This window comes from Convolutriloba macropyga, chromosome 4 (genome assembly GCF_964194025.1).
Source record: "Convolutriloba macropyga chromosome 4, txConMacr16.3, whole genome shotgun sequence".
In the NCBI taxonomy this organism is placed as follows: domain Eukaryota; kingdom Metazoa; phylum Xenacoelomorpha; order Acoela; family Convolutidae; genus Convolutriloba; species Convolutriloba macropyga.
This window is the reverse complement of record NC_134471.1, coordinates 11,512,487-11,584,575: the sequence shown is the minus strand read 5'-3', so window position 1 is coordinate 11,584,575 and position 72,089 is coordinate 11,512,487. Positions and strand designations below refer to the sequence as shown.

Here is a 72,089-nt window from a genome sequence, read left to right as displayed (position 1 = left end):
CAACCATTGTTCAATTTTCTTTTTGTCTTAAGAAAATGAATGTCGGACTCTTATGTAAACAAACCAACTAGACCTATCAAACATGTGCACTTGTCATTTACATTACTGTTTGCTTAGCAAACAATGAACGCTGACTTGAAATTATCTCCTCGCTCCATTTTTGCTAGAAAATTAACTAGCTGCAATCAATCTACGTCAAACGCCTAAACAAATAACTAAACTAAACCCTAATGATAAGAGAATTTCTTCCCCTAATTTTAGAACCATTTCATGCAATTCCTTCTAATTACACATGCCCGAATGACTATTTACAATTATCATAACAGCCCAAAATTTGACCTCTAGGGGTCAATTAGGGGTCAGCTGTCCAAGATGAGGGGTCAAATTGATAAAGACAACTATCGTTGCGGAAAGCTCATCCACATTTGCGCCCAATTTCAAATTCTCCCAGCCTAAATCCTAAAAGGACACGAGCAGTGTAAGCGCACATGTCTCGTGAGTGTTCGGTGGAAGATAAAAATTTAAAAATCATATCTGTTGTTCCAGATGTCAAAATCAATGCGGTTAAAAATATTAAGAGACTGTAGGGTTGCCATCTGATTGTAGGCCAAAAGTGATTGTTCTAGCTGTTGGCGCCACTTCAAATGAGATACAAAAGCCATCAGACAGCGAGAAATTTTGTTTTAAACTGAAAAAACTTGAAATTCATCAAAACTCAAAAATGGTCAAAACTGAAAATTTTTACAAATTGGGACCGAAATTTTGTACAACCCCCTGATTATTGGAATGGAAAACCTCGGCAACACGAGATTATGGCACACGGTTAGGCTTACCCCTAAGCTACTTATGGACCCAAAGAACGTTATTCCATCAGACCCAAAAGTGTGGCTATTAGTTACCAGTAGAGATGATGTTATAATTGACAATTATTTGATACTTTAGTTTAACCAATTGTTTGAATAGTGCAACCGAGTTGTAATTAGAGCCATTAGAAACTGTTATACAGAGCAGCTGGCTCTCAGAATGACTAAAATTTGATTCTTTAGCAACTGTACTTTTTTGCTAAGTTTTGCTAGATCTTAAGATCTTGCGAGTTTTAAATTAGTTGGGCTCACTTGAGAAGAAGTTGACAAGAATACTAGCTACTGTTTGAAGCCTGTCAAATTTCAGCAGCAGATTGAACATAGATTATCACCAAGAATTTTCTTAATTTCAATCAACAAAATTTGAGTTACAGTCCTTTAATACGTCCGAGCAACTAATTGTTTCTGCGAGATCATTAGACAATTGGATTCAGTGAAGAACCTGGCCGGCGTAAAGCTCGGGAACCAGGCTCTGAAATATCGGTTCCGCAGAGATTCTTGAGCAGCCGCAACATTTGGTCCGCCAACCCGGGCATCAAAAACAACACGAACAGCAATGAATCTTCGATTCAAAATGTTGGACTGGAACAAAATCTTTACGATGACGGGAAGGAGCCCCGATAGAAAATGGCAAACGTCTGATTACAAGATGTCAGGCCAACTCAAGAGACAAGAAAGTGAGCAAGCTAAATTGATCAAAACATTTGACGGACATTTTGCTGATGTGAAAAGTCAATTGGCTCAGAAGAAAACAGTATCTGCAGAAAGAGCATATCAATGTTTCTTCGAAACTTACGATGAACTGGAAGAAAACAGACAACAGCAGAAGTTAATATTAAAACGGAAGTATTTTGAAAATATCGACACTGACAACAAGCGAATCCTAGAAGAAAAGAGTAAGGTTTTGCAATGGGTAGTTGAAGGGTGCCCTTTCTTCGAGACATTGAACGTTTTAGCACAGAAAATGTTGACTGTCGGATAGACACACTACGAGCATAAAAATTAGCGAAAGCTACTAAACCAAATTATATTGAGCTGTCAAATTATATTGAGCTAAAAAGAACTTGAAATCAGAAAATTTATGCGACTCAAAAAAAACAGACATTGTGTAATAAAATGGAAGAGCAAGTAGAAAAGCTAGATGAGATATGCACAGAATTGATTCAAATAACAAGGCCAGGACTTCGCACCGGAGAGCTGTGGATTTCAGTGATATTGAGTCACTATCGAGACCTGATCAAGCTCTACAGGCACAGCAGGGATTGTGGAAATCAAACATCGTTAACTTCATCCACATCAGTTGGTGATAAAGACCCAAACAAAACAGTAATTGATATAGGAAATGGAGAAATAGAAAATGCTCAAGATAACGTCGAGGTCTCTTGCAGGCGTTCTGCTACACAAGGAAGCAGAAAACAACCCAGTATCGCCAACTCGCGATCATCGAGAAGACGACAGATCGATGAAAAGAACTCGAAAACCTAAGAGCTAAGAAAAAAACAGAGCAACGACTGCAAGAGCAATATTTGGAGTTAGAACAGGAGCGTGAGGAAATAGAACTTCGTCGTCAACAAAGAGAATTGCGTTTACAGCAGCAACAACAACAACGAGAAAAAGAATTACGTTTACAACAACAACAATAAGAACAGGAGTTACGTCTAATGATGCAAAAAACAAGAAATCCGTAAATAAATTAGAGTAACTGACCAACCAGCGCCGTTGACATAGACAAAGTGTCAGCAGCAGGGAACGTCAGCAGTTCAAGACAGCAACAGGAGTCAGAGTCACATTAACAACTCGCCAAACAGGCCTGCCGAGAACAGAAACAGAAGCACACTGAAACAAACCCCTACCCAAGTCCTTTACCAACCAGTACCAAGCAGTGTACTAGTGGCTTGTCAAAACTAAAACTGACTGAGTATTGAGGAGATCCTCTGTATGGCCAGAGTGGTCGGGGCTTTTGGATGTCGTTGTTCATCAAAAGCAAATCAGCGATACGGAAAAGATGCAATACCTGAAGACAATTCTAACGGGTCAAGCAAAAACAGTGATATCGGGAATGCGATTCAGTTCACAATCATATAATCATGCTTGAGATATACTTTGTGAGAAGTATGACAGATCAGATGTCATAGTCAATTCTCAATTCAAGAAAATACATACTCATCCTCCAACTCGGCGCAACGAATATATGAGCATCGTCAAGTTTGCAAATGTGGTTACAAATGTGGTGAACACCTTGACTCAACTTGGATAAACATCAGACTTAGAAGCAGAAGCAGGGCTAAGTTCGACAACGAGAAAACTTTCGTCGCAACTGAGAGAACAGTGGTTGCAGTATATGCAAGATCATCGGCTACCGAGAGGCAACTTGATTGTTTTTAAAGAGTGGCTTGCCTCCAAAGCAGCAATTGATCTGAACCTGTTAGCACAGAAAAACTCGTCGTTTGACAGAAATAGTTTTCAAAGCCGTGATAATCCGAAGACGAGTACCTTTGCTTCAAACTCTAAAGAGTCAAGCAAACGCAAGAATCTCGAATGTCCCTTCATAGACGAACAACACCACGTTTGGACTTGTGAAAAATTCAAATCAAAAAAAGTAAATGAACAACGCGAGCAGCTCCAGAAGTTCCGACTCCAAGTGTTTTAATTGTTTGAGATCAGGTCACATGTCAAGGACTGCAAAAGCAGGACATGTAGTTTACCCAGCTGTGGAAGGCGACAAACGGACTTTTGCACAGCGACTTACCGAAGAAGGATCTACAAAAAATTTCTCAGATGCTACAACAGCAATAGCAACTAACATCACCCAAGGAGGACTCCAAGTGGTACAAATCAAGCTGATAAACAGAGACTTAAGCCTAAATGTACTAGCAATGTGTGATTCAGGATCATCGATTTCATTTGTAGACAAGTCAGTGGTGTCAAGGCCGAAAAGCATCCCTATCATCATTACTAGCAGAGATTCATGGCTCACAAGATGTCAAGACTGAAATAGTGCCGATAGCTCCAGATTTTGGAGCTGCAAGAGTTGAAAGACCGTTACCCACACCTGAGGTACTTGCCAAATCAGAGCTACAATCTAAACGAGGTTCAAGTGATTCTTGGATAAGATTGTTACGACAGTGAAATCAAAGATCAGCTGACCTTTAAGTGGTCCGCTACCAGCGAAGCAGGCAGCAAGTCTTGCCACAACAGCTACATCAATTGCAGATGATAAACTAGCAAACCAATTAAGTAGGTGGCGGGATGTCGAGTCCTACGCTTCAAACAGCGATGTCACAGGACATTCAGAAGAATAGCAACGAGCAATCAAGACTTTGGAGCAAACAACGCGATTCAACGGTGAAAGATACGAAGCAGGACTTCTGCGGCGAGAGGATGAAGTGAAGTTGCCAAACAACTTCTACTCTGCAATGGAGCAACTCAAGTCTCTAAAACGGCACCTGCAGAAAGACGAAACGCTAAAGAAGCACTACATAGAAACCATTGACACGGATGTCAATGCTGGATACGTTCGGAAAGTTGAGCAAACTGAACTAAATGAAACCAAAGACAAACTGCAATGGTATTTACCACATCATCCTGTCATAAACCCGCATAAACCTGAAAAAGTCAGAAGAGTATGCAACGCAGCAGCAAACTATCAAGGCATAGCCCTGAACGATGAAATTCTATCTGGACCAGACCTGCTGCAGGGTGTGATCGGAATTATTTGTCGCTTCCGAGAACACCCAATAGCTTTACGGCAGACATAGAAGCGATGCTTCTTCAAGTCGCTGTCCCAAGGGATGACAACCGAAGCTTACGATTTCTCGGTTGAGAAGATCCAGAGCAGAGGAGAGACGTTGACGATTATACACAACACGTTTTTGGGCGAAAAGCTCACCGACTTGTGCAAATTACGCTTTGCACCAAGTGGCGAAAGATAATGCAGTCAACGACGAAAGTATCGTCAGAACGGTTCAACTAAACTTCTATAGGACGACTTCCTAAGGTCAATCAGAACCCCTCAAGAAGCAATCGAAATCTACCAGAAAGTCAGAGACATCCTCATCAAAGGAAGATTCAATTTGACGAAGTGGATAACAAGTGACGATGAAGTCAACTCACAGATCCCGGAGACAGACAGGTCAACGAAAGTTGTGAAAACTTTCGAAGCAGAACCTCAATCGTTTTCAATCCTGGGATTCAACTGGAATGTGGACACAGACAGTCTCATTGTCTGTCGTGGAACTGAGCAAAAAGTTTCAGCAAAAATAACTCAGAGAATTGTCCTATCCTTTGTCTCAGCAGTGTTCGACCCACTTGGGATATAATCACCCTTCACCATACGAATGCGGTTTCTACTCAAACGCATCTGGACAGCAATCGGACAAGCAAGGGACAAATATTTGTCAGCCGAAAACCTATTCAGTGATTAGTGCTCTGAGTTGAGAGAAATAAGGACGGTGTCGATAAATCGAATTTATTTTGAAAACGGTTGAAAAAATTTGAGTATACACATTTTTACATACGAGTCAGAAGAAGCGATGTCCATCGTGGCATATCTTCAGGACAGAACAACGTTGAAACTCACCTTTGCCATAGGAAAATGCCCTATGGCACCCATCAGACATATGACAACACCGAAGTTAGAACTCCAAGCCACAGTCTACGGAGTTCGTCCCAGAAAGCAGATACTCAGCGCACATGATGTCAGAATTGAAAAAATCTGTCACTGGGCTAACTCATCAACAGTGCTACAGTGGCTACAAGCAGAGCACAAGAAACAGCAAGTGTTCGTTGCGAACAGAGCAGCGGAAATATTGGAAAACTCATTGATGGATCAATGGAGACACGTCATAGGTGTCGAAAACCCTTCCGACATCGGAACCTGAGGAATGTCCATCGATGGCCTCAAGGAATCCGTATGGCTAAACGAGCCGGCATGGCTAAAGCGGAGTGAAGATAACTGGCAAAAGCCATGGTGTCAAGAGAACGAACTCGAACCCGAGCACGTTACCAGTACTCTAACAACAGAAACAAAATTAGACCAACTATTAGACTGGAGACGATAGAATACCTTCAACCGTATCAGAAACTCCATTGCCTACTGCATGAAGTTCAAGACGAAGCAGAGAGGACCCCTCAACGCAGACGAAATTCATCAAGCAGAACAAATACTTTTTCGATTTGTTCAAAACGAAAGTTTCCAGTATGCTTCGAAGTCGATAGCAAACAGTAAAGAAATCTCCAAAACATTGAACATCGCCAAGTTCTCACCCTTCATAGTGGAAGATGGATTGAGTAGAGTGAAAGGTCGACTGAAAGCATTCAAACCTTGATTACAATGCAAAACACCCAATATTGTTACCGCGAAACACCCAGTTATACAAATTCTGTTGGAGAAAGCACATCGAGACAACCTACATGAGGGCACAGAATACGTGAGAAACATGCTTCAATAAAAATACTGGATCATCGGGTTGAGAAATGCGTTAAGAAAAATTAAGGTGACATGTATCAAATGCAGACACTGAAACGCCAACCCAATCCACCCACCGTTGGCAGACTTACACAGAGAACGACTTGATGAACATGTGTTCCCATTCACACATACCGGAGTCGACTACTTCGGACCTTTTGAAGTCAAGTCCCTACAACGTACCATGAAGAGATGGTGCTGCCTCTTCACTTGCCTCACAGCCAGAGCAGTACACATCGAAGTTGCACAGTCATTGGACACCGAGTCATGTCTAGCTGCAGTGACAAGATTCATTGCAAGACGTGGCTACGCCAACACCATCATCAGTGACAACGGAACGAATTTCGTTGGAGCAGCCAATGAGCTAGCTGAAAGCTTTCATGAACGAGTGGGACAAAGCTAAGATTGAAAGTGACTTAGCACTGAAAAATATTAATTAGAAATTCAATCCTCCAGGAGCTCCTCACTTTGGTGGAATCTGGGGAAGAATGGTTCAAAATTGCAGGAAGGTCATGGTTGAAATCGTGGACAACCGAAGCCTCATCGACGAGGTACTCAGCACAACAATGTGTCTTGTGGAACAAACACTCAATGCAAGACCCCTGACAGCAGTAAGTGATGACCCTGACGATTTGAAGGCACTCACGCCAAATCATTTTTTGCTAGGACGAGAGAACGCGAGTGCACCATTCATACCATCCAGTGAACGTTACCATGACCTGAGAAAATCTTTTAAAACGGCTCAAGCATATGCCGACATGATCTGGAAAAGATGGACTCGCTAATACCTTCCACAACCAGAGATCGAAGGGGTCAAAAGAACATGTGCAAAAACTGAAAAAAGGCGGGTTAGTATGGCTAGTAGATGACTCTGTGAAACGCTGTTAGTATAAATTGGGATGCAACATTTGGATCTCACAGGCAACGACGGTATTGTGAGATCAGCGAGAGTCAGAATGGCACATGGAGAGCTGAACCGGCCAGTCGTGAAGTTAGTGCCAGTATTTTACGATGGTGTTTCCGAGATCGAAAACAGGGCCGGCGATGTTGGCGCCACGTCAAATCAGCTACAAAAGTCATCAGACAGCAAGAAAAAAACGTTTGAAATTGAAAAAACTTGAACTTCGTGAAAACTCAAAAATTTATAAGTTGGGACCGAAATTTTGAACAGCCCCCGATTTTTGGAAGGGAAAACCTGAGCAACACGAGGTTATGACAAACGGTTAAGGTTATCTCGAAGCTAGTCATGGACCCAACGAACGTTATTGCATCAGACCCACAAGTGTAGCTATAAGCACTTATATGGTGCAAAATTGGCATTTTTTGATAATTTGTTATTTAATGTTAAATTTCTTAAGTTGTTTATTTTATGATACTTTAGGCGATCATTAAAGGTCAAATACCATACATTCGAGGCATTTAGAGCTACGCATTAACCATCCGCGCTTATGCCAACAAAAGTAAATATTGCAGTAATTTGACATTTACTATTTAAATACTGACCTAAAAAATTTTCTTGAATAACCAATCAGAGACCAGAAGTGATGATGTTATAATTGACAAATATTTGATTATATTGTTTAACCCAATTTTTTGAATAGTGAAACCGAGTTGTATTTAGAACCATTAGAAACTGTTATACAGAGCAGTTGGCTCTCATATTGACTGAAATTTGGTTCTTTAACAACTTTAGACTTTTTTGCTAAGTTTTGATAGATCTTAAGGTCTTGCCAGTTTTAAGTTAGTTGAATTCACTTGACAAGAAGTTAGCAACAATAATAGCTACTGGTTGAAGCCTGACAAACTTCGGCACGAGGTTGAACATAGATAATCCCTAAGAATTTTTTTAACTTCAATCAACAAAATTTAAGTTACAGTCCTTTAATACGTCCGAGCGACGAAATATTTCTGCGAGATCTTTAGACAATCGGATTCAGTGAAGAACCAGGCCGGCGTAAAGCTCGAGAACCAGGCTGTGATATATCGGTTCCGCTGAGATTCTTGAACAGCCGCAAAACTAGCACAATTTTTGCGAGTCTTTTCTGATTTAAATTTTTTTAATCAATCGTGAGGGCCGATACCCGAAAAAACTGAGTCCTACAAAATTAACCAGGGTGGCTATTTCCCGGAATATCCCTATGGACCGACTTCCGGTCGCACCCCTAGAAAACAAAAGCCTTAGAAAGCCCTTGAAAGGTTACTCTAACCCTCCAATAATCATAAGGCTAATACCAGTACTTCACGAGCAGTTCAAATTTTACGTCCTGCAAAACCGGCTTTCGGTATTTGCGTGCGGGTTAGTGGGAGGCCAACAATGACTTCAAATTCAGATTCTCTGCGTCGCAATTAGTCTATCAATAATTTTTCAGGTCAATCCGACTTCAATTTTTGAGAAAATTCTATTTGAATATCAATTGCTAATAAACCTTTCCTAGAAACACCCAAATTTTATCTGCATTAAACAACTCAAAAACCACATAAAGCATTTTCCCGTGGCATTAAAAGCAAAAACACAGCATGCCTATTCGTTTTGGACCTAATTTCGACCAGGCTTTTTATTGAGGTGGTCATTTTTTACCCCAAAACTTCAAAAACCTTCAAAGCATGTTTTTTTCGGTGTTAAAAACTCGGGTGTGGATGGTTGGATTGGTCGGGAAACTTTAAAAGCTTGAAAGCACCTTTGGGTGTACGTGCCATTAGAATTTGTACATGCGTTTAATATAACTACCAAAAAGGGTGCGGGAGTTTTTGTCAACACTTGGCTCTGAAAAGACATTTTCTGATTTTCAACAAAAATTTCTTGCGTGTATGCAATTTTTGAGAATTATTTTTTTCTTGGATTTTTTTTAGCAGAACCTATGCTCTAATACGAGACCGCATCTGGTCATAAACTTAGAGAATCCTGAAACACTTGAAATATTTGAAATATATTTCTTCAAGTCAAAAGATACTGTCTGAATTGCTTGTAAAATTGTGAAATATCTAATGCTGCTTCAATTCCTTGCTCCTTTATACAAAACAGTAAAGTTTTAGAACAGCCTTCACCTTTTGTTTTACACTTGGAGTGTGTACAATTTTGTATCTATAGTTAACATAAACTTTGAAAAAAAACTAAATGTTGTTTGGAGCCTCAGTTAAAATTGAGGCTTCTCGACAGAGTTACCATTAAGTTCTCATAAATAAATAAATAAGATTCCTTCCCGGACTGAACTGCAAGTCAAGATCAGTACGGGGCACGTCAAATTGCACGTCATTTTTCAGTATTGATTCAGAGCTATGATCATGTCACTTTTTACATTTGTCAGTATAAATTCAAGTCTTGGCCTAGACTTACAAGTCTAAATGCAAAACTTGGCCTAGACGTGCAAGTCTTAATGCAAGTCTTGGCCTAGACGTGCAAGTCTAAATGCAAGTCTTGGCCTAGACGTTCAAGTCTAACTGCAAGTATTGGGATAGACGTGCAAGTCTAAATGCAAGACTTGGCCTAGACGTGCAGGTCTAAATGCAAGTCTTGGCCTAGACGTGCAAGTCTAAATGCAAGTCTTGGTCAAGACGTGCACGTCTATATGTAAATCTTGGCCATGAATTGACACGTCCAAATTCAAGTCTTGGCCAAGACGTGCAAGTCTAAATGCAAGTCTTGGCCTAGACGTGCAAGTCTAAATGCAAGTCTTGGCCTAGACGTGCAAGTCTAAATGCAAGTCTTGGCCTAGACGTGCAAGTCTAAATGCAAGTCTTGGCCAATACGTGCACGTCTATATGCAAATCTTGGCCTAGACGTGCAAGTCTAAATGCAAGTCTTGGCCTAGACGCGCAAGTCTAAATGCAAGTCTTGGCCTAAACGTGCAATTCTAAATGCAAGTCTTGGCCTAGACGTGCAAGTCTAAATGCAAGTATTGGTCAAGACGTGCACGTCTATATGCAAATCTTGGCCATGAATTGACACGTCCAAATTCAAGTCCTGGCCTAGACGTGCAAGTCTAAATGCAAGTTTTGGTCTAGATGTGCAAGTCTAATTTCAAATCTTGGCCTAGACTTGCAAGTCTAAATGCAAGTCTTGGCCAAGACGTGCACGTCTAAGAATTGTCAAAAATAGTCAACTGGCGCTTGGTGGCGGACAACAGGGCTTTGCGATAGCAAGGGGACGCTAACTGCGTTAACCCTTTTCACAATTTTTCCTCTGATAGACCAAAAGTTGGTTTTGACTTGGGAATCAACTTGCAAGTGTAATCCGAGTCTTGGCAAAGACTTGTGAGACTTGCAGACTTGTTTTTAGACGTGCGCAGTACTGATCTTGACTTGCAGATCTGTCCGGGTTTGGTATAAAAAAGACCAGTCTTTTTATTACCAGGAAAAAAGAATGATAGTTGTTTTTATTTTGTTATTTCGGTAATGCATTAGAATTCTGTTTAAAAGCTGTTAATTGAGATATCAATAGGAATGGCTGTCTTAGATTTTCTACAAAGCAATCAAAAAAATAGTTAATCTGAGCTTTGATTTGTTTGTTATAAATTAATATCTTTATTCACCAATTCAATTCTGGTTCATACAAATTACTCAATAAATAATCATCCGTTTATGAATTAGAAGTTTTTGACGGATAAGTGATGTCCTACACGTACAATACAAGGGAATCTCAATTAGAAGACGAAGAGACAAGACGAAAGGAAAAACTGGCGGGCGTTTCAAGTGATTTGAGAAATCGTAGTGAGTGAGAACTGGCCATTTTTTTGTCAACCGGGCATAGCTTTAATAAAATTTTGTATGAATTTTCTTCATTCGGTTTTTCATGATGGTAAAAATTTTTTAGTTATGGAAAAGAGTGTAAAAGATGGAATTATAATAAAATTACTACGCTTTGTTTTTCGCTTGTTTTAACCAAAAGTGGAGTTTAAAGTTTTTTTACCCTCTCACTTGGTCTTGTGTTCACGCTTTCTTGTCTTCTTCAACAAAATTGAACTTTTTAAAACACGGTAGGTTATATAACACTGAAATTATTTATTTTTTAACTCTTTTTTCCATCAGTGATCATTTTTGTTCACTCTTTCTACTCAGTGGAAAAGTATAAAAAGGTTGATTTGAAATGTGTAATTAGAATAGAACTTCCCTTTTTCGCCTTTTTTTGGAAGCAACATAGAATTCCCCTTCAATCCTCCCTTTTCAGGGATAGATTAAGAGTGAACCCTCGGCCTGGGTATGTATAAGCTATGATAGCTGTTAAAAGTAAATAACGATTTATATTCGGTACCCATTTTGAGGCCAGAAAATTGTTTCAAATGAAGAACACAGTCATTCATACAATCATGATACCCGAAAATGTAAACCTCTTTCTTCTACAAAGCGCTTTGAATTGTGTTAACGCTTTAAAAATTTTTGAGCCGGCGGACGACTAGCGAGCAAACTTTCATTTTTCCCAACATTATAGCGTACTTTGATCTGTCGGCATCTGTGTGAATATTGGATAGGGGGTAAAATTGATCAAACTGCAGTCCAATTAGAGGAAAAATTGAATGTATTTTATGGATTCTATATTAGATGTCTACTTTGAATAATTGGCAAATCAACAGTTGTCTGTGTCTTTTAGATCCTTTCATTAACTATCAATTGCTTATACAATTTTCTCCATTCATTTCTGTTATAGACTTTTGGAGATAACAATTTACCCAAATCTAATCCACATATAAATATAATATTATGGTGCTAATTCTTTTAACCCCGAGTCATTTAACCACGCATATTTTAACACCATATCGTTTAACTTGGTGTCGGGACAAAATACGCAATGGCAAAATACCCAATGTGACAAAATACCCCAAAATATACCCAAAATTTTAACCCCTTTATCATATCAATTCATCCCGCCAATTAGGAGTCGACATTACAAGCAAAGTTCTCTTAAACTTAGAATCTAATACCACGTTGGGTTACGAAATGTCATATCAAGTTCCACGGGCCGTATAGGCACGACCATGGCCCCCGAGGCATAGCCAAATAATTGTAGTACCAATGCTAATAGCACCAAATATATGAAGAATTGAAATCGCGGTGAAATGATAGAGGAGTCAAACAATCGGTCTGAAATGACAGGAAGTTTAGCAAATAGGATTAAAAGCGGGACACCAAATTTCTTTAGGAATAGTTTTCAAGCTTTTAGGGCGAGCAGACAATTTTATCGGCGAGAGTGATTTTACAACAACCGCAACATCATTATAACAATTATCTGAAAAAAAATATTTCACTGCTTCAGGCCACACAGGCGGGTGAGGATCTAAAAGATCGAGGTTTTTATTGATTGTCAAATAATGCTCAAATCATTAGTGACATCATTCTACTTTTACTTGTATTATTCTAGACAATTTTTGAGCTAGAATTGATTGATTATCTACTTTTTGCTTTTTGTTGATAATCTATAAAAACTCAGTTTAATTAAAAAAGACTAATGCAAACAAATGCTCTGATTCTTTCTTTCCCAAAATTCTTGTTGCAAGGCCGCTTTTCGAATACTATGTCTTTAATTTTATATTCGTTTTGATGCACTTTGTAAGGAGAAGAAGAAATCTTTTCCTTTAAAATTATAAAAACAGATTGTTCTCAACGAACACCCACTGTTAAATTGGTTAAGAAGAATGTGCCAACTGTCTCAGATTGATATGAAACCAAAATTATGGACAACAATTTTTTTACCATTACAGATTAAACACTGACTTTTTTCGATTATTATTTTCTCCATACCTGTCACTGATGTCCAACTGGAAAAAAAAACTGACGAACATAGTTATACATATAAGTGAACATATATGGAAGTTATAAAAGCATTCACGTTACTTTTATGCTCCTGTTTTGCAGTCTGTCGCCAAAGAAATGAACACAATGACATCGAATATTTAGGATGGCGGTCTACACTATTCAAAAATCTACTAGTCTTCGTAAAATAATCTACTGATGGAAAATGTTTCTGGTAGGAGCAATAAAATTGTTTAAAAGTCACATTGCTTAATTTTTATGTTTCTGTTGCTTCATGTAGAGAATCAGTTTTTTGTCAGTCAGGGCTATGTGCTAACTGTGAACAAATTCTCTTATATATCTGATGTCTAGTGTCTCAAATTTACCAGATGATGTTTTTTTTAGTTCTGTTGACCCGAGTGCCACTTTTCTGTCGTACTGACTTTCGCCCTAATGTCCATTGGAGATTTGGTACACAAGTTGGTACCATCTCCTCAATTTATTTGAAATGCAATTATTACGACTCGAAGAGGAGTATTGGAAAAGTCCTTTTTTTAATCAATTTTATTGGAGTGATTTTTGAAGCGGGAAATGAAACGGGTAAAAAAATTTGGAGTGATTTTGGTGCTCAACAAAAGTGAAGAGCGGAGCGAAAAGAGAGTGGTTTTTGTTCATACCGCTGTTTTTGAGAGAGCGAGAAATTGATGTGTGAAAAAATTTTCCCTCAGCAAGCAAAATTTTTTGTTCACGTGCGGCATTTTAAAGCAGTTTTTTTCATTTATTTTGGTTGAGAGGTTTGGTTATGATTTTGTTTTAATTTTAGGCTGGCTTCGTTAGTGGTTTGAAGTTTTCTGGAAATTCATATGAGTTTTATGATAATTCGGAGGTTTTTCATGTATTTTGCTGATTTACGGGCTAATTTTGCCTTTTTTTGCCGATTATTTTGTTTTACTGGCTCAAATAGGTATTGAGGAAACCCCTTCTACTTGAGCAAATTTATGATAACAATTGGTTACAGTTTTGTGGGTAAGAATCATTTTTTGTTTAGAAATATGACAAAAAAATGGCGAAAATTGGAACTATTTTTCTTAATTTTTTTGCAGATTTTCGTTTTTTTTTCTGTTTTTAGCTAAGTTTCTTCGCCTATTATGACTTGCCTATTGTTTTGCGAGAATCTGGATATCCTATTGGCTGAACGGATATTTTGCTTTGGATTTATATGTTTTTTGAAAGATTAAATAATTTAGTAAAATTATTTCCAGTTTTTCAGTGAAAGTTGTTTTTAAGAGCTTTTTTTCATAATTTAGCCTAAAGTATTTTTTCAAAATTCACAAAAGTGGTTTTTGTAAGTACTAGTTGTTTTGATGAAGTTATTTTGGCAGAGATAGTTTTTTCGGGATCTCAATTTATAACAAAATTTGATCAGATTTTTTATCATATTTTAACAGATTTGATTTTTTTTGTTTTTACTTTTTTGTTTTCATGACTTTGTTTCAAGATAATCATAAATTAGTATGTCGTACGGTGATAGATACCTTTCTTGTATCTACACTCGTACTTTAATCTATGTATGTCTGAATGCTCCATTTGAAGGGCGAATGCCTATTTAGTTCATTTTGTTGCTAACTTCTTACTAACTTCCTCCCACTTTGCAAGTAATGTCTGTTCATGCTGTCTAATGATTTCATACTGTAAACAAATCTAATTTTACTTCCCGGATGTTTGATCAAATGTTGAACAAATTCATTTCTTCATTTTGTTTAACTCTAGTTGTCACTCTTCCCATTTTCATCGCTATCGCTTAGTTGAATTAAATCTTTGTCAAACGCTTCTCAATTGAACTAACTAAATAGAACTCAACCATTCGCGACGCGATTGCCTAATCGCCACGTAATCGACAAAAAGTAGATAACACATTCGCCATTCGCGACGCAATTGCCACTTTCTATTTGGATAATACCAATCGCAACACAATTGACCCAACTCACATTGATTGAGTATAACATGGCGCAGTCAGCAGCGGACTCAAAGAAAACTCCACTGCACATAGAAGCCTTTTGGGAGAAACCCACAGCAACACCCACTCTAACGTGGGACAAATGGACACAAAATTGGAAACTTGCTCTTCTCGCCAAGGAAGGAATACAACTTGACACTCTCTTAGATGATCCTCCTGCATCAGTGAACTATCCACCCGAACCTACATATGAAGAACCAGTAGAAAACCATACGCAGGCCACAGAACGAGATCGTAAGGTTCGAAACCAGCAGTTGAAAGTGAACTGGCAAAACAGATGCAAGAAAGCTGATGAAATTGGAATTCTCTGTGGAGACAAACCTTGGACACTTTGTGAGCAGAAGACGATATCGCTGCTGTATCTAAGCATTGGCACAGAGGGGCGTCGAATCTTCAAGAGCAAATACCCACACTTTCAAGTAGAGAAACAACCTCTAAAAGATTTGTGGCAGGCAATGGAGGAGTCATTTACAAAGGTTCGTAACATAACCTACGATCGTTTCGTATTTTATTCATGCAAACAACAAAAGGGAGAGTCAGTAGAGAGTTTCTATGGTCGTCTCATAGAACTGGCAGAAAATTGCAACCTCGGAAGCGAAGAAACAACACTAATTCGTGATGCTTTCATACTCAATATGCTTGATCACGAAACTCAAAAGGAGTTGTTGAAGGAAACTGTGGAACCACCAAAAGCACTAGAAATTGCCATACAAATGGAAATGGGAGCACAAAATCAACAAAAAATTAACCAAAACTTAATGACAGGTAATACATCTGTAAATTACATCAACAATAGCTATATTCGCAATCGCAACGCGAATGCACCTCCAGCAAAACGTGACTTCACACGCTATCCAACTGTCCCTGCAAACTATCAGTATACAAGTGTTTGTACCGATTGTGGTCTTCGCTGGAGTCACAACCACAAACAGATTTGTCCTGCGAATGGAAAAAAATGCCACAATTGCGGTATTTTGGGTCATTTTGCTCGAAAATGTCGAAAACCAAAGAAGCAGCAGAATTCAACACAGAAAAATCAAAAAGCAAACGTAAATCAAATTGAACAATCACCAGAAAAAAGCGATGACGAGGAATCAGTAAACTATATAACAAGCTATCAACAATTGTACCAACAAGTATACGACTCCAACTACGAAAGTGACTCAGACGACTACGTGGCAGCTATATCTTCAGATTCCGTTCATCAACTGGAGCCACTGAATGTGAAAGTACAGATTGGAGAAATACAAACATCGGCAATGATCGACTCTGGTAGTGCTGTGAGTATTGTAACCAAAAGTCTAGCAAACAGAATCCTACAATCAACTAAATCTGCAAGATGGACAGATTCGTCAGAAAAAAGGAACCTAAAAACGTTCTCCAACGAACCAATCAAAGTCATCGGGCATTTGGAAACTACAGTGACCTACAACCATTGGAAAGATGTATCAGCAATGTTGACAGTGGTAGATGACGGCCACAAAAACATAATTGGAAGAGATCTGTTTGGCCCACTGAGGATTGCAGTTGTCCAACAACAACCAGAAACTCGTAAATGTGTTAATAACATCACTAATTCTGCATGTAAAATTAAAGAGACAGTTGCGACGCGATTTCCACATTTAGTATCAAGAATTGGTCTATCTAAGACACATGTAGCAAAATCAAAGTTTCATCAAAAGTTTACAGCAAAGCATCAAAAAGGCCGACGTGTTCCGATAAATCTCCAACCTCGAGTTACAGATGAATTAGAAAGACTACAGACAGAAGGCCATATTGAAAAATTATCTAGTTGTTCGGATGAAAACTTCATATCCCCAATCGTAATAACCGTAAAAAAAGACCAGTCAATAAAGCTAGCACTAGATTCAAAAGTTCTAAATAAAGCAATACACAAAAACAAATATCAAATGCCAAATATTGAAATGTTAATTGATACCATCTCACAACACTTAACAAGTACACACAACAGTCAACAAGCCTATTTCACCACATTAGACCTTAAATACGCATATAGTCAATTAAAATTACATCACGAAACAGCAAAACACTGTAATTTTAATATAATATGTGGTGAATCTACTGGTACATATAGATTCAAAACAGGTTTCTATGGTCTCACAGACATGCCGGCGGAATTTCAAAAAGCCATGGACTATACTCTAGTAGGTTTGCAAAACACATACTGTTTCTTGGATGATATAATAATCGTTAGTACAGGCACTGAAGCAGACCATTTAGCTTTAGTTTTCAAATGTCTTCAAAAAAGCTAGATGACGATAATTTGAGAATTAATTTACAAAAATGTCACTTTGCAAAATCAGAAATAGAATGGCTCGGTTACAAATTTACACAAACAGGTATATCACCATTAGAAAGCAAAACAGCTGCAATTCTCACAATACCACCACCAACAACATTAAAACGTCTTAGATCATTTCTAGGATCAGTCCACTATATTGGTAAATTTATACCACACCTAGCACAATTATGTCACCCTCTCAGACCACTACTAAAGAAATCAGTAAAATTCGTCTGGACAGATGAACACACAAAACACTTTAATCTAATTAAAGAAAAAATAGCAAATAGTACTGAAAATAGTCATTACAATCCCAAATTAGACGTTCGAGTAAAATGTGATGCTTCACGCTCAGGATTGGGGGCAGCTTTAGAACAAAATACACCAGAAGGTTGGAAGCCAATTGCATTCGCGTCACGATTTCTCAACACAACAGAAGAACGCTACAGTGTCAACGAATTGGAACTATTGGGGATAGTGTGGTCAATTGACTATTTTAAATATTACCTATACGGAAAAAATTTCACGGTAGTAACAGACCACAGAGCTCTATTATCAATACTCAAAGAACATCGTTCTAATAAATCATATAACAGCCGTTTGTCCCGCTGGATAGATAGACTGTTACCATACAATTTCACAATCGAACATATGCCAGGTGCAAAAATGGGACTTGTTGATTACATTTCTAGAAACCCCTTCGCTAGAGCTAAAAAGATATCTACTTATGACGAACATTTTGTTGTAGCAACAATTTCTAAAATTCGTGATTCAATGAAACATCTCATAGTGAATAAAGAAACAACAACTAAAAAACTTCAGACAATATTAAAGTCAAATATGCCACCACAACAAATAAAACCTCCATTCGCACCGCGATTAACCACACAGTTAAACATTAATTCGACAAAATTTCAATTACCACTTGCACCGCAATTAACAACTTCACAGTTGAAACCTCCATTCGCATCGCAATTAACACTTAGAAATTCAAATGTTAATACTCATTTTGATCATCCATTTGCGCCGCAAATGCCACTTAAAACTAGCAAATTACAATTTGTACCAAATCAGCATAAAGTCAATAATTCACATTCCATTAGCAAATTCGCTGCAAAAGAGGTGCAAATGTCAGACAGTAAAGAATGTGAACAATCTGAACAATTAGTCCCAATTCAACCCATTAATGGCAATAAAGCAACTAATCCACCAAATAACACCAAATTAAGCGCGAAAATACCCAAATTCGAGTATAAATACCACACACCCAAAAATAAGTCGCTTTTTGCCCAAATTCAGCATTCGAACAATTACTTCGTAAATAAAGAGAACGAACCTTTAAAATCAAAAAATACTATAAACAGCCTCAGAATTATGTCAAAATCAACAGCAGTCCGTTCAAAATCAACACCAGCAAAAGCACGAGTCACCTTTTCTGATACAACCCCATCGACCCCAGAATCAAACAACACAAGCCGTACCGAAACTCCGACAGGTAGCATGATCGATGAAACAGATGACCTGATGTTTAACGAAACACTTCAAAAAGTGTTCAGCAAAAAATTCCTCGCAATATTAACGGGGAAGGATGCCATCCTAAAAGAGGTACGAGACTGTGTATTACGAGACGACGCTGAAAGACTGCAGGAAATTAGTCCGTATCTCCATTCATATTGGAGAGACTTGAGTGTAAAAAACGGATGCGTCTGTCTAGACGAAAGGATAGCAATCCCCAAAGCTATTAAGGATGCTGTACTCGAGGACATACACTCTACTCATCCGGGCAGTTTTGCAATGTTATCGTTGGCTCAGAATATCTGGTGGCCTTATATCCACAGGGATATATTGGCAAAAGCCAGTGAATGCAAGGCATGCACTGAAATTGGTAAGAATCTTAAACCAGTGATTTCGCACCGCAAATGGACACCTTTACCTAAGTGTAGTGAACCGAATGAGGAAATACAACTAGATTTTGGTGGACCAATTTTAAATGAGAAAGGCATAGAACAATATTTTATTACAAGTATAGACAGATACTCTAAATACCCTACGGCAGAAATAGTAAACAATGCATCAGGCCCAAATGTAGTTAAATTCTTAAATAATTATATATATCAACACGGAGTACCCAGAACTATTAGATTAGATCAGGCTAAATGTTTTACAGGAAAAAAGTTTGAGACATTTTGTGCTGAAAATAATATTACACCTATATATGCACCAGCAAATGACCATAGAGCAGTCGGATTAGTAGAACGTATTATTCAAACAATTAAACGACAATTATCTTGCATGAAATCACAATTAAATAAAAAATTTCATTTAGAAAATTCATCGAAAGCAATAATACAACGATTAAGAATATCAAAACAAAAAACATTAAATATTACACCATTTGAGGCACATTTTGGCAGAAAATGTAATACACTTATATCAAATATCACTACTAAACCTAATAATAAAAATTTGAACTATAATGCCATAATTAATTATTATTTAGACGAGGACACAATCCCAGGTCGTTCGTACTTAACGGAGGAACAGTGGGCCGACACTGCGTTATGCTCCGACACCGAAATAGAAAAGGTCATTTGCGCTGCAAGTTCTCGCGCAAGATTGGAGCAAGAAAAACGCAAGGACGGAGAGACAAGATTCATTAAATCTGAAGCCATTTGCCGCGAAATGCCATGCTCCGAAAGAAGTATTCAAGTTAAATTGGCCAGAAAACGACACGAAAGCCAACAACAGAAAAAGAATTTAGACGGTCTCTACGAAGTACTAGCGCCAGGGAGTACCGTCTGCAAAATAAGCCCGACAACGAGCGTTATAAAGGAGCCATATAAACCGGAAGTTAGAGTCCGGAATTCTGACATCGCGAAATTTGGAACGCGAGCCGAACGCGAAACAAAATTAATAGAATACCTAGATCGCCGCCCGCAGAAAATAACAGAAAAAACATTAGAGCAGAAAATTCAACTTCACAAAAAGGACCTAATTCGAAAAAACACCGGGGACAAGAAAATTAAGAGGAACAAACGACAAGCCGACGATGTAAGTATCGTTTCTTCTGGACGTTCTTGTATTTCAACAACAAGCAACATCGCACGATCACTAAAGATGCGTATTCCGAAAAGGAATCCAAAGTATGACACGGCTTTTCTAAACAGACCTGATTTTGTACAAGTACTCAACATAAGTCCAATTGCGCCGCAAATGGATGATTCGACTGTAGCAGGACCATCTGCATCACAAACAACATCACCGACACCTACACATCCGACACCAATTTTGAAGAAAACTTCAAAACGTAATTTAACCATAAGCGATACGTCGGACTCTGATACTTCATCTGTCAGAAGAAGTAAACGAACTTTAAAGAAAAAGAAGACCCAGACAATAGTTGAAAAGGTTCGCAATACCGAAGGATATGTCGACGATCAAGACATAGAAACTGTAGGAGATTCGTATCAGAGCATTGATGACCGACAAGATCAGCCAAGAGAGATGACCGTATTACAAGCGGAAACGGCTGGACAAAGTGACAGCGAATAAAAACTTTATTAAAACAAACTTCCTCTCTCAAACTTATATTTTACTTATTATTTAATATTTTACTACTTACTAACCGGTGAATATTTATTAATTTTCTGATTTTAATTAATAATTTATTTTCTTTCCAAGAGGGGAGAAATGTCGTACGGTGATAGATACCTTTCTTGTATCTACACTCGTACTTTAATCTATGTATGTCTGAATGCTCCATTTGAAGGGCGAATGCCTATTTAGTTCATTTTGTTGCTAACTTCTTACTAACTTCCTCCCACTTTGCAAGTAATGTCTGTTCATGCTGTCTAATGATTTCATACTGTAAACAAATCTAATTTTACTTCCCGGATGTTTGATCAAATGTTGAACAAATTCATTTCTTCATTTTGTTTAACTCTAGTTGTCACTCTTCCCATTTTCATCGCTATCGCTTAGTTGAATTAAATCTTTGTCAAACGCTTCTCAATTGAACTAACTAAATAGAACTCAACCATTCGCGACGCGATTGCCTAATCGCCACGTAATCGACAAAAAGTAGATAACACATTCGCCATTCGCGACGCAATTGCCACTTTCTATTTGGATAATACCAATCGCAACACAATTGACCCAACTCACATTGATTGAGTATAACATAGTAAAGGCACGTTTTGTTTGATGAGTAGTTGGATGGCGTTTAAATGGATTTCCACTTCGATTCGTTTCCGGAATTCTTCCGGCTATGTTTTTAATTTTGATTGATGTTTTTAAATTCATATATTTGCCGTTCAAAATTTTCGTTTTTTGAAGTTTCATATTTGTTATCTCTTGTTCACGATCCTAATTTCCTGTCATGTCTGTTCATCTCTAAATTTGTTCACTAGTTTGGCGAGCTCACACGTGACATGATCAGATTCACAATTTTGTTCACTTCCTTAATTTATCAGGTAAATCATTCTTCTTCTTTTAAATTCAAGTTTCATTTGTTCTCTTCTAAACCTAATTTTGGCTCAGCCAAAGCGTAGTTCATTAAAAAAGTAGTGTTTTGCTCCGCCAAATCATCTATTTTTAAGAGCCTTGTTTTCGTGACCCAAAACAAAGGTCTAAATTCACCCAATTCAATAGACCACAATAACTCAAAACTACTTGCGGATTCGCGACGCGAATCACAACTCAAAATTAAAGCCAGTATTCGCCTCGCCAAACCAGAGTCTGTACTGTTACGTACGACAGGAAAAGTGCAATATGGTGTACTGCAATTGCGCAATTTTTGGCGATGTGTCCGTCATCAATTAGTTATTTTTAAGATCCTTCGACTCTCTGTGGCATGTTTACTTCTGACGGTTCCTATTTGTTTGCCAGTGTCACTCTCATGTAATTCCGAGAAGCTGGCTGGCTGCAGTAGCTTGAGTCCCATTTATTTGAAGAAATCTCTTTCGATTAGTTCTCGGCGTGTAGTACTATGTGAATGACTATACCATTGTTCCAATCGTTTTCCGAGATAACTCAATACATCGTTTCTCAGTTGTCCGTGGATATGTTGATAAACTTTATTGAACAAGTGACTTAATTTATTCTTCTCCTTTATCTCAAAATAGTGGACGCTATAAATATATTATAAATCCTGTGAAGAATCAACTGCATACAAAACCAACAGAACCTAGATAGTAAAGCTTCAGCCAGTAAGATAAGAATAACACTGTTAATCAAATTAAAGGTAACAAGCATTTTTGAGTGAACTAAGCAAATTTTTTTTTATTCGGGAGCGTTTTGCGTAAAGCTGCAAGGTAGATTATCAGACGTACATGAATCGTCTTTTGAGTAGTTTGTGCGAAACGCAAGTGAACATTTTGAGACGCACGCTCAAAAAATATTATCTGACGGGAATTTCCAATTCTGAGGTACATTTCCGAGGGGGGGGGGGGGGGGGGGGGGGGGTATGGCTTTCGATAAATTAACGTAAACCGCCCCTAAATTCGTACCATCTCAAAATCATATAAACTCTAAGGAGTTCGTGTGATGGAATCATTTTGTTCAAAAGCAGCTATTCTAATTATCACGGTCAATATTTGTTAACTTGTCGGTCCCCATCAGGTTCATTTTATGCAGCATTACATTCTTGAGACTGCTTTAGCTTAGAATTGGCTTTCTTCTTGTACATTTATTTCATCAAGGTCAGTATGGATTTCACTAAATTTATATTAAAAACTAAATTATAAAAAAGTTAGATTTTCCGTTCCAACAATTACGAAAGGTCATACAATGACATGGGAGATGTGTCCGCAAGAAAACTTTAATAAAAACTTGAAATGCTCACATAGTTTTTAAGAATGGTTCATCAAACTGACTAGGGTGCTGAAATGAAATTGATGGGTGCACCGCTCATGTTAAGCTAAAAGTGCTAATTTTGTTGGAAGCCATCACTCAGTACTTATGTGATGGCACTAACTATATATGTTAGGTTTCAAGAATTCTAGTGGAACCCAATGAATGAATAGTCTGTTCAATTTTTGTACCACCTTTGGTACAGAATGTCACAAATAATGACCCCACCCTCCCTCACCCCCCCCCCCCCACACACGCACACAGACAAACACACGTGCCCCCTGTGACACCCAGTTCAAAAATAATCTGTTCCTAGTTAGCATTAAATAATTTTCCTTGAGCAATTGACTCGCCGGGCTCCAACATAGCCTCTCGGAAAAGCGAACATTCTCAATATTTTTGAAAATAACAAAGAAATAAGAACAAGCAAGTCCATTTTGGTATGAAGGCAAACGCAAAGTGTTTCGAGCATATTGCGAGATTACAGTGACAAGTTTACATGTATAAGCGCCTTGTTGATTGATTAAATATGTTAAAAATTTATTCAAAGCAAATTTCAGGAATTTTATCAATCATTGTACCGCACTTTTGAAAAAAAAAATGGATTAATAGATTTCACAATTTCTTTATAGTTTATACGTTATGAAGTGCCTTGGACAAATAGTTAAACTATTGTTTTAAGCTACCCGAACCCAAGTGTCATTGACTTTCAGTACTGATTCATTAGATTCTCATAGTAGGTTCTTAAGTCAGTACTGAATCATAGCAACCTCAGGGTAAGGTTACCTTGCATTATGTTCAGACAAAACGCAGAATCAAATTTTTTATGAGTTTTGTCTGTTTAGTATGATTTTCCGTTTTCATACTGTTCATAGAAAATTCAGAAAAAAATTTGAAAATTTCGAAAATCAATTTGAAATTTTGGGAGACACCAATTTTCCAATTTTGAGCATGAAAACAGCATTTATTGAGTTAAACTTGAATACCATAGTTATAAAACAATAATACAATCGAGTGCAATTCTTTACATGTGCGATGTTACGATGCTTCAAATGTTCGATGTTACGATGCTTCAACTGTTCGATGTTACCATGCTTCACCTGTTCGATGTTACGATGCTTCACCATGTTACGATGCTTCACCTGTTCGATGTTACGATGCTTCACAGTCGATGTGACGATGAAACAGTCGAGGAAGAAAAAAATTGGTAAAAAAAGGCAGTAACTAAGTTCTGCTTTTTATAACTAATTAAAAACCCTTTTGTCTGTTATTATTAGTATTAAACCTTCTGTTTCAATTAACCATATACTCATTTAATTAATTTTTGCTATTGGCTGAGTTTTTTCCAAGTTCCAGCGGATTTGATTTTTTTTCATACTAAACAGTAAAAAATCAGGATAAAATTCATGATGTTCAGAAAGAATTCAGAAACTGAGATTCATGATGTTCAGAAAAATCTCAGAATTTATTCTGAAATTTACTATGAAATGGCGAATAAGTGCCCTGATCAGAGCTCTGCGCATAGAAAAAAACAGAATGAATTTTTTATGATTCAGTACTGATTTTTAATGACACTACGGTCCGGGTAACTATTTCATTGTTTGCTTCGATATGTTTGCATGCCCGATTTTAAATATCCTGAAATATTACAACTCTTATAGTTATTTAACTAAGCCCTCCATTAGTTTGTTTTAAATGATTCATATTTTACAGTGTTCCGGTTATAAACTTTATCATGAAGTTACCCAAAATTAAAATTATTATGCCAATAGCTTCAGTTTTAACTTGTTTATTTTACTTTTTTGGGACGCCGGGTTTTGAATTACCACCCGTTAATAGAAAACAAAGTTCGGATGAGAACGTTAATCTGATCCGAACTCAGAAAAGTTTCAGTTAGAATCGATTCTTTTGAGTCATTAACGAATCAATGCAAAAATGTGTTCCTAAACGTAACAAAACGCGTTGAAAAATCTACAAAGGTTGAAAATCATAAATTGAACTTGAAATTTCCAAGAGAGAAAACTGTAAGCTACTGTAAGCTGTGAAAATTTCTTTACTCAGAGATCTCGATTCTACAGTTACTCAAAACCTGTTACGCAATTTGAAAAGAAGTTCAGTGTTGCTTTTAGTGTTATTGTTTACCGTAATTTTGATCAAGTTGAGCAGTTGCTAGCCGCAGTTTACAATGATTACAACTTTTACTGTTTTCACGTGGATACCAAATCGGATGAACTATTCCGGGAAAAGGTGAGATTCAGTTCCAGAAGCAAATGACCATCGTGGCATAAATTTCCATTTGCAATTGAGTGTGATTGGTATTAATATAATCAAAATCAATTAGAAATTATTATGCTAGTCCTTTTTTATTCAAAGAATTTTTGAATTTTTTGAGGGAATCCCCGACAACAGTATAATGTGAAAATTTCGATGAAAAACGAGAAAATTGGAAAACAACTGGCACCATTTTAAGACAATTTAGCAGAAACCTTGATCACGTTTGAGTTCAAAAATTGTTTCCTGTTTCGCTCATTTCACTCAAATTGCATTCTCTCAAAGTTTAGCTGTGGTAATCTATACCGAGTTATAGACGCGCTTCATCTCAAATAAATTTTGTATTTGATACTCGCACGCGCTACAAAACAATTTTGATTCTGTTTCTGCCCATTGTGTAATCTATCTATATTATATGATCACTTTGTAGAGCTGCAGTTGACGTTATGCTATGTAGCCTCTAATTTTAGTCCTTTACGGTGACCCCAAACAGCCTGATTTTTGTCAAGTTATTTATCAAGAATATGCAAGCTCATTATTCGGCGTCATATATATCGGTTGAAAATTTTATATTGTGACCTGTTTCCTGTTTGTCGACATTTTATTTAACCTACGGGCTAATCATGCCATACAGCTCTACCAAACAAGCTACACCAGTTGATTGGGTTACCAGAACTCTCAGTACTCGGTGGAGCGTTGAATTATAAGAAACTTTGCTCCAACTCTCTTGAAACTCTATAAACTCTTTTATTTTAAGGACTCATTTGGCCATTTAAAACTTTAATGATACTTATCCAAAAGTCATGCTTAGTCTGACCAGAGAGAACTCAGGTTTCAAGGTAATGTGATCAGAGACGACTTCCGTCGCAGCATTTTCTGAGAAGACACAATTTTATTAGTAAGTTAAACTGATCAGAGACAATTTCTAGCGCAGCATAGTTTCCTCTGAGACAATGGCAGGATTTAATCTGATTAAAGACAGTTGAGAACGCATGTTTGTCTCTGATAACAGACGATGTAGTACTTCGAGTTAACTTAGAGTTCGACGACCAAATAATTGACCCCCCAGAATACAAATAATCTCAAAGTCTTATACAAGTTATCAACAAACACGCAACAAATATATGATGAAGTCAATGAGAAAAAGTCTATATTGCAAAAATAAATTTCATCTAATATATGTTGAAATCTCAGCATGTTAGCAACGTCGTTTTAATCTTCACCATCGAGGAGTTTTGGGTTACATGGAAGTTTTTTGTTCCAATGAAAACCAAAAGATTTGATCTTCATCAATTTCGCCTCAAGATGCTCAAAACATAATAAGTAATGCTGAGTCAGAGATGCTCACATGATTTTTTCTTTGTTTTAAAAACGAAATTGGGAATTTTTTGTGCCATGCACAGGATCATACATTAATTCAGCACTAGAATTAAGAATTTAGTTTCACGTCTGTTGTACTCGAATACTAAATGGATATATCAAATCCATCCATCTGTGAGGAATAATTGGAACCAAAGCACAAAATTTGGTAAACATTTGTCAAGAAAGAAGTCTTCATGCAAACCTTGCCAATTTTACTTTTTGTGCAAGAATTGCATGAATCCTGCAAGAAGCTTTTTAGAAGACATCTTTTGATTAAAATTTAGTCTGATTAGAGAAGATATCCAGCTCTGCTTAGTCTGATCAGAGAGAACTCAGGTTTCAAGGTAATGTGATCAAAGACGACTTCTGTCGCAGCATTTTCTGAGAAGACACAATTTTATTAGTAAGTTAAACTGATCAGAGACAACTTCTAGCGCAGCATAGTTTCCTCTGAGACAATGGCAGGATTTAATCTGTTTAAAGACAGTTGAGAACGCATGTTTGTCTCTGATAACAGACGATGTAGTACTTCGAGTTAACTTAGAGTTTGACCCCCAGAATACAAATAATCTCAAAATCTTATACAAGTTATCAACAAACACGCAACAAATATATGATAAAGCCCAATGAGAAAAAGTCTATATTGCAAAAATAAAACTAATATAATATATGTTGAAATCACAGCATGTTAGCAACGTCGTTTTAATCTTCACCATCGAGGAGTTTTGGGTTACATGGAAGTTTTTTGTTCCAATGAAAACCAAAAGATTTGTTCTTCATCAATTTTGCTTCAAGTTGCTCAAAACATAATAAGTAATGCTGAGTCAGAGATGCTCAAATGACGTTTTCGTTGTTTTAAAAACGAAATTGGGAACTTTCTGTGCCATGCACAGGATCATACAGTAATTCAGCACTAGAATTAAGAATTTAGTTTGACGTCTGTTTTACTCGAATACTAAACGGATGTATCAAATCCATCCATCTGTGAAGAATTTTTGCAACCAAAGCACAAAATTTGATAAATATTCGTCGAGAAAGAAGTCTTCATGCAAACCTAGCCAAATTCACTTTTTGTGCAAGAATTGAATGAATCCTGCAAGAAGCTTTTGAGAAGACATCTTTTGATTAAAATTTAGTCTGATTAGAGAAGATATCCAGCTCTGCTTAGTCTGATCAGAGAGAACTCAGGTTTCAAAGTAATGTGATCAAAGACGACTTCCGGCGCAGCATTTTCTGAGAAGACACAATTTTAATAGTATTTAAACTGATCAGAGACAATTTCTAGCGCAGCATAGTTTGCTCTGAGACCATGGCAGGATTTAATCTGACTAAAGACAGTTGAGAATGCATGTTGGTCTATGATAACAGACGATGTAGTACTTCGATTTAACTTTGAGTTCGACGACCAAATAGTTGACCCCCCAGAATAAAAATAATCTCAATGTCTTATACAATTTATCAACAAACACGCAACAAATATATAATGAAGCCCAATGAGAAAAAATCTATATTGCAAAAAAACTCATTGAATGTATGTTGAGATCTCAGCATGTTAGCAACGTCGCTTTAATCTTCACCATCGAGGAGTTTTGGTTTACATGGAAGTTTTTTGTTCCAATGAAATCCAAAAGAATTGTTCTTCATCAGTTTTCCCTCAAGTAGCTCAAAATATAATAGGTAATGCAGAGTCAAACTTTTTTGCAATGCGAAATCAGATTTGCTCATAGGATATTTCTATGTTTCAACAGCAAAATTGGGAAATTTTTGTGCCACGCACACGATTATGCAGTAATTCAGCAATAATATTTAGAATGTAAATTGATGGCCGTTGTATTCGAATACTAAAGGGATATATCAAGTCGATCCATCTGTAAGGAATAAATGGAAATAAGGCACAAAAAGTTGGTAAAGGTTTGTCGAATAAAAAGTTTTCATGCAAACCTAGTCAATGTACCTATTGACCCAGGTTTGCAAGATTCCTGCAAGATGCTTTTGAGAAGACATCTTTTCAGTAAAACTTAGTCTAATAAGAGAAGACCTCCAGCTCTGTATAGTCTGATCAGAGGCAACTCAAATTTTGAGATAATGTGATCAAAGACGACTTCCGTCAGTGCATTTCCTGAGAAGACACAAATTTAATAGAAAGTTAAACTGATCAGAGCCGAATTTTAGCACAGCATAGTCTGCTCTGACAGAATGGCAGGATATGATCTGATCAAAGATAGTTGAGAATGCATGTTGGTCTCTGATAACAGAGACGATGTTTTACTTCGATTTTTTTTTGGGTTCTAAAACAATAAAATTGCCCCTCCCCCCTGAATGCAAACATTCTCAAAGTCTGTTATAAGTCATCAACAAAAACGCAACAAAAACATGACGCCCAATGAGTTAAATTCATTAATGCAAAACTAAAACTCCTCTGATATATGTTTAAATCTCAGCATGTTATCGACGTCGTTTTAATTTTCACCATCAAGAAATTTTAGGTTAAAGGGAAGTTTTTGGTTTCAATGAAAACCAAAACGTTTTTCTTCCTAAACTTTGCTTAAAGTTGCTCAAAAAAAAGTAAGTAATGCTGAGCCAAACGTTTTTGCTATGCCAATTAAAATATGCTCACATGATGGTTTCTTTGTTTCAAAAGCAAAGTTGGGAACTTTTTGTGCCAACCACACGATCATGCAGTAATTCAGCACTAACACTTGAAATGTAATTTGATGTCCGTTGTTTTTGAATACTAAATGCATATATCAAATCGATCTGTCCGTGAGGAATAAATAGAAATAAGGCACATAAAATTTGTAAATATTTGTCGAGAAAACAAGTCTTCATGCAAACCTAGCCAATTTTCCTTGTTGTGCAGGAATTGCAAGAATCCTGCGAGAAACTTTCGAGAAGACATCTTTGAATAAAATTTACTCTGATTGGAGACAATATCCTGCTCTGCTTAGTCTGATCAGAGAGAACTCAGGTTTCAAGGTAATGTTATCAAAGACGACTTCCGTCGCAGCATTTTCTGATAAGAGACAATTTCATTAGTAAGTTAAACTGATCAGAGACGATTTGTAGCGCAGCATAGTCTGCTCTGAGACAATGGCAGGATATGATCTGATCAAAGACAGTTGAGAATGCATGTTTGTCTCTGATAACAGACAATGTAGTACTTCGAGTTAACTTAGAGTTCGACTACCAAATAATTGACCCACAGAATACAAATAACCTCAAAGTCTTATACAAGTTATCAACAGACACGCAACAAATATATAATGAAGCCGAATGAGAAAAAGTCTATATTGCAAAAATAAAACTCATCTAATTTATTTTGAAAAATCAGCATGTTAGCAACGTCGTTTTATTCTTCACCATCGAGGAGTTTTGGGTTACATCGAAGTTTTTTGTTCCAATGAAAACCAAAAGATTTGATCTTCAGCAATTTCGCGTCAAGATGCTCAAAACATAATAAGTAATGCTGAGTCAGAGATGCTCACATGATGTTTTATTTGTTTTAAAATCGAAATTGGGATCTTTTTTTGCCATGAACAGGATCATACAGTAATTCAGCACTAGAATTAAGAATTTAGTTTCACGTCTGTTGTACTCGAATACTAAATGGATATATCAAATCCATCCATCTGTGAGGAATAATTGGAACCAAAGCACAAAATTTGGTAAACATTTGTCGAGAAAGAAGTCTTCATGCAAACCTTGCCAATTTTACTTTTTGTGCAAGAATTGCATGAATCCTGCAAGAAGCTTTTTAGAAGACATCTTTTGATTAAAAATTAGTCTGATTAGAGAAGATTTCCAGCGCTGCATATTCTGATCAGAGACAACTCAGTTTTCAGGATAATGTGATCAAAAACGACTTCAGTCGCAGCATTATCTGATAAGAGACAATTTCATTAGTAAGTTAAACTGATCAGAGACGATTTCTAGCGCAGCATAGTCTGCTCTGAGACAATGGCAGGATGTGATCTGATCAAAGACAGTTGAGAATGCATGTTTGTCTCTGATAACAGACGAATTTGAATTTATGATAACCTAATCAAAAGCGATTTCGCAAATTTGATCAGATATACTTTTGAGCCCAAGATATTGTGACCAGAGGCAGTTTCCAGTGCAGTATGGATTGAACACAGAAATCTTCGATCGCAAGATAATCTGATACGAGATGGTTTTGAGTGCACGTAGATCTGATCGGTAATGAAATTGAGCGCATTTAGGTCTGATCATAGAGCGTAGAAGTCTTTCATCAGAAATTGTTTTGAGCGCACATCGAGCCAGCGATTATTTTTCATGTGCTATTGAGTCAGATATGAACACGTCAGATATGAATGCGAGCTCAAAAAAAGTTGAGTGCGGTTGAGTCTGACGCAGTACATTTTGAATCGGATAATCTAGGAAGGCTTTGAGGTCTGAAATGATCTGCTCAAATGTTATTTTGTTGTGGTAACTGGTCCTCGTACCAACAAACTAATTCTTTCAAGCTTATTTTTCAATAATTTTTTTTCTGTTATATCTGGATCAGCAAATTTTAATTTTTAGAAGGCAAATAAAGCAACATCTATTTATATACCAGGCTCAAATTCTAACAGTTAAACCAGATCTATGCTGCCTCAAAACTCAAAATTGAATAAATCTATCGTGACCTGAAAGAAATAGGGCAATGAAAAGAAAAAGTCTCAAATTGATATTGATCAAGAAACTTAATAAAAATTTTTAACATTACTTGACCTCTTTTCCGATTTTTAACTGATAGTCCGTTGAATCATTTAGTGAGCAGAATTTTTCCTTCTTATCACCAGCTAATTTTATTAAGTTGCAAAGAGGGCATTATATCAATTAAATTTAATGCAAAATGTTAGGGTTATTCACCACCATGTCTTACCATCAGGTTTCGTGTGTGTTTGTGTGTGTGTGTGTTTGTGTGTGTGTGTGTGTTTGTGTGTGTTTGTGGGTGTGTATAAAGGTGTGTATGTTTGAGTGTGCGTGAGTGTGTTTGTGTGTTTGTTTGTGTGTGTGTTAGTGTATGTGTGTGTGTGCGCGTGCGTTTGAGTGTGTGTGTGTGCGCGTGTGAGTGTATGAGTGTGTGTGTGAGTGTGTGTATGCGAGTGAGAGAGTGTGTGTGAGAGAATGTGTGCGTGTGTGTGTGTGTGTGAGTGTGGTGTGTGTGTGTGTGTTTGTGTGTATGTATGAGTGTGTGTGTGTGTGTGAGTGTGTATGTGAGTGTGTGTGTGTGTGTGTGTGTGTGCGAGAGAGAGAGAGAGAGTGTGCGTGTATATGTTTGAGTGTATGTATGTGTATGTGTGAGCGTGAGTTTGTTTGTGTGTCTGTTTGTGTGTGTGTGAGAGAGAAAGAGTGCTTGTGGCTTGTGAGTGAGTGTGTGCTTGTGAGTGAGTGAATATATATATATATATATATATAATATATATATATATATATATATATATATATATATGTGTGTGTGTGTGTGAATGTGTGTGTGTGTGTGTGTGTGTGTGTGTGTGTGCAAAAAGTTTATATTTGCATCAAAAATGAAAATATTCTTTTTTTCCGAATGAAAATATGCTTTTTTTCCGTGATGACGTAACAATTAAAATGCTGCGAAACCAATTTGATCGCACCAATATGTTTCTAAAACTATTGAGAAACTAAAACTTAACCTGCTTTCGAAGAAATTTGAAATATCACATACAAAAGAAAGCAAACGCCATCACTTTTCGAAATTTTTTTCTTTTATAAGAACGATTGGCGCCCATTATCTAAATTTTTATCCTGTATTGGCAAATGGTAGTTTTTTGTAATTTTTTGCATATAGTGTTTACTTAATTTACATTGAATAATTTACATCAAAATAGCGCACTTCGCGCGTTCTTATTATTTTTAAGACGAAATTCAAATATGTTATTAATAGGACTAGTGGTGTTTCAATTTTCCGGGAATCTTTGTAGAAAACTGTGTGATTGATGAAAAAGCATTTTTGCAAGATTTTAAAACAGATTGATGTTGAAAAACTTATCAAGCAAGGAACGACTTCTTCTTATTTCGGCAATATTTTTTGTGATTTTGCTTTTCTTGTCCCCATTACCGGACCTAAAGTATGAAAAGGAAAGTTTCAAAATGAGGCAAAATAATTTAATACCCAAAGAAGAGGAATTTTTACGAAACTCATTTTTGCTGCTAAATGACAAATGTAGACAAGTGTTTAATGGAGAAAAAATACCTCCTTCGTTTTACGTTTCAAATCACGTGTTCAATTTACGTTACGTGAAAAAATACCGAACACTTGTGTCTTGCCAAGTCTATCACAAACAGCGATTTTACTTTCATTCTATTTCAAACTTTAGTCAAGCTATCGAAAACAATTTTCCTATTGCTTTTACTATAATTGCTTACAAGAATTTTGACCAGGTGGAACAATTGTTGATCAATATTTACAACAGACGCAATTTCTATTGCTTGTATGTGGCCAATTCCAAATCCATGTTTTTCCAGAGAGTAAGTTGCCAGTTTTTGAAATAAATATAAGAAACAAATTTTCATTTGATTACCAAAAAAATTCGGAAGGGATTGCCCTATTAGCTATCAGAGAGCTCAGCCGATAAGCATAATATTGAGTTTCTCGCAAATTTTAAGGACCGTTAGGTACGAATTTAAGAACATCAGCAACCGATATGTTTAGTGAAAGTAAGCATCCGACATCGAAAGACAAACTTGTACAACTGCCATGTTTTTTTGAAGGAAATCATCATATGAGTCCGTGGTAGAACAACGAGATTTTCCTAGTGATATAGCACAAAACAATAAAAAAACTGAACACGAAATTTTGACCTGAATATTATTAAAGAAGTGCAGCAAAATATCGGGTCATAACGACACCGGATCATACAGAGGTGGTAGCAATCAATCAATTCATACTTTGTCACACGATTATCACATCGAACAACACCGTACACAAAAGGTATACCACGATCATAAGGCATAATATGGACGGCTTAATCAGATTGTAGTTCGTAAGAAAGAGGGTACGGTCCTCAGATTAACTGGAGTTACCCAAACTCAATTTTTCCACCCATACAAAGTTTTCTTTTTCTAAAATAAAGTCATGAAAGTGTCTTGTTTTGAAAAACAAAGATGTAAATTTGTTGTAAAAGATGAAGATCTGTAAAAACTATTCTATTAGTAAGTGGAGCTGCCAACGTAAATCATCCTAAGCTCTTCTATTTTTGCGACTGAATAACAAAAACATTTTTCTGTGGTCTTTATGTGCGGTCAAGCTGCCATAAATTTGATTTAAGTTTTTCACAATTCGAGCACAATAAAGATATTGGTCTTGCTGGGTAATATAGACACGATGTTTGTTAGATCTTAAACAACAAAGGTTCTGGAATCTTAAACAATAAAATTTAAAGCATACTGGTGCTACAGAAAGAAAAGCTGCCAGTTCCTTATGCTACGGTTTGTTAGGTCAGTTCTGTAGAACTGTTCTCAGTTGAGTATAATGGGTGCATTTAAACGAGCTTTTGAGATGTTTTCTCAGGCCATTTGTTTTCTATTGCGAAGCACGTCTCATCAGCAGCATTTTTAAAAAAAGAGAAAAATTTTATTTTTTAGCCCCACTTTCTTAGTTTTTGAGGGAGACAATTTTATAAACCAGTTGCAAAAATTCAAATTCTTGCCTCTGTTGACCATTTTGATGTCCTTTCAGATGCGATCCCTGGTGAAGTGCCTTCCAAACAATGTCTTCCTGGCCTCAAATCCCGTCGATGTCAAATGGGGGAACTTTTCACTCCTCAGAGCCGAGCTGTCTTGCATGCGAGACTTGCTTGCCCGTTCCGGTACTTGGAAGTACCTGATCAATTTGACAGGAGAGGAGTTTCCTTTGGTTACCAATTTGGAATTAGTCACAATTTTAAAGAGACTCGGAGGTCGCAATATTGTAGATGGTATGATTCATAGTTGTAATTTTTGTAATGGAATTAATAATAATAAACCGACTAATGTCGGAAGAACTGCTCTCGACCGACAGGCGGAGCAATTTAATATAGATGGGTTGGGGCTCAGAGGTTTTTATGCTTGCTCAAACAACTCGACCAGAGGGATTCGAACCCGCAACCTCCTGGACAACAGTCTGCCGGAGTAACCCCTGCTATATTGTGGCTTAACAGCGTGCGAGCTTAATATCCCTTGCATTTTAACAACAAACTTTCCTCGGAGTGAGAGCAGTTGAGATCACGCAAAGCTTCAGAATTCACGCGTGAAAAAGTCACTTGAGAGAGAAGAATGTCTAGAACAAAGGCGCAGAACCGGTGTAGCAAAAATTTTGGATTAAAAAGACACACAAGTTCTCAATAATTCCCTCATAATTCGCTCGCGAGCAATTAATAATCTGGTCTATTGTACCTTGATCATTCAAATAATGTCATCAATGAGATATTACACATTTTTTGGGGCGAATGCGGGCGGTTAATATTTCTAAGAATTGCGAACTCACAATTTTCCTTCACATTGTCCTTCATTCACAATTGTTTTTTTCATCAATTACTAATTAGCCTTGCATTATTATAACAATAATCACCACTCAAACGATGAAGCAGGTATTCACCATTACAAAAATGCTCAGAAGAAAAACATTTCAAAACAGTCATATTTTGCAACGCACAATGTTAAGAAATGACAGAAAATTACCATGACTTTTCGTGAACAAAAAGAACTGCCCTTAAACACCCCGGATGAGGTCCACGACCCAAGACAGGTATTGGTCAGATGGACTTGAGTCACAGACATGGGATTCCAGTCCTACCAGACCAAAAACTGTGTATTGAACTGACTAGACAGACTTTCGCAACCATTGGCCGGACCAGACAGATATTAGTCACTGTTTGCCAGAATGAACAGAATATTTCTCAGGCCATCGGTCGGACTGAATAAAATTAGGCCAGATTTTGGCCACACCATGCGCCAATTCAATGACCAGACCAAACAGACTCTTGCACAGACTATTGGTAAGACCCTTTAAAAGATGAAGAAACATCCAATAAAAATTATGATTTGTTCACTCTTGACTTTTTTGAACAGGAAATGAAAGTGAAAAAAATCGAAAAGTAGCGTCGATTTAAAGACCGTTGTGAACTTGAGGAATTTTTTGAAGTAGTGTAGTCATCTGGAAACAGGTGTTGAATGACATAGTTGTTATTTAAAAAAAACAGTCAATGAAGGACACAGTTATACATTATGCCGGCTGTTCGTTTGGCTGGACCTCTGGGCTTTGTTAATAGGTAGTGCCCAGATCAAGCACACCCAAATTTGGGTATTGGCCAGACCAAACAGATTGAAATGTGAGTATTGGAGTACAGATCAATCAGATCGAAAAATCGGTATTGGCCCCACTATTGTGAAAATATAGACCCCCCCCCTATTGTGTTCTTAGTACCATGATTGGAGGGGGGGGGGGGGGGGCTATAGTTAATATGTCCAAGTTGGGGAGGGGGCTTTAATGGGCTGTACTTCAGGGCCTTACAAAGTGACAGACAAGCACAAGGTCAGACGACTCCCGGACGAGTTACCCTTTGGCCTGAAACCCTTCAAAAGCTCAACCCACGTCGCATTATGTCGAGAAGCGGTTAACTACATTATGAACAGTAACATCTCCAAAACCCTACTTAATTTACTACAACATTACCCTTTTGCCGAGGAATCATTCTTCGCAATTCTGGAACACAATCAGAACGCGAACTTTCCTTGTTCGAGACATCAATTCCAACCAGAAAGTCACAATTCATCGCAAAAAATATTTGGTCTAAATTCGGTCAAATTTGCGCCTCGCTACAAACAGTGGGCTGGGTTTAACAAGAGTAAATGCCCGAGCAAAAATTTGCAGCGTGAAATCTGCATGATTGGTGTTAAAACACTTCCTGAAATTGTGAACAAATCTTATGGCCGGGCTTTAGCAGTGAACAAGTTTCCGTGGACATTTGAACCAATGGCGTGGGACTGTATGATGACGTGGCACCATAACAGAAAAGTTCAAGAGCTCAAAACTGGCACAATTGATCCAAAATTTTACCAAAACTGGAGAAATGCTTCTAAAACATAGTTGATTGGAGCTTTGAAACATTGAATTTTTCTATTAATTTAGATCTATTTTATTGTCACAACTAAATATTTTAGATAAGAATGTTAGCTCAGTTTTGAAGCAGTCAGTTGTAAACAAACAAGTTTTCCTCTAATAAATTAAATTGCTGGTAAAAACTGGCAGAATGTATAGGATTGAAAGAACCTGTCAGAGTTACTGTAGTAATCTGTAACAACCACACAGTACAGTGCCTTATTAACAAAACAGTTTATGATTACACTTTGATTTTGTTCTTCAACAAATACCATTTTCACGTGCTCAATCACCGTTCTGACGATTAAAAAAAGCAAAGCGTAGCTGAAGGAATGAAGATCGAATGTTGAATTGTTCCGCAATTGCTGTAAGCCGGTATAAGTTTTGTGTCTCCGAATGACTTAAACCAACGCCGGAACAAATAACTCAAATACAATAGCACCGGTCAATCAATTGATACATTTGACGAGCCATTTTAGAGGAACCCTAATAGCAATCAATATCAACCCAAATTGGTCATAGAATATAAAAACTAACCCAATCAAAGTTAGTATATCAATGTGTTCGCTTATTAAGAGGCAATTGAAAACTGAAAACGTAAGAAAAACAAAAAACAGCGGATACTAGTTGAGCTCCTTTTACAGCCTTAAGGATAATAGAGATAGGGCTACCTTTTCCTGCGCGAGAAATAGACTTACCTAAATAAATCCGAGTAACCGACTCTGGAAAACACTGGACATAAACTTCAATTGTTACAGTGTTAAGTATATTCAACACCGGAGTCAACAACATAAACCTAGTGTATCTATCTAACAGACTGATTGGAATAAAGTAAGCATGCGCTATTCAAGAGAGAATGGAGTATCCTCAGTTTCTGATTGGCGAAGAATGATGCAAAACACAATTCATCTGCTGCATCTACCCATCGTTTAGAGTTTGTTCGAGATGTATGCAGATGAAAATCCGTTGAATGTGTCGGTCCCTGCCAATTAAGATAAGGATTAATAGCAAAAGGAACAGTAAAATAATAGATAAAGATACATAATATGAAAAATAAATGTAGAAAATTGAAGGGTTTTGAGTTTTTTTGGGAAACGCTCCGACAGCAGTGAGAATTGTGTCTCTTTGTGTACAGGAATTCTGTGGATCGCCAAAAAATCCAGTAATTCCGGATCTAAAGCAAGACACACCGCCAGGGCTCGGTATTAGATGTCGACGCTGAATTGTGGATGCATAGCAAGGATATAGTTGAGAATCTCGTTATCCTCTGTTCAAGGGATTAAATTGTGAACTTGTCGGCAATCCAGTCATAGCGGAGCAAGTTGAAGGTATGGCCGTGCATGCAATTAGTTGCTCTACCTTCGGTGCTGAGCAAATATTTAATACGGAAGAGTATAGAGAGTATGGGGTGGGTGGGTAGCAGCAGACAGGGACAAAAAGAAGAAGCGCTTTTGGATCAAGGCAAAAATTTTCAGTTTGCATTCGCAATACTGTAGCTCGATGACATACATGTAGCTGAGGTAATATGGCCATGTGATGTTTGTGTTCACATACTGATGATGAGCACTCATATGAAGAATGGGGTTTGTCTAGGTGAAGTGTTGCTGGACAAACTGGTAACTTTGCATCGTATCCTGATCTTGTTCACAAGATACGATGGGTTGTTTACATCCACTTAGGTTGGATGAAAAAAAAACTAAATTGGAGATAGAAGGGTTTGTACTAATTCAAGATATTTATAAATAAATTGAATTCGGTCAAATGACGAATAGAAGCATTTTTCTAAGAAAGATATCAAAGGTTGTTATAAATTTGTTTCGCATTATATGCCTTTTGTTGGTGGAAATTTGTCTAGAATTCATAAAAAGATCGAAACAATCGCCTCGAGAAACAAAAAAGAGAAAAAAATGAAATTGGACATTTACAGTTAAAAACTATAAAAAAACTTTCAATTTTTGCTTGTTAACAGACGAAAAACTGCAAAGGTGTTTGATTTAGGGGAAAAATTCCGCTGATAATTAAAATGGTTGCAAACAACAATTCATCAATTAAACGGAAGACAAATTAGCACATGCACATATTATTTGTGTTTCCGAGCTAATGCTTCTCAACGGAAATAACAGAATATTAACTTTGAATTTTGCTGGATCTTAGGCTTCAAAACGGTTACTTCAACTACTTCAACACCACTCAACGTTTGAAGATTGGTCCAAGATATACTCATTGGTCCTAGGAAATAATACCATAGTTATTATGTTTTGGTGACAATTAGTTCGAGATCAAAGAGGAATTTGAATTGAATGATCATCTGTGCAAGAAACACCCCTAATTTAAAAACTCATTTTTCTTAGTTTTTGATTAGATTAAGACAACATGGCTAGAATAATGAATGTGTGACCGTTATTGCTCACCCTTTCTTTTGCATGCTCCTTCCGTGTTATTCCTCGAGCGCATTTTGCGCAACTTAGACCAAATATGTGGATTAGCATTTGGTTATGAATGAACTTTATCATAGTACAAAAAAGTGAAATCCGCTTTTTCAATTACACTGTTCTGCGAGTAAAGCTCACGCGCGGGCTTAATTAAAGTGAGAATTTTGTCCAAGCCAAATACGAGCTTCATGTAAGTTAATTCCTCGAAAATTGTAATTAAAATTGAGAATATATAAAATTGAAGTATAGTTCAGATCATTTTGACAAAGAGTTGACAATAAAAACATTTCTCTTTTAAAAAATTTCAAAATCTTTTGTGTATGTAAAAGTCGCATAATTAATTTAATTAAATAATTACAATTAATGATGCTAGTGGAAAAAGTAAACGTATCAAAATATACAAATTTTAAAACTGGCCAATCAAAAATCAAAAAAGGTATTAATGTTATCTGAATTTAAAACAATATATGAATGTTAGCGTGCACTGTCTCAGAAGTTGTGTTGAGCCGAAAAAGAAAAATATGTATTTTTCGGGAAAACTGATCTCACGTTCATTTGTGTTTGGTTCATATCATGTCCCAGGGGCCGCTGAGGCATGATCTTAGCCCGCGATGCATGGCCACACGCAGTTTTTATATATAATCTAGAATGTCTAAAAATTTGATTAATTGAACGCATAAATTTAAAGTTTCAAATTTCATCCATTCAGGTTCGTTGAAAACTCGACATTTTTGGCATGTCTCTTTGTTGCCGCGTCACCATAATTGTTATTTTGAAACCAGGCTTTCGTTGTATTACACGAAACTCATTGTTCTGTGGACTTAGTTACAAGTAGACTTCATGTATAGAATGCTGGACAGTTTTAGCAGAGTTTCCCATGCAAAAACGTTGATGAAGTCCACTTTTGCCTAATGCCACTCCTATTTGCATTATTTCAAAATCTCCATGAAAATTAGATTAAATTCGGCAAAAATTATGGGGTTTTTAATGGCTGGTTCAAATAGTAATTCACTGGGGTTGAGTGTTGATGATGCTTGAATTTGCTTAAAAAATGCCTTATTTTATGTTTTATATAGAGTAACTAACAGTGCGAAACATGGTGGAACGATTTCTAATCGTATTGCGGAACAACACTCAATTATAGGATATGTTGCTTCGAATTGTTATTGCCCTCACAACTTTAAGCTCAAGATAAATAACTCAAATTGATAAATTGAACAGTTGCCAAGTGACAACTAAACTTTTTCAGCAACTCAAAATTTTTCAGGTTATGACAAAAATTGTGAACAATTCATCAGGTTTAATTTGTACAACTGAACAATTTTTCAAACAGTTGAACAAGAAAATCATCTGAATACTTTAATAAAACGTGGCAGTCATTAACAAAAGGAAAAGTTCAAAACAGCAACTAAGCTCAAACAAAGTTATTTTTCACAACTACTTCTGTTTGGCTGTTTTTGATGCTTTTTCAATTAATTGACGCAGAATCATTAGAATTTTACGATATCTAAATATCAAAAAGTAGCCACCATAATGACAACAAAAATCCAGTTTCTATAAGAACGAGGGAGAAGCTGATTTTTCCTATTTCCTTCTGTTAATGAGCAGATTTGTCGGCTTTTCGTAAGAGATGAAACAACTTATGGTTTGTATTTTATCCCTGGCAGTTCAGCAGTGTCGATTCGTCGTATCTGAAAATGCGCTCACGTTAGTACAGATCAAAAGCCAGTTTCTCTTTGAAACTTGAGAGTTGAAATGAGATTCTTGTATCAGGTTATTAACTGTTGTGGAAGTTTTAACTATTGAATCTTGATTTCATCTGAGAGTTTCATTGGTAATCGCTAATGAACTTAGTTATGCAACCACTTAAAAAATAACGTTCAATTCACATATTAAAGTTTAAACTACATGTTAAAGTGCCTGCTTTCGAAGAGGGCAATTTCTGTACCATTCCGATTTCCATTTTCTTTAAATTTTCTTTGGGTAGAATCTTGTCATAAATTTTGTATCGATAAAAATTAATTTCTTTAAATTGTTGGAAAATGACAAAAGTACTTAACACAGAAATTCCAAAATGAAGTTTGCCAGTTTTCCGTAAACAGCAGTAAGTTGAGATCCACGTGAACTCTGATGAACGTTATCATTAAATTTACAACTCAAATAATTGCTTAAAATGATAAAGATAGGGTCAAGTTCAAAAAATTTCACGTGGATTTCAACTTACTGCTGCTCAAAGAAAATTTCAAATTGCTATTAGGATTTTCTGTTATTTTTGCCTAATATTTACGTTAAAATTCTATCGATTTCCAGTCGACTCCTATCAATTTCCAACGAAATGGGAATGGTGCCGGAAATGCAACTTGAATGGTAATTGGGATCTAAATTACATGCGCCCAACTTTTTATTGAAAGATGAATTTGAATAAGTTAGCATTCCGTCCATACAATTCGGTTCATACCAGCATTGCTTGACCGTGGAAAAACTTATGCTGTGTTCAGTGGGTTGCTGATCTGTTTGATTGAAGTCAATATAAAATTTCTCTATAGAAATTTCAAATCCGTCTACAAGTTGATGCCCATAACCAATAAATTTTCCCTATCAAACTAAAGAGAAGGAAATTTTTTCCCAAAAATGTTGAAAAAAAAATCTAAATTAAGGGAGACAGAAAATTTTTCTGCTATTAAACATAAATTATTTGACTCGAAAACGTGCTCAATTTTTTTCTTCAAATTTTTAACTCGGGATTTATATGAGTGCAGAAGTATCACAGTGCTCAATTTTAATGTGTTCAAAAAAATTAGAACTAGAAGAAAATTCCTAAACAAGAGTTCAAACCAAAATTTTTCGACCAAACGGAAAAAAAACGTGCAATTACTAAGGGATGAAATTTGAAGACAATTTTGAAAGAACCGATGAAAACACAAAATTAGCTTCAGATTACGCAATCAAAAAGAAACCACAAAAAAATTAGTAAAAAAGACCAGTTTGGCTCGAAAATCAATTTAATTTACTTTTAAAAAAAGTTGAACAATATCAGTACCAACATGATTTCCAATGCTTTCGATTTTATAAGCATACTGTGGAAATGGATAGATTTTTGCGAATTTTACAGAACTTTATAGATATTTCATAATTTCTATATAGTTTCTACACAACTTTCTAGTTATGTACAGAATTTGAAAAAAAAGTCAGATGTCAAAAGCTTTTGCTGGGGAAATACAGATAAAAGCTTTCCAGTTTTTTCTTTAAGAAGCTGTATTTTCAGTCCAACATGAAGGTTTTTTTAATTTGATCACGCCTAATTTTATTTAAGCGTGTTATTAAATTCAGAATTCACAAACTTTACGAGCACAATGAAAAGATAATTCGTGAGTTCGAGCATAAAATTGGCTTTATTGAAAGTTTCAAAACATCAGAAGTTTTATATGTAAAAAGGCTTCTCACTTTTTCTATAAACATAGATAAGTTTACCCTTAACTGATATCTGGCTAAAATAGTTACGCGGACTAAATTAGACTTCTAAAACGGGTAGTTTACCATGTAAAAACATTTTTATGCCTGTAATTTTACCAATGACTTTAGGCGGAAAAAATTCGGTAAAGTTTAAATGTGAAGCTGATTACAAATACCGACGCCAGATTTTGCTAAACAGTAGTAAGTAGAGATCCACGCTGATTCTGTTCAACTTTATCATGAACCTCTTATACTCACAACCCAAATTATTGCTTCAAATCATGAAGATAAGATCAAGTTGAACAGATATCACGTGAATTCAAATAAATGCTGCTTAAGGAAAAAATCAAATTTCTATTAGGATTTTTTCTGTAATTTAGGTTATTTTGCCTAAAACTTAGCTTAAGGTTTCTGTCAATTTCCTTTCGATTCATATCAATTTAAAACAAAATGTGAATTGTACCGGAATTGGAACTAAAATGGTAGGGAAAATGTTCTTCAAAAGCAGGCAACTTACCAAGTAATTTTGTGATTTGAACGTTTGCTTTTTTTAGAGAGTATACCATAATTGGGATCTAAATTACAGCCGTTTCTCAGCAGGACAATCTAGAATCAGCAATCTAGAATCAGTATCGGAAAACGAAACAAAAAATACAAACGGAATAATTCCATAAAACCCAATTTTAGATGCCTATTTCTTGAAATTTGTTCATGTTAATCTCATTTACTATCATTAATGCTTATTGGTTTTGATACCATTGCATGCATCTTCTTCTTTTGAACAGGAGTAAGTCGAACTAAATGTTTTTGTACAATTTTTTGTTTAATTTTTTTTTCTGTCAATTCCAATCCTGTAATATTTTTTTTGAATTTGATAAAGTCATAATTTTGAATCGCATTTGGGATTTTTTTGTAATCGAGGACTTGTCCCTATGGTCTTTTATTTGCCATTTATTTAAATTAATGACGACTCCTCGCCATTAATTTTAAAAAAAAAAATGGACAATTCAGGTTAAATAAAGAAATGTACCAAAACGAAGCATGATACGTCTGTATGTTCTAAATGTTCTACTTCAGATGATTCCTCTCCGCGGTTGCTTCCGCATAGTAAGAGCAGTCAGTATGAAGCCGAGAAATACTCAAGATCACAGCTGCAAACGAGTCTTTCACCCTCACGGAAGCTGCCTTGTCGGATCTTACCCCCGACGCGGCTGGATCCCTTCTCAAACAATCAGCACCCGCAAATCACACCTCGTTAAAGAACCCCAACCAGAATGGGCATTGCTTACAATTCGATCAAGTGAGCCCTGCGGGGGTAGGAGTGAAGGGAGGGGGGAACAGGAGTGGGAGAAAAGAGGGGACGGCTAATCTCGGTGGCATTAACGGCGTCGGAGGTGCTGGTGGTGTTAGTGGTAATAGCAGCGCGATCGCTGAAAGGAACAAAAACATCTCCCCCACAGGTTGGCAAGAAGAGTTCAAATTGAATTAGTGCCCTCGCCCCAATTCACAGTGGGCTACAACAGGATTTCCTAATTGAATTACATTTCCTCCGATCAAGCAAGCAAAGGGGTATAGGTGGTTGGATGGTCCTGAAATGGCCTACCTACCCTACCTGCATATATACTTACATACATACATACACATCTATCTTTAAATGTGCCTGCGTGCGTCTATAAGCGTGTGCCTCTTTTCCAAAAACAATCTCAATAGCCGTAGATGTTCATTTAAATGCAGTCTTTTCCGCCATTATTTGTGCCCCTCCCACTTTTCCTTCTTTTTCAATTCCCTACTTAATGCTCATCTATTTTTAAAAGGCTTCCAAATAGACTGAATTGGACTTGAGTTTCCAGCATTTTCTCAATGATTAAGGACTCCATTTAATCAAGCATAATGAATGCTTTTGAAGAACCAGTTGAATGCGTTAGTTCTTCTAAAAGCCACTTCAAAATAGACCCATTATTTGAATTCACCTTGATACAACAGAATACCTAAGTGTTCATATGACCACCAAGTCATCAGATCATGAGAACAGAATCAATTTTTACTCCAGAACAATCCCTGGGAATCGAAACATGATACTGGATCTTAACATCTCTTGGAAACATCTGTCTAAAACATTTGCCAAGAACTTGGAGTACCAATATTTGTTGATAAATCTTAATGAGATTTTATAACGGTAAACCAAGAAAAATTCGAGACAGCTCTTAAATGAATCTTGCCAAATGTTGATAGCAATATTTTTTGTTCCCTCATGACTTTTGTCAAATTAAAAATCTGTCGATGCATAGCAGGATAATTTTCTCAATGCCAAAACACCCAAAATAAAGCCCAACAATTTAACCCAAAACCCCTCAATTTCAGCACTAGTTTATTCTAAATTGAATGTGATCTTTTCCGTTTGTTTTATTTATTCCTGATTCTTCGAATTCATGCAAACTTAAACCAGAGTCTAGCAATTTCAACAACTGAAATTGAAAATTTAAAATTGAAGAAAGTCCAATTGTTCAAGTCATTTTGAACACAGATTTGTTTCACCATTTTGAACTCGCAATCTGCTAAACACCTCTACATGGCCACAAAGCGCGATTTAATTTGCTATTCTTTTCGCCTTTAATGACACATCTTGTCTTCCTGAATTTTTGAATTTATTCTTTGCTCCATCTGGTGCGTTTTTGATGCTCAGTTGGAATTCACGTTGTATAAAGCAGTTTAATAGGTAAAATGGTGAATAATTGAGGAGGACATGAGGATATTGAAGTTTGTGTGTGGGCGTGTGTGTGTGTGTGTGTGTGTGTGGGTGTGTGCGTGTGTGTGTGTGTGCGCGCGTGTGTGTGTGTGCGTGTGTGTGTGTGTGCGTGTGTGTGTGTGTGCGTGTGTGTGTGCGTGTGTGTGTGTGTGTGTGTGTGCGTGTGTGTGTGTGTGTGGGGGGGGTCTCTTTTTAAAGTAATGCTTGAATTGTAATTGGGATCTAAATTACATGCGCCCAACTTTTTATTGAAAGATGAATTTGAATTTAGATGATGAAGTTAGCATTCCGTCCATACAATTCGGTTCATACCAGCATTGCTTGACCGTGGAAAAACTTATGCTGTGTTCAGTGGGTTGCTGATCTGTTTGATTGAAGTCAATATAAAATTTCTCTATAGAAATTTCAAATCCGTCTACAAGTTGATGCCCATAACCAAAAAATTTTCCCTATCAAACTAAAGAGAAGGAAGTTTTTTCCCAAAAATGTTGAAAAAAAATCTAAATTAAGGGAGACAGAAAATTTTTCTGCTATTAAACATAAATTATTTGACTCGAAACCGTGCTCAATTTTTGTCTTCAAATTTTTAACTCGGGATTTATATGAGTGCAGAAGTATCACAGTGCTCAATTTTAATGTGTTCAAAAAAAAATTAGAACTAGAAGAAAATTCCTAAACAAGAGTTCAAACCAAAATTTTTCGACCAAACGGAAAAAAAACGTGCAATTACTAAGGGATGAAAGTTGAAGACAATTTTGAAAGAACCGATGAAAACACAAAATTAGCTTCAGGTTACGCAATCAAAAAGAAACCACAAGATAAGATAAACATAGATAAGTTTACCCTTAACTGATATCTGGCTAAAATAGTTACGCGGACTAAACTAGACTTCTAAAACGGGTAGTTTACCATGTAAAATCATTTTTCTGCCTGTAATTTTACCAATGACTTTAGGCGGAAAAAATTCGGTAAAGTTTAAATGTGAAGCTGATTACAAATACCGACGCCAGATTTTGCTAAACAGTAGTAAGTAGAGATCCACGCTGATTCTGTTCAACTTTATCATGAACCTCTTAAACTCACAACCTAAATTATTGCTTCAAATCATGAAGATAAGATCAAGTTGAACAGATATCACGTGAATTCAAATAAATGCTGCTTAAGGAAAAAATCAAATTTCTATTAGGAGTTTTTCTGTAATTTAGGTTATTTTGCCTAAAACTTAGCTTAAGGTTTCTGTCAATTTCCTTTCGATTCATATCAATTTAAAACAAAATGGGAATTGTATGTTCTTCAAAAGCAGGCAACTTACCAAGTAATTTTGTGATTTGAACGTTTGCTTTTTTTAGAGTATACCATAATTGGGATCTAAATTACATGCGCTCAATTTGTATCAAAAGATGAATTTCAGTAGGTTGGCGTTCCGTCCATACAAATCGGCTCATAAAAATTCAAACTCAGCGAAAATTTTTGCTATAAAAAACAAGGCTCGATTAACTTGGAGTCAGCTTTGCTTAACCTTGCAAAAAATCTTAGCAGTTTTCAGTGGGTTGCTGATCCGCTTGAATGAAGTCAATATATCATTCTGCAGTGTCTTTTTCATATTCGTTCAGATGTCGTTGCCCAAAACCATTAACTTATCTGCCAAACCCAAGAGAAGGAATTTTTTTTGCAAAAATTGAAGAACAAAAATAGGCCAAATTAAGGGAGACGTATCAGTGAAAAAGTATCACAGTGCTCAATTTTAGTTTGTTCAAAATAAATTAGAACTAGGCAACAATTCTTAAACAAGACTTCAAACTAAAAATGATTTGACCGATCGAAAAAAAACATGCATGTTTTAGGGATGAAATTTGAGAACAATTTCGAAACAACTGATGACAGAACTACAAAAATTTAGCTTCAAATATCGTATAAAAGAATCCACAAAAATTAGTAAAGAAACAATTTTGGCTCAAAAACCACAATATTTGATGCCGTTGCTTTTGATTTTATAAGAATAGTTTGAAAATAGACAGAATTTTGCAAACTTTAAAAAAACTTTGAGAATTTTCATAATTCTTATGAAATTTTTACACATTTTTTTTATTTTTACCAAACTTGTTAAAAAATGTCAGAAGCACTTGCTGGGTAAATACAGATAAAATCTTTCCAGTTTTCCTTAAGAAGCTATATTCTCAGTCCTACATGAATTTTTTTACTTTGACATCGCCCAAGATTATTTAGATATGTTTTTAAATTATGAATTCACAAGCTTCAAGCTTTATGAGCGAGTTGAAAAAGTAATGCGTGACTGAACGTACAATTTTTTTTAATGGTTCAAAGCATCAGAAATTTATATGTAAGAAGGCTACGCATATTTTCTTTGAACATAGATAAGATCACCTTAAACTGATATCTGGCTAAACTAGTTACGCGGACTAAACTGGAATTTTAAAACGGGTGGTTTACCGTGTAAAAACAATTTCTTACATCGTTTTCTTTAGCAGATCGAGAATTTGGAGACTTCTTGTGGAAAAAATTTAATCATTTGAAATTCTTTTTGAAATATGTCTACGTCAGTCATCCAAATTCGGACAATAATTAGAGTTTGAAATACATTTCCACAACTTTTCATGAAACTACTAATCGGGCTGCTTTATTCTTCATGTTTCTTCTGTTAACCTTGCCTTTTTAAAGTTTGGCAGTCTCTTTTTGCTTCTCTCTACGTGGTTTCTACGTTTTAACGTTCTGTGTAACTTTTTTCTTGTTTTTTCTTTCTTATTTTTGTCTCGAATTTTTTCGGTCTTCAACTTTCTCTTTTTTCTTTATCATTTCCTTCTTTCTATTCCTTTAACTCTCTTTTTTAATTTTAAAAGCTTCGTTCTTCGAATTGGTTTTCTTTTCTGTGTTTTCCAATTCGTTTTCAATTCATCTCATTCTGTCTCGTCTCTATCGTTCTCTCCTTTTGTTCTTCCATTCTCTCTGTTTTTTCTGAATCTTTATTTTTACGTATTATTTTTCTATTTCGTTTTTAGCGTTATATTTATGAAATTTTAGCCCTTTTTTATTATTTTTGTTTTTTCTATTCAATAATTGCTTTTGAACATTGTGGTCTTTCATATTTTTACTGATAGTTACTGATAACCGTGCACGGAATAATCCGATAAAAATTAACCAATAGACGTGCACCGAATCACCCGATAAAAATTAACCAATAGACGTGCAACGAATCACCCACTCAAACTTAGAATCAATTTGTAGCGACGCATTTCTTGCAGAATCATTACATTGGATGATTTACCTGTCCGTTAATTGAGCTTTTTTTTTTAAAAAAACAACGAAGCTTAGAACAACTGCAAGCTCAAAATTCTAAGAGGATAATTTTGCTGATTTTTTACTGAATGTGAAATGTTTTGAGGAAGCATTAGAAGAAACGAATTAGGACACTTCAAGGCCCGGCTTACTTTTTTTGCAGAAACTCGTGATATCTTTCTTCACTTCAACGTCTCCTGACTCTTGATGACTGAAATGCAATAAAGTGATCAAAAACTGACGTAACTTATATCGATACAGTTGTTCTTTACCAGTATATAGAGTTAGCTAATACCACAGTTGGGTTGTTACAGTATTAGATTAGGGTATTCTATGCCTCATTTTCTCTGTAATAGTGATGGGTATATGGGTATGCAGCGGTAAAAGAGGAGAAGATATGAAAAATTATGTTCAATTTTGATACAATTTTGTACATAAATTTTCATATCCTCTCCTCTTTTTACCGCTGCATACCCATACACCCATTACTTGTAATTCGGTCTTTGATTTTACAAAAGACATCACGTTTAAAGTTTAATGTTAATTCTATATCTTTCATGTGATTCAACAGATATTCCCGTAACCTGTTTTGTTGTTGATGTTAACAGGAAAGAAAACGCGTGTGGTGAAATATCAGATTTGAGTCAAATGCAGAGTTTTCCATTTGAGGACATTCTTCTGAAGAAAGAGGCGACCAAAATGCAGATGTATCAGATGAAACTGTACTACCTGTGCTGTAAAAACTTGATGATGAAACATGAAGATATCATTTGGTTCCCACTTTGCTGGAACTCTAGTAAGGGTTATATGGTAAGGATTTCGTTTGTAATTATCAGGTCAAGATGCTTGTCCAAAACCAATTTAAGTCAGAAATTAACTGTGTTTTTGCCAGTAGTTGTTTTGGAGCCGCAATTCTTAATAATTTTTTTCAGATCCTTCATCAGTTTTTGTTTTCAGTTACATTCCCATTGTTAATTTGCCTGTTTTTGCTTCACATTGATAACCATAAGCAATTAGGGGGTTCGTGCTGCTAGTTAGGGTTGATAGTTTTCTACAACGAATCGTCTCCGGAAGTCTTCGGCTATGTTTTTTTAAGATCTCTTCACACATTTTCATGATTTTTGAAGTCAAATTGGAGTAGTGATTTTGGTCACGCCGAAATAGGAAATGGAGCGAAAAAGCGAGTGGTTTTGCGGCGTGAATTTTTTTCGCTCTAATTCTAAAGTAGAGTGAGAATACGGTGTTTGAACAAAAATTCGGTTTCTCGCTAGTGGTTTTTTGTTCACATACGGCAATTTCGCTTTGATTTTTACTGTTTTTATTCGATTTTTTGATTGAATTTTTTTCTAAATGTTTTTTCCATTCCATTCATAATTCATTTTAGTCCTTTTTTTTTGTTTGAACCAAATTTCCCTTTATCGCTAGTGGTTTTTTTTGTTCACATGCGGCATTTTGACATTGGTTTCCTGTTTTTTTCTTTTTCTGAACTGATATTTTTAGAAATTGTTTTCCCAATTCACTCATAGCCCGTTCTATGTCTAATTTTTTGCTTAGTCAATGAAAATTCGTCGGTCGAATTGTACGTCAGGACTTGTCCTGCTATGTTTTTATTAAGATCTGTTCACACATTTTCAAGATTTTTGAAATCAAATTGGAGTTTTGATTTTGGTCACGCCAAAACAGGAAGTGGAGCGAAAAAGCGAGTGGTTTTGCTGCGTGAAATTTTTTCCCTATAATTTTAGATTAGGGCGAGAAAATGTTATTTGAACAAAAATTCGCTTTTTCGGTAGTGTTTTTTTATTCACATGCGGCATTTTGACATTTTTATAGTCCGTTCTAGGTATAATTTTTTTGTTTACTCAATAGAAATTTTTTTTATACGTCAAGACCTGTCCTGCTATGTTTTTTTAAAAATTCCCTTTATCTGTATATCATGTTTTTCGTTTCTACATAAGTCACGATTTTCACGCTTCACATCTGGCATACTTCACTCACTGTTTCAACTGAATGGATTCTGATTTCTTTCACGCAATGAATTACGCAATTTAGTAAATACTTTCAAAGTTAAAAGAGCAAAACCAGAAGATCAAAAGAAACAGGATGAGCATATAGAGTCCGGTCATTAAGTCATAGTGCATTAGGTTATCAAAGTTCAATAAAGCGATTGCTAGCTGGCATTAGTGTTATGCTTATTAGCGTTCAGTTTAGATGCTGTATTAAGTGTAATTTTAGAATCTATCCAAATATGCAGAATTGGCACACCAAATAAAAAAATGACACTTGAAAAAAATACTGTCATTTTTTATCTCTTATTTTTTTTCGGTTCCAATCAAGAGGGTCAACGGCGGCTCTTTTCCGGCAATTTGCTGGCTATGTTTCAAGTTGATTTGATGATAAGGCACGTCAGCAGATACTATTTTTTCCCTTTTTTGTGACGCCGGTTTTCAGTGACATTCCTATAAATCATTTTAAATTACGTTCAAACTTTGAAAATTAGCAGGCAGGATAAATGATGAAACAGGGCCAAAGCACTTAAAGAAAAAATATTTTCAGCACTGCTTTCATAGTAGTGTCTAATTTACTATTAAACCCACTTCTCGCCCTGCCTGTGAAAAGCAAGAGTTGAATGGGGGCATAAATATCAAATTCAATAATTGATTTGACCCTTATGCAGTTTTTTTTATAATTATCATTTTTTTTAAATCTGCAAACATGTAAATTATACTAACCACTTGGTTAATGTTACATGTTAGAAATTTATTAATCAAACATTATTTTTTTCTAATTTATAACAAACTAAGGTTCGGTTTTCGTAAAATAATTTAATAAAAAATATGTTTAAATCCTGCAACCCTTCTGTCTATTGGAACTCTTTCGTGTCGTTTAAGCATTTCCTAAGAAAAGGTTATGGGTTCGTTTGTTTACAAAAATAGGCACGTTTTCTAAAAATCTGAAATGTTTATTAGAGCGATTTCTTGTTTGTTGGAGAATATTGAAAAACCTATTTAAAGACACCCGTGTTATTTGGAGCTCTGCTGGAAGAATTTTAGTCTCCAGAAGTAGATCTCTGGCAGTATCGTATTTGGTTTTCATAAAGCAAACTTTTATTCCCCAGTTTATCTGTTTGTTAATTCTGTCAATAGAGTAAGATGGTAAATTTTGAAAAAAATTGCGCTAAAATCTAAATGAGACAAAACTAGTGATTTAAAAAGATTTATTCTTGTTTTTGGCGGTACCTGATAAGAACCAAATATAATGATCTGATTGCTGAAGCCATTTCACTGATAACCTTATTTAGTTGATTTTGATATGTCAGTTCCCTATCAATTATTACACCTAAATATTTACATTTTTCAGATGCTTCCAATCGGTGTCCCTTGAAATCGACAGTTTCAATGATCGGCAACTTTTCATTCCTGAACACCATTAACTCCGTTTTTTTCTCATTCAAAGTTAACCTGTTTTGTTTCATATATTGATCTGTCTTGTTTAATGTATCTTCAGCTATTAGCTGCAAATTTGCTTCATTCTTTGCATGACATAGAATTGCTGTATCATCGGCAAACTGTAATACATCACAATTCGTTGATACAGCTTCACTGAAATCGTTGACATAAAGTATAAAAATTGGAGGCCCTAAGACAGTTCCCTGAGGAACACCGTGATTTATGACAACCCAATCTGATTCTGCTATTCCATTTTTTACACACTGTTTTCTATCACAAAGGAAATAGTTTAATAAGATTCTTGCATTTTCTCCAATTCCATACCTTTTTATCAACATCTATAGATATTGAGTTGAAAGCCTTTGCTAAGTCTAAAAAGAGTGTGACAACAATTTCGTTTTCGTCAACGCATTGGTTTATCTTTTCAGTTAATGAAATGATAGTATCGAGACAGGACTTTTGCTTTTGAAAGCCGAATTGATTCTTGTTAATCAGACCATTAAGAGTTAGGTGGTGAGTTAGTTGTTCAAGTAGTAATCGCTCATAAATTTTTGCTAGAGTTGGTGTGACTGATATGGGTCGATAGTTTTCTGGTTCTAGTCGGTCTCCCTTCTTATAGACAGGTGTCACATGCGCTGTTTCAAAATATTAGGAAACGTGTTTTTGTTTATACATTCATTGACGACAAATTGTAAATGAGTTCCAATAGACAGTTTACTATCTTTTAGCGCCCATGCTGGTATATAGCCCGGTCCGGGAGATTTATGCTTAGGTAGATCAATAACATTATACAATTCTTTTCTGGTGACTGGTCGGAAGCTAAATTCCGGTCCATCAAATGTTAGGGAAGAACAATTTGGAGCAACGTCTTTGCCTTTGTATAATCCTAGTCTCGCAAAACAATTATTAAGAACATTGGCAATCTCTCTGTCATCCTCAACAAAATGACTATCTTCCCTTAATTTGTCAATTTTTTCTATTTGGCTGTTGGAATTGATCCTGTTTTTGGTGAATTTCCATTGTTCTCTTGAAGTTGGTAGCTGCTGGAAAAAATTCTTTGTGTAATCATCTGCAGCTTTTTTCAGTTTTCTATTCACTGAATTGCGTAAAGATTTGTAAATGTTATAAATCTCTGATTTTGGGTTTTTCTTCCACGCATTAAAGAGACGGTGTTTTTCATTTATGAGACCACGTAATTCTTTTGTCAACCATTGCTTTTGTTGTTTTTTGGTACTACTTTCTACCAACTTCAAGGGTGCATGACAACTCAGTATATTTTCAAAAATTTCGATAAATTTTAAAAACATTTCGTTCGGCTCATTTATCTGGTACATAGGCGACCAATCTTGCAGCGCAATGTCACGATTGAAATTTGATCTTGAATATTTCTTGGTATTACGTATCAAAAACTGCCTTTTCTTATCACTGTGATCTATTTTTAATGATGACTGATATACTATTGTGAAGTGATCAACTCCAAGAGTCGACTCTAGAACACTGGCTTCAAAAATTTGGTTCTTCGAGATAAAGCAGTGATCAATTAACGAATATTTTTCACCATTTGTCCATGTTGCCTCCGTTTCATTAACGTAACATAGCCCATTGTTTGCTGTGAAAATATCAAGTGGCTGTCTACCTTTTGTGCCTAACAAGTTTATATTGTAATCTCCTAATAAAATTAGATTATCTGTATACGAATACACATTTGAGATTTCTACAGTCATTTCATCCAGAAAAAAGTTAGAAAGATTTACATAGGGGCAGTATGCTACATTAATGAGTAGTTTTTGTGTTGATCTTTCTCTGCAGTTGATCTTTCTCTGCAGCCTGCTGGCATAAAGTTACATTGAAGCAGTAATTTGATAAATTGTATGTAAATACGGATATGAGAATTTTTTCAGATACTCAATCACGCCGTCGTCATTGTTGCTACTTTAAGGACAGACTAAATTGCTTATAGGTTCAATCGTTTCAGACTGTTGATCAAAATTTCAAAACTGTGTGGCAGTGTTCTGTGAGAGACATTATGAAATCTGAAGTGTACGCTTTCTGTTCCGAGAACGTGGACAATCTCTACTACGCTTTCGAGAAGATCAGTTTTTGTTACACTCCTTCACATGTGAGATCAGATATCGCATCTGTCATAATTTTCCTCTTGGCTTTCATCTTCCTCTTTATTCTCATTCTATTCTTCGTTGGAAAGGACAGAACAAAGTACTAACTTTTCCATAAACTCAATAATGGCGAATGATTTGAATTAGTTAACCATGGGTTCATAACTAAAACTCTGTAACTAAACTATGTTCTGATCGTAATGTTTAGATCGTAATGCATATGCTGTAATATTTAGAAAGAAAATAAATTTAAAAACCCGGGTTGACCTTTCTTGGCAACCAAATCCAAGAACCATATATGGTTTCATAGAGGCCACGAAAAGAGTTCCTGCGTGATCTTGCCATGGTGCCCAAGAAAACCATGTATGATATTTCATATGGCTTGGATATGGTTACCAAGAAAGGTTCATGGTGGTCAACCCGGGAACGATTTAATAGCTCGGTTGTCTTATAGGTTCATCTTATAAATTAACCTCTGTTTCACAATAGTTTTGTGATATATTGAGAAAACAGTTGAAACAATTAAGACAATCAATTAGTTACTAGAAACTAGTTGCAACGAAAACTCATATGCCACAATGCTGAATTAAACATTAAAACATTCACGTGCACATTTTAAAATGCCGAAAGTCTGCAGTGCCAGAAGTCAAAATGCCAGAAGTTGAATTTCGTTGACTTTCGTCATTTTAAAACGTGCGCGTTTCGTGTTTTAAGCATGGTTAAGTGACTCTGTAGAAGTCACTTCGAAATTCTGACTCAATATCTCGAACCGCTTCGCGTTTCTCGATAAACGCCAGAAGTTCTCAGTGACTTCAAGCAGAGTCACGTAACCATTACGTAAATCTCAATTGAAACATATAGTCATGCATTTGTCGCCACACGACCGGATGGTTTGTTTTATTGAAGTTTTTTTACTCGCTCAGTAAGAGGAGAGGTCAGAGATTATTATCAAACAACATTTTGAGGTGAAAATATTGCGGAAGAGGAAGCAGCTTATCAATTTAAATTGCTTTTAACTCACACAATGAGAAGGGAGTCGGAAATTTTAAAAAATAACCGACGATTGACGTGCCAATTGCTGTCAAACGACTGGCGGGCGGTAGGCTTTGTCAATAGCTCACGGAGGGTGGCCTTTGCTTAGTCGAGGCGGGCGCGGAGAGCTCGGGGGGAGAGGAGAGAGTGATGGGTGTTCAGCGCGGGTTGAGATGAGAGTGCGAGATTACGGGTGGAATGAGGTGAAGGGGTGGAGTGGGTTAGGGTTAGAGTTAGGAAATTGGGGGGAGTGGAATGGCGAGGGGTTGTGGGGGAGGAGGTCAAACTAGTGGGAGCTCGAAATAGTTGTTAAGTGGTAGGTCAAACTCAAAGAACCACCTTTCAGACAATTAATTTTTGTCTCATAAAGAGCTTAGGTGAATCACACACACTTAGACACTTGTTAGACTTACAGATGTAATAGAATTTAATACCCCGGGGCTATATCTGTTCGTCCCATTTTGGGTCAAAAAGTCCAATAGTAGTAGAAGGCAGCGACTAACAAATACTGGGGGGGGGGGGCTTAAATGTTTCAAGATTACACATAAGCGACAATTTTGGAGCACAGCGAGAAAAGAATCTAGGTCTGGTGCATGAGAGGCAGAGCTTTTACCACTGCGCCAATTTGTCTGGTACATCAGATCAAGATTGGTTTCTTATGAAGTTTTAAACCTCTAAGTTCTATTTAATCATTCAGATACAATCAGCCATTGATTGTAATGCGTTTATCTGTCAATTAAGGGAAAGCTGATGTGAATTATCCTATTGATTAACCTCCCTAGTCGGAAAAAAAGTTTATCTTGCAAGATCTTGCAAGATTCTGGCAGAATCTTGCAAGACGATGCATCGTCTTGCAAGAATTTCTTCCAAAATCTTGCAAGATCTTAGAAGATAAACTTTTTCTTTCAAGAATCTTACAAGATAAACTTTTTCTTTCAAGATCTTGCAAGATAAACTTTTTCTTTCAAGATCTTGCAAGATAAACTTTTTCTTTCAAGATCTTGCAAGATAAACTTTTCGCCTCGACTAGGGCTTTTACGCATTTCAATGTCAATCGTTGTTTAGAGCTGATATTGGGTTCAAGCTCTTTAAAACGTACCCAAACAACCGTAACCGTATATTGAGCATATATTTTATATACTGAGCGATAACTTTTGCCTTTTACTTGTTTGATTCATTTTCATGAAGTTGATGAGCGCTTCTGTCTCACTTTTCCCCTTTCCATCATTACTACTGTACATAATTTGATAAAAAGCATGTTATTTTATTGTGTGTTGCAACATTTCAATAATAAGTCGGGCTATATAAAATCAGATGACTTTTATTTACTGGGTCATTTCATCTTGAACCTGCCTACTATAGTAATAGTGGAACGAGAGACAACAGCGTGTCCTTTGATTCATTGGAGCAATAGTACAAATAACGACTCAGTCTTTTACTAATAGCTGTCTAAATTCATCGATCGATCTTGCATTCCCGTTCCCAGGTGGAGTTGGCCAGACCGAAGTGACCTCTAATCAGACCATCTTTGAGCGCACACATGCTTTCGGTGCGTTCGAATTACATGGTCTGGAGAAGACTTCGAGCGCACTTTTGTCTGGACAATGGTCTGGATCTTGTCTGATCAGAGGTCACGTCGGTCTGGGACGATCTGACCAGAGGCAGTTTTGAGCGCAAACTTGTCTGATCAGAGGCCAATTCGAGCGCACACTAGTCTGATCAGAGGCCGATTTGAGCGCACACTGGTCTGATCAGAGGCCGATTCAAGCGAATTTTTTTTTTTCATTTTTTTTTGTTTTTGTTTTGCTGATTGGGGATGTCTCTCCCAAGAGTCTACAATACAAACGCATTGTGATCAGAGATCCATTGAGAGCTTGATGGCTTGATCAGAAACAAGAAGCCCAGCTGATAGCAACTGCCGGTCCCCTTTTGAAAAACTTGGGATTAACTAACTGCCAAGAAAACCATGTATGGTGTTTCAATTGATGCCAAGAATTCCATAATGGGTTTTTGATGGTTGCCAAGAACGCCATGAACAAAACACGTTTTTTAACTCAACTGGTAAAAAAATGTTGAAAACCTACCTGTTGACATTTCAGGAGGTATTCAGGATTCCTGCATGCTCTTGCCATGGTTGCCAAAAAACCATATTTGATATTTCACATGGCTTGGATATGGTTCCAAGAAGGTTCATGGTCGTCAATCCGGGAAGGATTTAATAGCTCGGTTGTCTGATAGGTTCATGTTATAATTTAACCTCTGTTTTACAATAGTTTTGTGATATATTGTGAAAGCAGTTGCAACAGTTAAGACATTCAATTAGTTACTAGAAATTAGTTGCGACGAAAACTCATAAGCCACAATGCTGAATTTAATAGGACATCTAAATTGAAACGTATAGTCATGCATTTGTTGCCACACGACCGGATGGTTTGATTAATTGGAGTTTTTTTTACTCGCTCTGTAAGAGGAGAGATCAGAGATTATTATCAAACTACATTTTGAGAAGGAAATATTGCGGAAGAGGAGGAAACAGCTCTTCAATTTTAAATTGCTTTTAACTCACACAATGAGAAGGGAGTCGGAAATTTAGAAAAATAACCGACGATTGACGTGCCAATTGCTGTCAAACGACTGGCGGGCGGTAGGCTTTGTCAATAGCTCACGGAGGGTGGCCTTTGCTTAATCGAGGCGAGCGCGGAGAACGCGGGGGGAGAGGAGAGAGTGATAGGTGTTCAGCGCGGGTTGAGATGAGAGTGCGAGATTACGGGTGGAATGAGGTGAAGGGGTGGAGTGGGTTAGGGTTAGAGTTAGGAAATTGGGGGGAGTGGAATGGCGAGGGGTTGTGAGGAGTTGCTCCAGTGAGGTTTTTTGATCTTTTATAACATCTTCAAATCATATAATTTTTGGAATTTTGACATTTTTTGGGTTCTTCCGCTCAATTTTTTGGCCTCAAAACTGTTATATTTCATGAAACGTTTATACGCAGATTGTGCACTGGATCTTGATTTCAAATTGAGTTATTTTTTTAATTTTCATCCATGAACGTCCAACATCTCGTAGCATAACAACTTGGCAAACATTGAAAAAACAAAGTGATTTAGGCATTTCCTTCTTTAACTAACTTCTAAATTTCACTACTTTTTTCATGCCTTGGCGCGAATAATAATCTTATAAGTTGTTTACCGATTACGCAAAAAACAAATGGGCTCTCACATAATTTATTCATTTTCAAATATCACTTGTGCTCCGAAAGGACATCATTGACCCCTATGGATCGTTTTCAGGCGTTTTTTGTGAGGAAGATAAACAAACATTGTTTTTTAGTTTAATGCATAGAAACGGACTTACTATGCGTCTGAAAAAACCTTCAAGTAAAATCAAGACACAATTTTTTGAAACTAAACGGCAGTGTACAGCTTGAAAATTTGATGGCCCCTATTAGCCAAAAATATAGTTTTTTATGTCTAAACAACGATTAACATAGTTTTTAAGAAAATTTTTAGCAAAAATGTTAGCTTTTTTTCTTTCATTTTTCTTAAACTTTTGAAAAAATAGGGTCAAATGTCAACAAGCAGTTGCATAGTTTTCTCAACCTTGCAGTGACTGAGCATGCTATGCTTATGAAGCATGAATCACGCTGTAAAAGCAGAAATTTTGTTGTTCGTAGTATTTTGGTACCATAGTGTATCATAACTTCTCTTCAGCTTGTGAAAAACACAGTGTCACACTGCTTTTCAAGCTATTGCTAGAGTAAGAAAGGGACTTTTTAGGGACTTAGAATCAAGTAAAGCGAAGCCTTTATTCGCCACATCGATGCAATGGTTTTCGGTGTCAAAGTTGTATCTATTTTTTGATCGTCATACGAATGAAATTATTTATTTGACCAAAAATCTTGACCGAATTAAATATTTTTCTGTTGTAACTCTTCTCAATTATAAATCTAAATGATTGCTATTCTATTGCGTCATTACTTCCTCAAAGGTTTTTTTCCAGTTTAATACGATTTGCGTCATTTCAGCCTCAAGGCTGCCCATCAAAGCAGCAAAGAAATTTACACACATCAAATTCTAAAATAAAATATTTGTTTTAACAGATGCAAGTTTTTTCAGCATCCTCTTATTGTGCCGACCCCTCATGAGGGGGGAAGAACTATATAGTCAACATTTTTTTTTGCTCAAACAATTTTGACCGATCGATATATTCATCGTAGAGAGTTGTGAGTGGTATCATTAAAAAGCCCGTCCAGCGTAGAATAAGGAACTAAAAAGATTTTTTTTATATTCGTTTTTTACTGGAAGATATCGAGGTTAAGAGTGGTATCATTAAAAAGCCCATCCAGCGTAGAAAAAGGAGCTAAAAAGAATTTTATTATTTTTGTTTCTTACAGGGAGTTATTGACGCTCAAACTTCTGAGAAAAGTTGAGCGAATTCCGATGTTTTTATTCGCTTTTTGTTAAATTTTTGCCTAAAATTTCCTCAATTCTGCTAAAATATGTAACAATTGTTAACAATAACACTGTTGTTTGTAAGGGCAACTAGTCCAACTTTCACTTTCATTGACAGTAGTCGGGAATTTAAATTTTGCCGTTTTTTGCTCATTTTGTGATAATCAAAAACACAGCGTTTATTTTTTCATCCACAGATTATCTAGATCTAAAAGATTCGAAGCCACTTAGTCTTCATAATTGGACAAACAGCAATAGCAAGGCATGTTTTGGTCCATTTGTGGACTGTTACAACCCAAAAATAAATGAGATTGTAATCAATTGGTCTTTTTTAAGAAAAATCAATTTTTTTTATTAATTGAAGAGCAGAACAATTCAAATCAAAGATCAATGTTGATAGGTCCAATTGGCTTCTTAAGCATTTTGAAGTGAATTTTTCTCTATTCTCTTTACTCAAAAAGTTCTGGTTGTTTTGACTTTTAAAAATGTTTGATTTTTAAATAAACAATGGCTTATTGAACCCTGACACTAATTTTCTTTTAATTTTATCAACTTGTAGCTTAGTGTCAGCAAACAAAGGAAAATTCTTCTTTCCTCTGAAAACATCTTCTTTCCTCTGAATGATATCTTAATCTGTTTTATTATCTAGTCTCGTTATTGAAAACTCATATATGTAATTATTGTCTTCGAGGGAAGGTGTAAGTGTAAAAAAATCTAATCTTTTCAAAGTATTCCTTATGAATTTACTGGCTTTGACAAAGGTTTTTCGCAAAAAAAGAAAATTAACTTTTGATTTTTGTCTGTATCTGACGCTCTTTTTCTAGACTTAAGACATATTCTGAATAGTTAAAGGTCTCAAGCACTTGCTGTGGACTAACAAAAGAAACCTAATTATTTCTTTTTGTAGCTAATGGCGCTCATGGATTTAAATATATTTGTTTCCTAAAAAAAACAAAATTATTACATAATTTTGCTGTTTTCCTGTTTTTAATTGTTTCCTGTTCTCATAATGAGAGGTTTTATACCACAATTTTGGCGTTTAGGACGGCTCAATTGAACCCTTTTTTTGGGGCAAAATCTGGCTTTCCAGCTTTTATAATGTTTTCTCGCAAGTTTTAACTTATGTTTTTGCTTGTTTTATATTTGTTGTTCTTTTTGTAACCGCATTAAGAATTGAATAATAACAGGTCGTAACAGTTCTCAATACTTTCCTATAAGAGCGTATTTGATCTTAAACATGTTGTAGTTTTTCAACTGCTATATAATGGTTTACATTACTTTGAAAATAATTGATTTTTAAAAAGTTAGCCAATTTTTCATTGCTGTTTTTTTCCTTTTTGTCTAATTGTACCGAGCTTCATTATCGAGTAGTCCCATATCCTTTCTAGTGACGTACAATTTTTTCTGTTCAGTTTCAGTTTTATCTGACGGTATTTTGACTTGTTAATGAGTTTTTTATAAAATACGGAAAAATTTTGGATATAAATAAAGTTTGTTTGATTTTGTTGTTCGTCTTGACTTGCTTTCTTAATAGTGGTTGATCTCGTCATTCTAATGCAGCGTTTTTCACCCCACTGAGTTCACTTTTTCTGGAATTTTTGCCTAAAATTTCCTCAATTTTGCTAAAATATGTAACAATTGTTAACAATAACACTGTTGTTTTTAAAGGGAACTAGTCCAACTTTCACTTTCCTTGACAGTAGACGAGAATTAAAATTTTTCCGTTTTTTGCTCATTTTACTCTATGATAATCAAAAACACAGCGTTTATTTTTTGATCAACAGATTATCTAGACCTAAATTATTCGAAGCCATTTAGTCTTCATAATTGGACAAACAGCAATATCAAGGCTGGTTTTGGTCCATTTGTGGACTGTTACAATCCAAAAATAACTGATATTGTAACCAATCGGTCTCTTTTTAAATCAAAAATTCAATTTTTTTATGTTAATTAAAGAGCAGAACAATTCAAATCAAAGCTCAATATTGATAGGTCCAATTGGCTTCCTAAGCATTTTGAAGTGAATTTTTCTCTTGTCTCTTTACTCGAAAAGTTCTGGTTGTTTTGACTTTTAAAAAAGTTTCTTTTTTAAATAAACAATGGCTTATTGAACCCTGACACTAATTTTCTTTTAATTTTGTCAACTTGTAGCTTAGTGTCAGCAAACAAAGGAAAATTCTTCTTCATCTTCTTTCCTCTGAATAATATCTTAATCTGTTTTGTTATCTAGTCTCGTTATTGAAAGCTCATATATGTCATTATTGTGTTCAAGGGAAGGTGTAAATGCAAAAAAGTTAATGTTTTCAAAGTATTCCTTATGAATTTACTGGCTTTGACACGGGTTTTTCGCAAAAAAAAAGAAAATTAACTTTTGATTTTTGTCTGTATCTGACGCTCTTTTTCTAGACTTAAGACATATTCTGAATAGTTAAAGGTCTCAAGCACTTGCTGTGGACTAACAAAAGAAACCTAATTATTTCTTTTTGTAGCTAATGGCGCTCATGGATTTAAATGTATTTGTTTACCAAAAAAAAACAAAAGTATTACTTAATTTTGCTGTTTTCCTCTTTTATTTGTTTCCCTTTCTCATAATGAGAGGTTGTATACCACATTATTGGCGTTTAGGAAGGCTCAATTGAACTCTTTTTTTGGGGCGAAATCTGGCTTTATATGTTTGACAACGTTTTCTCGCAAGTTTTAACTGAAGTTTTTGCTTGTTGTTTATTTGTTGTTCTTTTTGTAACCGCAATAAGAATTGAATAATAACAGGTCGTAACAGGTCTTAATACCTTTCTATAAATGCGTATTTAATCGTAAACATGTTGTAGTTTTCAATTGCTATAAACTGGTTTACATTACTTTGAAATTAATTGATTATTAAAATGTTAGCCAATTTTTCATTGCTGTTTTTTCCTTTTTGTCTAATTGTACCGAGCCTCATTATGGAGTAGTCCCATATCTTTTCTAGTGACGTACAAGTTTTTCTGTTCCGTTTCAGTTTCATCGGACGCTATTTTGACTTGTTAATGAGTTTTTTTAAAATACGGAAAAATTTTGGATATATATAATGTTTGTTTGATTTTGTTGTTGGTCTTGACTTGCTTTCTTAATAGTGGCTGATCTCGTCAATCTAATGCAGCGTTTTTCACCCCATTGAGTTATTTGAGTTGCAGACGATTTTTCAGTTCCTACACATTTCTTTTTGAAAGATACTGTTCCTCATTTGGTAGACATTTTAGCCAAAAATATGGATGAGCGGGGTCGGAATTTTATCTGCCAACGCACATTGCTGAGCCTCCTTGTTTCAACATTATAAAATCAATTCGTTAAAATTCGGTTAAGAAAACGAAACTTCATATCATATCTTTTTTTTTTGTAAATGAAAGTCACTGGCTACGCTACATTTTCACCTCCTGGGTTCAAAAAACATATTGTATTTGACACGCTAAAAACACATGAAACATTATCATAGCATGCAAAAACAGTTCACAGCTTAAAAGATCATCAGAAAAAAAATCAAAAAATATACGTTAAAAAACATTTAGCAGTATCATCTGGAATGAATAGTGCATGCAAGGAACTCGAACCTCAGTTGTATGATGCTGCAGCGAAAAAAATTGCTAACGTTCATGAGCTGCACCGTCGAAAAAAAAACTTTAAGCGTATAGTCTTGCCAGTCAGCAACTACAGAAACAACTTCAAATTAGAAAAGAGGTACTAAACGCACACAAAGTTTTGAAGGAACAGAAAGACAAAAATCAAAAATAGCCCGGACAACTCCCTCCAGTGCAGAAACATTGGATTCAAATTGTATATCGTCAACCCAGTACTGTATCAGTGTATCCGAAGTGTATCTTTCAACTCATGATGTGCAGTATAAGTACCAGTGATGTTTTCTTGTGAAAATAGACTGAGTATCCTTGTTTTGATTCCCACTATAATCATAGTAAAATCACAACAAATTGTGAAAATTTCGTAAAGAAATTCGAAATTTTGGAGGATGCATTTTTTGAGCATGACGATGAATTACAATCGTGAAACCTTTCAGGAAACGTTTTAACATTAGCAAAAAACCAGCCAAAACCAGTAAATACACGCCGAAACCAGTAAGTACACGTGGAGTGCCTAGAATCTGACAAATATGGGCCAAAATTGCAGATTTTTATGATTTTTAATTCACATTGTAACGAAATTTTGTGGGAGTGTCTTAGTTTTTGCACCGACCAGAACATACAGTTCGGGGCCGACGATATACAATTGGAATCCAATATTTCAGCATTGATATACTATGGGACGAAGATCCGGGCCTCCATGCAGCGTTATTACAAAATTTTTAGCACATCCAAAATTCCTCATATTTGAGCATTCACATCTTTTAGCAACTACAGGTGATACGAAACCGGTAAATAGTCGGGATAATGATAAGGAATACGCAGTCTGCCCGGCTATTTTGAGTTCAATTTCAGAATTCAGCTCATTCTCAGACTGTTGACTCAGTATGCAGCGCTTTCTCAGATTGTTGACTCAGTAAATCACAGCTTAAATTCAGCGAAACCTGAACTTTTGTTCTGATTTTACCATGAAAAGTCTAGAAAATGACATGGACATAGTACTGTTCAGAGTAAAATTACAGAATTTTATTAGTATGATTCAGTACTTGTTTTTTATGGGACGTTGTTCCACGAGTTTCTTGCTTTGGTTGATAGCCACACCAATAAAATAAGTCTGTATCCCCGTTTTCACATCCTATTGATGCCGCTGTTTTGGAGTTAGATTGTGTTGGAGACCAAACTATATAGTTTATGAAATTCTCACTTTTAGCAGACAGTTTTAATAGGTTTTTAGCTTTTAGATAATTCGATGCACGAGATCATTAGGTTCAGTTGGCATTATTAAAGTCTATCATGGAAAAGTGCTGAGACTTCTTAAATGAACGTCATATAGAGTTCAGCAAGGTTGGGCTCTTGACGATTATTTCAATTGCACAAGCTGCATGTCTGCGCACTAGCATAAATTTCTAATTTTTGCTCCGTTTTTTAGGACAAAATTGTAACATGACATTCGAGCTATATTCATATAGCCTCTTCAGTTTTTCTTTCAAATCTTAAACTTTTTGTTGACTACCAGACCAATTGTTTTATTCTAAGAGATACAGTAGGCAAAATAAAATGGCACATTGAAGACTGAGCTATTTGAAGTGTGCATAAACAGGTTTCGGTTCCTTCTTACAACTAGTTTTGTGAGAGAAATAATTTTATAGACACTATCCAACTTTGGTTAAATCGATCTTACACCTTATAGCATCAACAATGAAGATAAATTGTGTTTTATTACATGAACCAATTGCACGCTATATGATTGGGTTTTAACATCTATCAATAGGGAGTAATAGTTGCTTTGTACATAAAAAAGCATTGTTGCAAAAAATTGTTCGTTGGTTCATAAGCTGCATGCTAGCTAACTAACAGAGTTTCATTTTTAAAATATTAAGAATTTTGTTGGAACAGAACTGGTGTATTAGTTCATAAGCTACCTACTGGTTAATTTACCAAGTTTGAACTTGTACAAAACAAACTTCACGGAAGTTGTAAGAATTGGCTAATATTTTCACTGCTTCGCAACCATTTTTGATTCAATATTAAAAGACCGCAAAATTCAATATTAAAAGACCGCAAGTGAAAGTTAATTCAGAAGCATTCTCAAGCAAACAATTTTAGATACTCAACAAGGCGGCTCGTTAATGTGCGTTCGCACATGATGTTCCGACCCGAGCTCATCTACATTTTTGACTTAATTGTCAACCAAATGAAGAGATAACAAAAATAGATGTTTGAATTTTAAAAAAAATGCTACATTTTAAGTTAATGAAACACACTAAATTCTGCCTCGATAAATAGCAATCATAGGTTTCATTCATGTGACATCAATAACTCATCACAATAAGTCGTATGGCAAAGAAAAATACATCAAAACCACGAAATTTTTGAGAAAACCCATAGTATCAAAGTCAAAAAATTCTACAGCTTTCAACGGAAGGCATTTAATACGCTCAATTATGCCTAGATGATGTGACGACTAGGTTGTTTGTCATTCAAAGTTTATCAATAAGACATTACAACAAGTCATTGACTATGAAAACAACAACAAAAGCAGGCAAATCCAAAAGTTCGGTAGAAAACTGAGAGAAGAAAGTGTCGAAGCTATTTAAACCATAAGCTTTTTTCTCTGAAAACTTTTTCAACGATCCATTGAATGTCTTCACTAAGCCAATGGGAGCTATCAATATTAGGATAATGTAATACGATTTCAAAAGGAACCAAAATTACTAAAAAAAATCCAAAAATTATAAAAATTATGAAAACTCGTGCAACGAAGTCAAAAAAACCAATAGTTAGAAGACAAAATGGCTAACTAGATAAAATTTTGCTGATGTAGAAAAAAAACGGTTCTGTCATTACCGAGATTGACCTACAATCCACGAAAATAAGCTTAAGATTGAATTATGTTCAAAAAAAATAAAAAAAATATTTTTAAAGTCTTAACAGCCATTAAACTCAAAAGCTTTCATAGGAATTCAATGAATACGCTCAGCTATGCCACGATGTGAAAACAAGGATGTTTATGATGCCTAGGTAATCAATAAGACATCACAATATGTCTTATGACTTTGAACAAAAAAACATCAAATACAGGCAAAAACCAAAATTTCTTCAGAAAAATGGGAGAAGAAAGTGTTGAAGCCATTTAAACAATATTTTTTTTCGCAGAAAGTTTTATCTATGATCCGTTGGATGTCTTCACTAAAAGAAGATGTAGCCATCAATATTAGGATGACGTGATAAGATTTCAAACTGAACCAATAAAACGAAATGTCCAAAATATTTTTAAAAGAATTTGAAATCTTGTGGCAATGAAGACGTATAACCAATAGTTATTTGATAAAGCCGCCAATGAGATTAACTTATGTTGCAGTGGTTTGAAAGAGTTCAATCCTGTTTTTACTGAGACGAACTTACAGTTCACAAAAATAAGTTTATGATTTACTAATTTTAAAAAACTTTCGAAAATTTATTTTCAAAGTCTTAACAGCCATTAGCTGTCCACTCACAACACTAGATAGGTTCACTTAATGCTCATTAGCAAATCTATTGCACCTTTAGTCAACAAGTTTATGCCATAGGATTATAAAACTTTAGTAAAACCTCTAAAAATAAATCAAAATTTCATTTGAAATTACGAAATTTGAGATAGGAGTCCAAAAAAAAAACATAAGCGATCCCTTCGAAACAAATTTTTTGTTCATTGGGCTTCATTTGATCGTAAAAGAGGTTTGTCATTAACGGGATTTCGATATTAAAAGTGTCTAGTAGTCTCTAGGTGACTTGAAAAAACAAAAAAAAATTGCAAAATTTTCTAAAAAAAGAGCTCCCAAACCTAATTCGAATTTTTTTTTTATATATTTAACTTCCCTCTAAGACTAGAACTAGTCTTTATTATCTCCTTTCGTCTATTAAAAACCTAAAATTGATTTACTTTTTGGCGTGAAATGTAGTTTTGAATTGAATTTTTCGTAGAAAAAACGTTAATTCGAACGAAAGTTACGGTAAAAGTGAACAAAAGTGAACCAAATATCCAATGTTCACATGAAACTTTAAACCTCGATAACTCCTCAAAAAAAAACGAAAATCAAAAAAATCTTTTTAATTTCGAATTCCACGCGGGACGAGCTTTTTAATGATACCACGCACATTTCTCTACGATGAATATATCGGTCGGCCAAAATTCACGGAACAAAAAAAAACCCATTTGAGTATATAGTTCCCCCCCCACAAGTGGGGTCGGAACAACAATGAATCAAAATTAATGTCTTTAATCGTATCCAAACTTCATTTTAGAAACAGTACGTTAGGCATAAAGAAACAAACCTCAAACGAAATTTTTTGGTAACTATTTATCTACAGTCCACTCAAATTTTTATGCCCTGATAATGTGTCCAATAAGTTACCATTACGTGGGCATTATCGGAAAAATGTAGTGTATATTCTTGATCTTTTCACGACTCATGTTTTAAGATTATAGTTGTAAGCGTGCGTGGAAACGAATGACAATGATTACTGAAAGGAAAGAAAGTCTAATTGGTGATTAATTTCAGAAATATTTCTCTCGATACTAATTGTGGATTAGAAAAAAAATGAGCGGTTGAAATAACCCATAGCGCTGTTAATAAGAACAATTGAGTTGAATTTATTCTCAAGTAATTACTATAAAAAATTGTGCAATAAAGTTTTAGGCTAGTTACGTGCTCAAAATGATTTTGTTGCCAAAAAACGGAAAATTAATTGAAATGTGCTTTTCGGACAATGGCCACGTGATGACAATTGTTGAATTTTTTATACCTATTTGGGAAAAGATAATTGTACAAAACAGTCAGGGTTGTTTTACCGGGTTTCTGAATGGAAATGGAAGAAGCTCTATTAACACAAAGGAAAAGTTGCTTTTCTGCATTTGTCTAAGGTCGTGTTGATTTTTCCAGTACCTTTGAGTGACATTGTGAGTGATATATCGTGCTTCGATGTTATTCGCTTGAGTTCGTTGCATGAACGATTCTTTCCAGATTATACTGCTGAATGTTGCAGTCCACACATCAGGCTGAGCGTTTTTTTACGTATATTTTTCGAATGTTTTTTCAGGTGATCATTTAAGCTCCCCAGTTGGAATCGAATGGTTATCTTGCAAGATCCTGCAAGATAACCATCCCGTCTTACCTGGGGCTGTGAACTGTTTTTGCATGATCTGATGATGTTTCGTGTGTTTTTGTGTGTAAAATACAATATGTTATTTGAAACCAGCGGAGATGAAAATGTAATGTAGCCAGTGACTTTCATTCAATATGATATGATATGAAGTTGCATTTTTTTAACCGAATTTTAGCGAATTAATTTTATAATGTTGAAATAAGAGGATGATGAAAAAACATCTGTTAAATCAAATATTTTTTTCGATTTGCTCTATGTAATCTTTGCAGCTTTTATAGGCAGCCTTGAGGCTGAAATGACGCAAATCGTATTAAACTGGAAAAAAACCTTTGAGGAAGTAATGGCGCAATAGAATAGCAATCATTTAGATTTATAATTGAGAAGAGTTACTACTCGGTTATTGCTTGATCATAAAAAACTATTAACAACAATGAGAGGAGAAAAATATTTAATTTGGTCAAGATTTTTGGTCAAATAAATAATTGGTCAAGATTTTCTCCCGAAATTCGACTCGACTGGAGACATACTTTGACTGTAAACTGCAAAAAATAAACAGGGAATACTTAAGTCCTAATTTTAGAATGGCTGTTTTGTTTCCTATTGCGGCTCGAAAAGGAAAACTCATTCGTATGACGATAAAAAAATAGATATAACTTTGACACCGAAAAACATTGCATCGATGTGGCGAATAAAGGCTTCGCTTTACTTGATTCTAAGTCCTTTAAAAGCAGGAACGTGTTGTTGCTTCATGTAGCATGTTTTTTTTCTGAGTAGAACTGGGCAACTTTTGTTCGACATTGAATTAAAATGTAGCAACAATGCGTAACTGGCGGGTATTTTTTATTCGTTTCAAGGTTAACAGTTCAAGTTTAGTTGGTCAGAAAAGGGCCTGCAATCAGTTGAATCAAGGTGTTTATCACGAGATATCTATTTAAACTATATAAAACGTTTTCTACTGTGTTAAAAGTTTTGTTGAAAAATGGGCTTCACCCCAATACAGCAAAGAAACCCCCCCCCCCCAATGCATACAGTTTTATTCGTATCAAAAATACAAGAGTATGTGGCTGAATTTTGTGGGAATAGCCCACAATAAGAAAGAACTAATATTTTGCGGGGGGCTCTAATCAGTTCATGTCAAAATGAATATTACCACACGGTTGTTATCGCCACCGAGAAGTTATCAAACTCCGAGGCGAGGCCGAGGTGTTACGATAACATCGAGGGCGATAACAACCGTGTGTTGTTTTTTTAATCAACACCTGTTGCGATCATGTTTGTTTATTGTAGACTACAAGTTTATCAAACTGTTTCCATCAATAGACTACGAGTTTATCACCACTCTTTTATAAAAGTGTGATAAACTCGTAGTCTAATGCGGAAGTGTTTTTCCAGTGTCGATCGGGCATTAAAATTTATTACACTGGCAGTTTACTTAACTGCTATTATCGCAACAGGTGTTGATTAAATCTCCAACTCATATTATTGACCTTTATTCGTCTTTGATGGCCATTGACAAAAAATACCGGTGTCAAAAATCAAGGAAAATTTGTTTAAGTTGAAACCCAAGTTTAAATCTCACCTGTTTTATGACGAACAACAGTCTTGCTCATTTCTCAGTTAATTGTCTGTTGAATTTGTTCAAATGTACAGGAAGTTAAAAAGACTGTCACTGCGTGTGCAAAAGTTTGCTTACGATAACAGTTCAGGGACGCTGCTTCCTTTCCCCCTTTAGGCATTATCATCATTGAAATGTCATATTTTTATTATAATTAGTTGCGTTATTAAATAGTCATCACATTTTGAAAAAAACTCCGCAACATTTTTCCAATCTATTACAGCACCCTACTATGTAAAAAAAAACTCGTGTCTGGAGGGAGGGGGGGGGGGGGCGTACAACTTCACCTCCCCCCTTCCCTTCCTCCGAGCTTAGTGGGCACATTACTTTTGTACCCCTGGCGCATTTTTTTACGCAGCGAAGCTTTTATTTTTGTCAAAATGGACAATGTTGAAACTTTCTCTTCAATAGACAGATGAAGTTTCTCCAGATTTTTTAAAAAAAATACAAAAATGTAATAATTATGCACAAAAAGTTGCATCCGTTTTTTGACAAGGAATTAAAAAAATTTGTTTACGGGGAAAGGAAACAGAAGCGATTTCAGCCATTGTTATTCTGTTTATATGCTTCTTATTACTTTATCTGTACACTAAATTTATCAAGTCACAAATACCACACACTGAAAAGGCCCTGGAAACAAACCTGATCAAAAATGTTCAACTGTACTCAACTAAAAATAGCAACTTTTCGATTCCATCCGAGTTACAAACAATTGCTGAAGAATGCAAACTTCTATGGTCACAAAACTTAACGGAAAGATACTTTGCTGCAGAAACTTCAAAAAAAGTGACGTCACATGTTGCTACAATACCGACTGTTAGCACCAGAAGCCAATCAAGTTCTTGTGACGTTTATTTCAACAAACGTCGTGAATACTATCGATTTGAGCCTGTGAACGAAGTTGAACGAAACTTCTCTTTAGCTTTTATTTTGGTTGTTTACAAAGAGTTTAGCCAGTTGGAACAGTTGTTTATGATGATTTACAGACCCCAAAATTTCTACTGTTTTCACGTGGACACAAAAGCACACAGTCATTTTGAAAATCAAGTGAGTGAAAAGGAAGTTGACTTTTTATCAGAAAAATAATAAAGTACTTAAGCCTGAACCTGTCAAAAAGTAAAAAAATAAATCATATTCTCAATTCAAACCTAAATGTAAAAAATGTGTAACAGAGAAAAACTTGTGTATCTCAAATGTGGTTTTATGTCACACAATTTAAATTTTTTTCATAGAACATTGCCCTCCCAGGTTGACCAGACTTGGAAAACTTACTATAAATGGCCAAAAAACGAAAAAATCCGAGATTCAACATAACTCTAAATTTAAGAAGATTTTCGAGAGAAGACTTTTTAAAACCTAGAGAAAGTCTTTCTTTTACTGAAGCCTTTTCTACACAAATTATGGTCTTTTTTCGACTTAGACACGTATACTAGTGACAACCAACAGGTTACCAACGTCATGGGGCCGATATAAACCCAACTTAGAGATATATTTGCAAAAAAGAGGCTATATATTAGAGGAGTCAGTACACCTAACAAAGCAAACATGAAAACAAAGAAAAAAGATATAATATAACTTTGTGACCCAATTTCGTCGAGCTCATGGGTGTAGAGACTGGGTAGACTAATTATCAACGGTCAAAAGCTACGAAATTTTGCTCCAATTGACCGAAAAAAAAAATGAATCCACTTTTTCAAAAAACGATTTTTCTTCAAAAATCATAACATTTTTTGAAAAATTTGAAAATTGACGGAATTTTTTTGTTGAATGCAATTCAAATAGTGGGTACAGTC

The 72,089-nt window shown here is 35.8% G+C and overlaps 3 protein-coding genes across 4 annotated transcripts in view; all 3 read left to right on the top strand.

Annotated features, from left to right (window-relative positions):
• Positions 1 to 25,259: 25,259 nt before the first annotated feature.
• LOC142337974 (beta-1,3-galactosyl-O-glycosyl-glycoprotein beta-1,6-N-acetylglucosaminyltransferase 4-like) lies at positions 25,260 to 36,948 on the top strand. Its single transcript, XM_075387607.1, has 3 exons — positions 25,260 to 25,469; positions 34,561 to 34,798; positions 36,365 to 36,948. Exons 2-3 carry the CDS (start codon positions 34,561 to 34,563, stop codon positions 36,946 to 36,948), a joined length of 822 nt encoding a protein of 273 aa, XP_075243722.1. The 5' UTR covers positions 25,260 to 25,469.
• A 3,763-nt stretch (positions 36,949 to 40,711) lies between these two features.
• Positions 40,712 to 54,714, top strand: LOC142338252 (uncharacterized). 2 transcript variants are annotated; one of them, XM_075387922.1, is made up of 4 exons: positions 40,712 to 40,761; positions 41,001 to 41,099; positions 49,494 to 49,695; positions 54,292 to 54,714. In XM_075387922.1, the coding sequence occupies exons 2-4, from the start codon at positions 41,023 to 41,025 to the stop codon at positions 54,550 to 54,552; spliced, it is 540 nt and encodes a 179-aa protein (XP_075244037.1). In that variant the 5' UTR covers positions 40,712 to 40,761; positions 41,001 to 41,022; the 3' UTR covers positions 54,553 to 54,714. The 2 variants fall into 2 exon arrangements, with proteins under 2 accessions (XP_075244037.1, XP_075244038.1); XM_075387923.1 differs by lacking the exon at positions 40,712 to 40,761 and having other exon boundaries at positions 40,939 to 41,099; positions 54,307 to 54,714.
• Positions 54,715 to 70,841: 16,127 nt separating this feature from the next.
• LOC142337973 (beta-1,3-galactosyl-O-glycosyl-glycoprotein beta-1,6-N-acetylglucosaminyltransferase 4-like) overlaps positions 70,842 to 72,089 on the top strand; it is a 101,863-nt gene continuing 100,615 nt past the window's right edge. The window contains exon 1 of the mRNA XM_075387606.1: positions 70,842 to 71,343. Coding sequence (XP_075243721.1) covers positions 71,269 to 71,343 — 75 coding nt within the window. The 5' untranslated portion in view covers positions 70,842 to 71,268. The remainder of the gene's footprint in view (positions 71,344 to 72,089) is intronic.

Bases quoted from the DNA above. Each gene is read 5' to 3' on its own strand.
- LOC142337974 (XM_075387607.1), top strand. From the start codon at position 34,561: ATGCGATCCCTGGTGAAGTGCCTTCCAAACAATGTCTTCCTGGCCTCA. The intron at 34,799-36,364 runs GTATGATTCATA...GCTGTACTTCAG, and splicing joins AGGTCGCAATATTGTAGATG to GGCCTTACAAAGTGACAGAC.
- LOC142338252 (XM_075387922.1), top strand. From the start codon at position 41,023: ATGAAACAACTTATGGTTTGTATTTTATCCCTGGCAGTTCAGCAGTGT. The intron at 41,100-49,493 runs GTTAGTACAGAT...TGATGTTAACAG, and splicing joins GTATCTGAAAATGCGCTCAC to GAAAGAAAACGCGTGTGGTG. The intron at 49,696-54,291 runs GTAAGGATTTCG...AATTGCTTATAG, and splicing joins ACTCTAGTAAGGGTTATATG to GTTCAATCGTTTCAGACTGT.